This window comes from Brachionichthys hirsutus, unplaced genomic scaffold (genome assembly GCF_040956055.1).
Source record: "Brachionichthys hirsutus isolate HB-005 unplaced genomic scaffold, CSIRO-AGI_Bhir_v1 contig_988, whole genome shotgun sequence".
Classification (NCBI taxonomy): Eukaryota; Metazoa; Chordata; class Actinopteri; order Lophiiformes; family Brachionichthyidae; genus Brachionichthys; species Brachionichthys hirsutus.
This window is the reverse complement of record NW_027180532.1, coordinates 33,847-97,154: the sequence shown is the minus strand read 5'-3', so window position 1 is coordinate 97,154 and position 63,308 is coordinate 33,847. Positions and strand designations below refer to the sequence as shown.

Sequence of the window (63,308 nt, the reverse complement as noted above, 5' to 3'; positions counted from 1 at the left end):
GTCAGCAAGGATGTCTCACATTCCCATCGGGTTCTTAATGCAGCTACATTTAGTTCTGGTAATGTTAGCACGTCATGCATGTCCTTAACAATGTCACAGTGACGAGACGTTCATGTGAAGGAGCGTTGGTGTTTTTCTCAGGGAAGCAAACATGAGGATGAGGTCATTCACGTCTCAGATTCCTTCTTCTGCTGCAGTGAATCTTGCGGTGCCATGAGGCTTTGAAGGAGCGTCAGCTCTACCCAGAATGTAAAAAAAAAGAAGTCATTTTTAGACATGAGTCTATGATTTCTGCCTCTCGCATGTGAAGATTCTTAAAATAGGTCTATAACAGTACGATTCAACCATTTTTCTTTCCACATACAATGTCCTGATTAATCTGGATAATCCTTATAAATGAGTTAAAGCTGGTAAATGTTTAAGTACGTTTTTGATCAGCGCAGCCCGGATGGAGACGGCGACAGATGCATCACATCCTTACAGGCCAGATAAGTGATGCACGTGAAAACATATTGCATGTCAAATGTCAGATGCTTAGATTATGTAAACAAGAAAATAGTCAGTTCACATATGCTATATGATATTTAAGATAATAAACAGTGATTATTATTATTATTACTTGTCAGTTCATAGCGATCCAAAAGACGGCAACAATTCTGCTTCGAATCATAGGTTTACAACAAAACCTCCTCATTTTATATTCACTTCTTGTTGCATCAATTACAGTCACAACAAAAACTGAATATTATAGACACCAATGTAGAATTTATGGCCTATAAATTCTATTGGATTTAGTTTAGTCATCATTGAGTGCAGTTTTTGTATTAATAACATTAATTCTTAAATAAGGGATAGTTTTTTCTTACATCAGATATAGTATTTCGAATTATAAAAAGAACACGACTCAACAAATACCGTCCCCCTGTAGCTGCTTCTCATACAAATGTAATCTAGTCCTCAAAAATAAGAGTCTTCTCTGGCAGATATTTAACAAAAATATTCCACTCAAAGAGGAAATCCACTGTAAGACCGCTGAGGAAGATGCTAAGGCTTAAGGGTCATGAACTATGTTAAAGCGGTCGGTGGTGACAGGTGAAAGATAGAGGATGGGTAGAACAGTTGATTCTCTCCTCTGGTTGTGATTCAATCCATCTTCTGTCGGCGTCATCGAAACAGACGAAGAGGAACACATTTAACATGTGGAAACCTTCATCTTGTCAGAAGCGGCATAGGGACGAAGAGTCTGAACAGAAGCTGCTGGTTTGCAGATGGCTCTGGGAGGCAAAGAGGGCACTGACCTTTGACCCTAGCAGGATGCCTTTTCTAGTAGGGGAGTTCCTGCTGCTTTGACAACAAAAAAGAAATGACCTTCATGAGGGGAAATGGACATATGTCTTTTAAATCCCTCCCAAAAATCAGAGAACACCTCAAACGCCAGGAGGACAGCATTGATTTTCTCTGAACAGATTTGCATCGTGTGCCAGACGTGAAGATTTGAAGGCAGATCTCTGCTGACAAATACATTTCCCAGAAAAAGTCACGTAGGCAGTGTGTCCCTGTAATCTACAGACAAAATATAGAAGGCCAGGGCTGGGATTTAGAAGATAATCTCATAATCTCCACCTGCAATTTTGAAATCCACTTACCGGTAGTTCTTCTTGGTAATAAAACGTTGAGTTGCAGATTAATAAAAATTGTTTTAAACATCTGCTGCTCTCTGTTTGATCCGTGTGAAGTACAGAAAGTATAAAGAGCTGTTTTATCATTGATTGTCTTGGTCACTTGAGACGGTGGTGCATTCGCTGCTGGATCCGGCACTACGTTCGTTCCCTTTGCATTTTGTTTTTCAAGCAGCTGCTGCGCAGAAAAGGGAAATGACAATTTGAAGTAATCAATTCGCCTAACAAACTCCGCACAGACAGGATCCAAACCTTCTTGCTGTGAGGCGATAGCGCTAACCACTACACCAGTTGATTAACAGTGAATCCAGGTATTCACAGACTTCCACACTTCCAGCAGTATTCTGGTAATCTCTTTGTCAGGTTTAGGAGGAGCCGAAGCTGCACGATTTCCTCCTTGTGAGAGGCACCACTTCGCATGCACTCGGGCAAAGTGCTGCGGCTCTGTCCCAAAATGATCACTGTCCACGAATGACAGCAGAAAGTGTGACCACGTGTTAAATCACTTCACCTTTTCAAACGAAACATCACAACCTTACGTGTGTGTGCGTGGTTTGTGTTTCTCTAAAGATGCTTGTTTTGCTTGTTTTGCTTGTAGAATTGAAGTGTGTCAGTTTTGGCAGGTTATCTTGGAGTAGCTTCTCCTCCTCTGGTACATTTAACTTGAGTGTTAAAGCTTGAATTAAACATTGTGCCATCAGAACTCCGAGGGGGGGGGGTACCGCTATCTGCAGAAGAAAATCAGCTCAGTTTTTTCTCCACAAGAGACTCCAAAATGAGCCTCAGGACATACTGGTTATAAATGGCATTTATAACCAGTATGTCCTGAGGCTGGTGTGAAACGGTTGACTTCATGGGCAGTCTCAGCACTTTCATGCCACACAGTAACTCCTGGCACACTTTCTTTCTGTCTTTGTTCTTGCACGGAGCGTGACAGAGTCTTCTTGGGTGGAGGAGTCGCTGGTGGTCCCGACAGTCCTGCAGCCTTTCCTGATGGGTCCTAATAATAGTTAATGATCCCCGAGAGGCTGGAGAAACGAGCAGCGACACAGCATCCCAAAGCATGTTAGCCGGCTACATGTTAGCGGCAGGAACTGGCATACATTTGTTTTATGTAATCATTTGCAAAAATCAAATCTCGACAGCTGGAATTTGTTTTATGCATGTGTGACTGTGTGCAGAGCAGATAAGCAAGCGTGCTGAGCGAGTCCTTGCATCCAGAGGGCTGTGGCGGAAGTCTGTTGGCTCGTACAGGAAGCACGTAAACTGAGCTTGAATGTAAACAGGATGTGTGAGTGATGGATTTCAACGTTTGCTGCCGTTGAGCAGAAACACTTCAGAGTTCCTCGATCTCTCAGCATGTGGTTGAGTTTGCAGTAAATAGTTCAGCTGGTCTGATGCAGGGGGGGGGGGGGGGGGGGGGTTCTGAGTTTGATTTATGGGTGAAATGACCCTTTAATCAGGGAACTGGTCTATGCTGCACTTCTTTCTCACTTTTTGGAATTGTATTTGAATTTTCTCTCATTTTTGGAACCACGGATTACATTTTTAAAAGCAGAACTTTTGCTTAGAATGGGGAACATTCTCCCACAATGACGTGCACACGGCACACACACACGAATGCTTCTGTTGATACTGCTCTCTTTCTGGGAGATGAGCACCACAATAAATGTATGCTACAGCTCATTGTATCATAAAGTGACACACAGACTTGTCCACACTTTTATAAAATAAACAATGGAAGCAAGGAGCCAACATGTTCACTCTGATCACAAAATCTATGTGGCCTTTTGCATTTCATTCAGTGCTGTGAACAACAAGGTATTGAGAACACTGTGCTTAAGGGGAAGATACTTGCAGTGCGATCCTCTCAGTGGTGGTCCAGGTCGGGGGTTGCGACCCCTCTACTGCAGCAGAGACATGTGCTGCCACATTTTTCTCATCTCACTGCATCTGTTGCAGATATTTTATCCTTTCATTGATGCAACTGGCTGATTTTACGACTGAAGGTTTTCACTCCTACTCACCTCAGCGATGATGTTGTATGATAATTAAAAAACCTTTTTGATGTAGCAGGATGAACAACATTGAAATAAACATTTTCAGCTGTTAAATTTTAAACAAATCCAGACAAATCTAAATGATTAGCCAGCTTCCAACTACGGTGTGAGGAAGCTCAGTGTTGTGATAAATTCAGGAGCCAATTGAATTTGGTTTCAATGAGCGTGAATAAAAGAGCAGAAGTCTGAATTGAAGCTGGGTTTTTTTTTTTTTTTTACTTTCAGGCATTGAAAGTGCAGCTTCATGAGGTTTCAGTGGATCAGCAACAGAAAACATGGAGGCTCTTGATAACAGCGGCGTTCATCCTGTTTACTGTTAGACGCACGCGTTGTATTTGTACACACGTCTTCATCCCTTGACATTCATTATGTTAATGCATTTCTAGGTTTGCACTGCCGAGACATTAACTGAACCGTCGCGTCTGACATTCTCTTAAGCCTACAGGCAGGCACCTGCCATTCATCCATGCTCACAAACTCTGTGAGGAGTGACTGTCTCTTTACCCTCAGACAGAGTTCACAGGTCAGATCGTACGTCTTTTTCACTTGTCTATCTCTGGTGTCGCATTTCCCTGAAACAGATAGAGCTCACACAAAAGATGGACTTTCTGGACACTTCTCCGCCACAGCTGCAGAGGTTCAGAAGTACGTGGTCCTCCTAGTGTAACAACACACTGGCACCAAAGGGAAAATGTACGATTCTGGAGAACGTTGGGCCCTCTGTAATCCCGATGCGTCGGCGTAACAGCTGCTCCTGAAATGCACCAATACCTGCTCAGGTGTTTTAAACTATCGAGATGTTTTTTTTCCCAGACAATAACGTCCTGTCAGTTTTCGTTTTGCAATCAAAATCTAAATCAACAATAAATAACTGATGAGTATGTAAACATAGGTCCAAGAGAGTCGGAATCATGGCAGCTCTTCCGCACATGACCTGTTTATGGAAGCAGCAAACATCAAACAATATCCGAGCAGGAATTTTCCCCATGTCTGTCTCTGACACAGAGCAGGATGTGTGTATGTGCCTGCATGTCATTACACTCTTGGCTCCTAAAGATAAGGTTCAGTCGCACTGTGTGCAGGCCGCAGCTGCAACTCTTCCAGGAGACTTCGGGCCAAGGCTTCCTCGGCAGCAGCAGGGCAGACGTCGCCTGGCGAAGAGAGCCAGACAGCATTCTGCTGCTGCATTGTCGTCGTCCATCAGACACTGTACACCTCCTTAATCATCTAGACTACAAGATGCTTCTGTAGTTCTGAAGGGAAAGGAAAGGCCGACCTCACTTAATTATACAGATTTTATTTATTTTTTTATGAGGAAGGGTGACACTTTGTAGTGTTGTTCCTCTATGCTTATTAATGTCCAACCCTGTCTCACTTCTGTCGTAGGGGGGGGCTTCAAAAAAACTAAAACATCTAGATCCACAACTCCCTCACCCTTGAATCAGGGGAAATACACTCCATGTGGAGTTTTACTATGTTGCATCAGCTCGGGGAGTAGGCGGGGTAAATGTTTTTAATATCCAGGGAGGACTCTGTGGAGCTGTGTGAGCCAGGGGCAGCTCTTCAGCCACAGCTCCAGCTTTACGAGCCCAGAGACACAGTTTCTCTGGAACATGTGGTTTTGATCTGCTCACGTGAAAGACCGGGGGCCAGTTAAAGCACCAGTACACAACGATCACTCACTACGCTGCAGCAACGAGAACCACATGCCAGATCAAACCCAAGTGCCCTGATAGCGGTGCCTGCTTTGATTCAACTCCCGTGGGAACCTAGTTCCCAAACATACAAACAATGGCTCTGTATTCCTTTTTTATTTTTTTATTTTAAAGCAGACGATGGACACCCCTAACTTGCTGTATTGTGGTCTGTTATATTGCCTGTTCAATTGTTGGGGTGCAAACTGATTTTCTGATTTCAGTCATAATTTGAGGACGGACATCATCACGCCTCTGATCAGGTTGCTGATGAAAGATGCCTGTATTTGTCTGTAGGAGTATTTTCATAAGACACACTGAAATCTGACCGGCATTCTGCTCCTCACACAACAACAAATAGGCCGTCCGGTTCCCAACCCAAGTCCCAAACACTGCCACCCTCTCACTAAAAGTACATTTGGCCCATTTGCCTCTGTCTGGGCTGTGGCGTCATTCGTAAGAGCAGCTCATCCGTGTCTCTGCACTGCTTGCTGACAGTCGTGTGCATCTGCCAACCATTATCAGATTGCTTTAATGCCACGTTCTGTCGTTTTAACTTTTATCCACTTCTCAACAGCTGGCTAATCCCCTACAGTCATCCTGTCCACCCAGAGGACACCCCGGCTGAGGTCACTGATATACGTCCTCTGTTGTGAGGCAGAAAGGGACAGAGCTGCAGGTCGTAACCCTGAACTGGTGGCAGTGTGGGAAGACTGGTGATGTCTAGGTATGCATGTGTCGTTATCATCTCTTACTGGGCGTCTCTCTCGCTCGCTCTCATGCTGTTGTCATTGCATTCCGGCTCTCATCCTGGCAGCCAATCACTGCTCAGTTCAACACACATTCACTTCTAAAGAGCAGGCGACTCCCCAGAATACTTTCACTCTGTTCACGTCTGCGAGGGGAGACTGTAGTGAGGACAGGACATGAAACCACCTCGCAGCCTGTCTGCATTGTGCAGGCAGGATGTTTGATTAGGATAGAATTATAATTAATGCTACTTTCATAATGTATTTACTGATATTACTTTCATTCGACTATAGTACACCAAGTTTTATCTACTGTTTAGAGTAGTCCGCTGCTGATTGCACTGCTTCCTGCATTGCTTTCTCCAAACTGCGGCCTCTGATTGGTGGACAGACTCAGCCTTGACCCAATGCACAGCATGATTAGAAGTGAATCATTAACAATCGTGATAAAAGAAAATGCTTTCAACATAGAAAAAACAATCAACGATCATGGAGGACATTCTGCATTGACCTGGCTTGACACTTTTCACTACAGCAGGTCAGTCAAAGTAAATACATGAACTTTTGCATTGTCACACGTGATTCCACACTGTTATTTCTGCATATTATCCCAAACACCAAGAATGCCCGTCATCGTTCTTTCCCAGATTAAGCTGATATTGTCTTCGGAGCCCCCTCCAATGGGAGTTAGCTGCAGGAAGCGAGACAAAAGCAACAGGCCTGTGATGCCTGCCCAGGACGCCACTGGGAGAATCCGAGCATGGAAACTATCCCTGCTCCAGAGGCTGATGTGTCCTGACAGTGTTGTGGTGGATTTGCTCTGCCGTAAAAGGTACATAGGAAATATGGTGAGGTTCACATGGGGAGCTTTTTCCATCCACGGCTTGGCCTCAGTGGGTCCATCGTTTCTGTTTTTGTGTGAGTAAGGCAACATTTGCGCACTTCAGCTGCAGAAATCTTTTCTCTCAGCTCTCACAACACTGTGTCCGATCGTTTCGTGAGTTTTCTTTAAGTAGTGGAAAATAACGGAATATATTTTATTTGTGTACTGAAGATAAGCTTTGAGTTGTCTGTGCTTTACCTGAGTATTTCTTTTAAAGTTAACATTTACTTTGCTATGTGTGTTTTTATAGTTTAATTACACATTTCCAGTTTTAAAATTTACATTCAAAGCACAGCACAAATTAATAGAATACAGCCCCCTTTTTAAAGATTATTCACAGGTTCTGGAGAATATTCTGGTTGGCATTGGGCGAGACAGAGTTCACCCTGGATAAGTCGCCAGGTCTGACACATCGACAGAAAAATGACATTTGACTGTTTTGACACAGCTACGGTCAATTTTGAGTCACCAACTCCCAAAAATTGCATACCTTTGGACACACACACACACACACACACACACAGGAAGAACATGCAAACGCCACTCAGAAAGGCTCCAAGTCTGGATTTGAGCCGACTTCTTGCTGTGAGGCCAGTGCTAGAAATTTAAATGGGGTTCACAACTTATTGTGACCCCGCCCAACAAAGCATCAGGATGCAGAAAAGCTTACAATGAGGGAGCTAATACTTGCTAATTACCATTAAACAGATATCACCTCAGGCTGATGGGACGCTAGTCGTGGTGCTGGACAGTGACGACACAAACGGATCAACAAAATTATTAATCATCATCCTGAGGGGGATATGAATATTGAATTACTATTAAATCTAACCATTGTTAGACATATCAATCCACAAAGATCAACTTGGTGTGAGATGATAAACCATCAGATCAGTGGGATTCATAATCTGAACGAGAAAATAATTTGACTGGCATCACCATGGTTCAAAAACAGCATCCGGTTATGACAAGACAAATGAATGCAGCTGAACTTTATTTTTCTTTAGCTCATTTATGTCTTCATGTCATCTTGTGAACATAAACATACGGCTCAGCCAATCATTATTAGGAACAGAGCCGGTTTTACACATCTTGTGGGGCGGCGCTGTTGATCTGTTCAAAGTTGAAGCCTTTTGTGGCTCCAGAATGAGCTGCATGAAATCTGACAGATTACCTCATGTCATGTCAGTTTACTGAAACGCGTCTGAGAAGAGTCTGGAGAAAGGATTTGACACACTTCTAGACTTCTGCAGGCAGCGCCTCATCTCTGGTCAAATAATGGATGTGGCCTGAGGCTACATTAGCCACAACAAGCGCAACACAGCTACTGAATTGTCAAAGGTTGAGATGCATTGTGGGTAATGTTGGTGCCACACTGTGGTAATAAAACAGAATGGAGCATTGATAGTGATTCTTCAATCAATCCGAAACTGTATTCACAGGAAGCCATTTTTGCACATATTTAGCTATTTTACTTTGGTAATACTTCAAGTGTGATTTTTTTAATGCAGCAATTTTCCTTGCGGGTCGATTTGTATTTCCCAGAGTACTTCCTCCAGCAGGGCCGCCCTGCCCCCCAGAATGTTGTAATTAACTTCCTCAGATTCTGTGGTCTTTTGGATGAAGCCTTCAAGCAGCCCTCGTGGAATCTGCCACGCTACAGTTGGACACATGCTTTCTCGGGGCTCGTGAGCCGAGGCAGGCCGCGTGGGAAACGCTGGCACGCCACACCCACTTGTTGGCCTCCCCGAACCCTCAGTATGCTGATTCCTCGGTGCTACCTTGGGCTCACAGGGAGGAGGAACATATGTAGGGGGAACTTCTCGGTCAGCAAAAATAAAACGATGACACATTTTGTGTAGGAGTCGTCTATTTTCATTCATTTATTCACACCCAACACTGATTAGATACTTCATAGATAACAGCATCATTATTGACTTTTACATGAAGATGAATTCATGGTCTTTGCTTGCTTGTAAATGAGCCGTGTCAAGCACTGCATGTCAAAAGCCATTTGATTCCCACTCGAAACTCTTCTTAACAGGAAGTCGAGATGAAAACAAACACATGCAACAGGAAAATGATGTTTAACAGCTGTTCTGTCAAGGACACAAATGCTATTCTTATCTATGTGTCTTTAAACGCTCTGTGTTTAAAGACACATATTTCTGTCCCGAGTCACCTGCACCACGTGAGGATCTCCTGAAAGCAACAGCACACGCCCTTTGAGGATAAAGGTCACTGACAGTGCGTAAAACGCTCTGTAGTTCTCCTCACTCACATTTTGTGCGTTTCAAAAGAATTCTTCTCACTCAGCGAAGATCAGTTCATGATTAACAGCAGAGAGTCAGTAAACCTTCTGTAACTTCTAGGATTAAATGAGTAGTAATAAAATGTCACACGGACACAAGGGTTCAATTTCATCCACAAAGTTAAGCCCAAATAAATAAATACCACACATTAAAGAGGCACTTGTGATTTATTATTACATTTCCATATCGATGGAAGATTTTCAACCCAGACGTTAAAAAGAATCCCGTTATCCTGTTTCCTAGTCTATTTTATTTAAATATTCACCAGGTTCAATCTCATTGAACTTGATTCATGCCTGCTATTTCAGGACTGTGGTACCATTAAAGTGTTTTCTCAGCGTAAATAAGCACGGACCACGATGCCACACCAGATAATAAACTACACAGCTTTCAACATCATACAAAATAACAAAGAATGAACATCACTCTACCATTCCACAGACTTAATTCACAAAGGAATGTTATATTATCTCCATATTTAAAACTTGCAGGACAACAGAATATTCTGTACTTTGTTTTATACTTCCTGTATACTTTCCGCACCTCCTCCTCCAAATTCCTCTCCTCCCTTAATCGTGAATGACTTTCTCCTGAAACCGTTTTAAATTATATAAAATATATATTTGCAGTAGCATTGCGTGCGATAAAAATAGGCCAAATAAAATGTATTCTCTGGATACATGCCCTAAATAGACTTGTTTTTCCTCAGCGTGCAGTGAATTAACTGCTTTCAGTACAATGACAGCAGTCCTGAGATCACAGCAACTGTATATCATTTAGCAGTGACGCTCAGATGGGGGGGCTAATAAATCTGAGCTGAAAGCCTCCTTTAGAAAACGGGCCATCAATTAAATTTGCAAGAGATCCAATAAGTCACCCCTCCTCGCCATCTGGGGTCCAAACAGCTCTTTATGAAACCGAAGCACGTTTTAAACAGCGGAATAATCTCTTCGTCTCTAATTTTGCATGGAAAATACATTATTTTCAGTTCATAAAATCGGAACATCCTCCAAGCAAGATAAAGTGCTCTTAATGAACAATCACTTCAACATTGAAAAACATTCCTTTATAAAAAGGGAATCGCAACTCACATCCACTCGTCCATCCATCCACGTTCATTGTCAGACATTGCCTGTCTTTCCAAAAATCCACGCTGATCTCTGAATGAACATTTGCTTACAGATCAATAAGTTCAATCTGTAGCGATCCAGTATCCGTAGAGATCCAGTATCTGTCCACGTGTAGATCCCTTTGGTCTCCTGTGAAAATGGGATCAGATTTCTGACCAGACAGATTGCAAACAGGAGTCACCAGAATTCAGACACTGGACTGCTACCAAATCACGGAGTTTAATTTCCCCCCTGCATTTTGCTTAATTGTGATGTCAAGCCAACTGTCTCTTCCAAAAACGCCACAAATTATTGTTTCCGTTGTGCCAAGAACATTTTCCTTTCATTTCTATTTGCCTAAACATTTGCATGTTTATTCCCTATCGGTCGATTATTCTTCCACGTGTCCGTTTTTAATTTAAAAACAGAAGACTCAAACGGCATTATGAAGCGACCAAAAGCTATTCTTTTGCAGGTCTGCTCCATTCATTGTGAGAACATCAACATTATCCAGGTGTCTCCTTGTTTTGTGTTGTTTTATTTTTTTTAAATGAACTTATTTATGGCCTTGCGTCCATTTCACCTATTTACTTTTTAAAGAGCCTTAATCTTGTCCGGAACATTTCCATGACAGGAGCAGTTGAACTCTTTTCTTCTCCTCTAAGGCGTGTTCCAGATGCCCTCTTTTCTTCTATTGGCCGCTCATATTCAAATCACAGCAGCTGTGAAGTGCTTCGGTGAAGACGAAGGAGTGAGCAGACAAAGGGGGGGCAGTTTTTAAAGTAATGTGGGTGTGCACTTTGTGTTTGTAATCTGGCACACGTTTATAACAGAGAAACCCAAAGTTTTTCAGTCTTTGATGAGTGGGGTGGGGGGGGGGGGCTCGAAGCCTTTCAGGCCTTTTACTCTGAGTGTGAAAGTACAGGCAGAGTAGGCGGGGTGGCATGCGGCTGGAGCAGACAGCAGGTTGCCTGCCCACAGGCAGCGATGCTGCAGCGGGGGCCGTCGTAGGGGAGGACACATGTCAGTCCGAGGCTGTCGTTACTTTCTTTGTTACTCTCCTCCTCTGCCTGTGTTTGTACACAGCATGCTGCCACATATGCTGACCCTAGTTTACAGCGCTGGCCGCACAGATACCGGGCTTCAGCAAGCCTCGGCTACCTGATGCAATTGTTTCTGATTATGTTTTGCTCATTTTTACCTTCATTCCAACGTGTCCAGAAGGGAATGATGAAAAACATGGAAAGAAAAGTTCATGATTTTCATCGACCTCTAGTGCACAAGCAGTCATCTGTTAGAAAAACCCAGGCTCAGGAATAAATCGTCCTTCTCTATGAGTTCTTTTGAGATAATTCAGTTCCAATTCAGGGACATCGATGTGTGTCAGTAATATTTTATACAACAACATAAAGAAATATCTTTCTTATGCTTTTATTAACAGTAAGCTCATATCAAAGTTGTTGGTTGGATCCATTATCAGTGTCTTATAAATACTTCTGTGGATGAATCCAAGCAAAATCCCTGCAGAGAGGTTCCAAAACAATTTTGTTATAATAATGCATGTTTGTTTTTGGGTGAGAGGTTTTGGGATCTCAGCTAGGTCTAAGGCTTTTAGTCATGGCGTGTACGTCCTGCTGGACAGAAAGCTTTAATTTTTGAATACAGTTGTTGTATCTCAGAGTCGGTCGGAATAAAACTCCACACGCTCCATATTATATTTTCAGGGTTCCCAATTATGGATAATTAAATAGCAGGATTGGTAACAAACAGTGCTCTGGCACTGAGCTGCAAATTCCACTGAGGGACGTACAAGTGTCCCTTTATAGTACGCCGTCTTTTCAGAGGCCACTTTTTTTTGTTATTACTCAGGGATATGTGTTTTTCTGTGCTCTCATGCTGACTGACTCGCTCCCCAGAGATGCAAGGCAGCCCCAGAGGGTGAGAAGATGGGACTCGTGGTATGCTGCCACTGCACACGCTTGTCACCGTGGATCGTCCTCACAGAGACGGCGCAGGGTAAAACGAGGGGAGGAGAGAACTCAAAGGGAACCCAATGCGCAGTTGGGTTTACAACCGGGCACGTATATTATAACCAATAATTTGTGGGCATGAAATCTACTAACATTTAAATGCGAGAGAGATAAATGTCATACTTTTTACCTTTGCTCCTAGATTTATGGGCTTTGATTTACCATCACAGCTGGGCCAGCACTCGTCGTGTGAGCATCAAGTGATTCCAGTAATCTGCACTGAATCAAAAAGTCATCTTTTCACCCAAAACAAAAAGAACATACTTCTTCTGGTGGTTCCCAGGAATGCAGTTTCAGGTTTTTCTTTCCATTTAAATGTTATAATTCTTCCATTTGAATCAAGGTTCTGATCTATTTGTTTTTCCAGGTCCCCAAACAGGCGGCCATTAACAGTGGTCTGCACAGGAGTTGTGTTTGACTTGAAATTGAATGGGCTGTTTTTATGCCATTTTCAGGAAAAGCAGTGCTATTGGAAGAGATTATGCAGTGTGGAAGATTTTACTGAGGGGGAAAGAAATAACATGGGGGTTCATCAGCTGTGACAGACTGACCTAAACAAGGCAAAGGTGGGGATGGAGGTTCAGAGAAAGACAAAGGCAGTCTTGGATTCATTCTTTGTTGCCTTAGCAGAAACGGTGTGAGATCAGCACCATGTGGTCGGATGGAGAATGACCGCAGTCACTTCTTCCCTGAGGTGTTCCAGAGAGGTTCACACAGTTCATTGAAACTATTTTTTTAAAATAAATTTCTAGATTTTAGCTGTGTTCTGAATCGGACACAATAATGAGCAGAAACATTTAAACCAGGACGCAGCATGTCTTACAGTCATAGAGGACATGTCCTTGAAGGTTATGATAATAAAAATTACACAAACACAAAATATGTTGAATTATAACACTGAAAACAAACTGAAGGGAACCGTAAGGCATAAACCAGAAATAAAGACAGACTAAACTAAAATTAATTAATTTAGCCAAAAGCCCAATAAAATGTATTCCTGATTTGCCTTTGAATATCAGCTCTTGCTGCTGCTCCCAGTCTTCTGCGAGGTTGTTCCACAGATCCTAAAGATAAAAAGCTGCTTCACCGTGCGTTTGTATTCTAAATCCAGGTATGACCAAAAGGCCACCACCAGAAAACCTGGCCGCTCTAGAAGGGTTATGGGATGAAAGCAAATCTAAATGATGATTCTGAACAAATTCAAGGATCTTAAAATAGTTTCTGAAGCAGACTGGCATCCAGAATCTTTTTTATCTGCTGAATCTTTTTTGTTTTTTGCCCCAGTGCTTTTGTTTCCACCATTAGTTTCTATCTCGAACAACGTAACCGCCACAAGGGGGCAGTAGCGCACACTCAGTGTGCTAGCTGCGTACATTTACAATTTAAAAGAGGCGAAGAAGACGTAGCCCTCCACTGAGTCCATTCTGGGACTAATTCACGTTAAACATTGTCACATGGACCGTCTGGCATCTGTTGGAAGTAAGTTTGGGCAATAAATGATGCTTAACTCTCAATGTCCCGGTATCTCCCGTAGTTTTCTCATGCTAGCCGCAGTAGCGCGTCTCAAACTAGCGTTGGTTTTGTCGTGTTAGCATACACGTTAGCCGTGTTTACATCTCACTGAATGTGCCGCTGCAAGCAGCCCCTCATGCGGTCACTTTCTGATTGATGGTCGGACACAGTCTTCCGTAATAGAGCCTAACCTTGGGTTGTTTTCGTTATAAACTGTTAGCATGGCTAGCCCAAAGGCTAGCGTCGCGTGCTGTGCGGTTTGTTTACTATTTGCTGCAGCGAAAGACAAACGAGCCGGTAGATTAATGTCCGCAGTGGATAGACATTGAACACGATTTATCCGTTCCAGGCGATCCTTTCGATAAACCGCCATGCAGAGGCTGCTCGTCCCACCTCAGCGAGCCGTACATCAAATGTGCAGAATGCGGCCCCTCGCCCTTTCTGCTCTGCCTCCAGGTGAGCTCCACGTGGACCAGCACCGGCCGGTCTCTCTAAGCCTTCGTTTATCCTCAGACCGCGTTGGGATTCATTTCAACATTCCTTTCAGTGTTTCACCAGAGGATTTGAATACAAGAAGCACGAGAGTGACCACAAATATGAAATCATGGTAAGCCACGTAAAAGTGAGTCTCCAGTAGCCTCTGGAGCCGCTCGTTACCTCTCCTGTTCCTGCAGACATCGGACTTCCCTGTCCTTGAACCCGGATGGACGGCGCTGGAAGAAATGTCTCTGCTGGAGGCCGTCATGGACTGTGGTTTCGGGAACTGGTGAGAGCTTTTTCACTGTCTTCTGTCCTGTGTCTCTCTGGTTGGCTCAAAAAGGAAGGGAAATAAAAATTAAAATAAACCCTGGTGAGGCTAATACTCTGTGTATGGATAAAACCGTAACCCAAAATCAAAGCTATCGATTCTTGACTGGTAGAATTTGATTTTCAGATTTACCTGCTGTATGTCGACTCTTGAATATAACTAGAATTTGACAGTCATGCAGGGTGGGGGTCTCGATCTTACCGCCAAATGTAATCAGGATCGGATCCAGAATGAGGTCAGGAAAAAAATATTACATTTTAACATTGAAACTCAAAAATCTGTTAAATACACACAAGCTCCGATTCACTTTTACTTTTCATGGTTGGTGTATAAAGATACCAAGAACAATTTATACCCTTTTGCTGATGATCCAGATCACCATGTGGACGGTGTGAATCCAATTATGAGGGGAATGAGCTGCTTGGCGGAGGTCTGCTCGCTCTGAGTGCTTTTCTGGTTTACATGTACCGTAATGTTAAAATATTTGTCTTGTACAACAAACTTAACTTTATTTGTGTGATTCTCCAATTCCAGGCAGGATGTGGCATATCAGATGCGCACTAAAACCAAAGAGGAATGTGAGAGCCATTATATGAAGAACTTCATCAACAACCCGCTCTTCTCCTCCACCTTGCTCAGCCTGGGAAAAACAAAAGACTCTCACATTGCTGAGGGCGCTGTTCCTTTCAAACGTCGGTACCCCCTTTTTCCTGTCGTCATTGTTGTGTTTGTTATTCTGTGCTCTCATGTTTAGGATGGACAGCATTTGATATTAGGTGTTTTTTTTGGGGGGGGGGGGTGTTTCCACAGTTAAGCAGCATTCATATTAAGATCTGTGATGATTCTAGAACTGTATAGAACCAAGAAGTAAGAGTTTCATTTTACACAAAACTGAAGATGGCATTTGATCGCTCAGGAACTTGTATCGGTCTCCGTCTGTTGCAGCGTTTCACGAACGTTTCGGTCGTGTTGCTGCAGCAGTTGAGTCGACCAACGGCTGCAGGAACATGACCGAAATGAGGTACTCATTATATTTAATTATTACATTTTGCAATTCTCAAGATTGTAAGGAATTAAAAAAGAGAGTTTGAAAGTGGCAGATTTTTTTTTCTTTCATGCGCAATGCAGATGAACACCGTTGTACACTCGGTGTGAAAGTGCTGTGTGCTTTTGTAATTCCACAGCCACTGAGGACCCTCCTCGGCCCACTTTTGACTCTGTGCTGTCCCGGGATATGGCAGGATACATGCCTGCCAGAGCAGACTTCATGGAGGTCAGGGGACATTTTAGTCCTTTATTTGTGTCCACATGTAGAAAAGCACGTACATGATTCACAGTTCTGTGCTGAAGCAGTGACTCATGCTCTTTTTGTGTACTCAAAGCGAGTGACTCGTTCTGTTGTTGGGTTTTACTAAACACGCTGACCTGTTATTGATCTGCTTCACGCTAAAAATCCACTCACATTGTCCCTTTAGGAGTTTGACAACTACGCAGAATGGGATTTGAAAGACATCGACTTTGTGGATGACGACTCCGACATCCTCCGTGGTGAGACTTAATCAGCTGATAGAATGTGATGTTTGGAAGCAGCGTTTATTTGACAATAAGCTAATGGTGTCGTGTAATTTGTTCTGTTTCAGCACTCAAGCTTTCAGTTGTTGATATTTATCATTCAAGATTAAAGGAGAGACAAAGGAGGAAAAAGTAGGTCCTTCGTTTATTAGAGGTGTTTTTATCCAGTGCGATGTAATGACCATTGTCTGCCAGTAGATGGCGGTATAAGGTTCTGTGATGTCATTAAACGTCTCATTTTAAACTGCATGCTTGTAAAATTGGTGATTTCTTGATGCTAATGCATTTTCTCTTCTAAATATTAACTAATAATTGTCGGTAGCTTTTGAAACACACGGGTCCTGTAAGACTGGTATTGTTTGAAACTCACTGGCATGCTTATAATTTCATGTACTTTATGTTGGAGATGGATGAACACATTATCTTTTCTCCCAGAAGACACAAACATGTAGAATATATAAAATATGGATGTTTTGATTTGACAGATAAAATGTCTCTGGCCATACGACTCTAAAGTAAGAAGAGATTTCAAGCTGAAATTGCACCATTAGTGACTTAATGGGATATTGACATTTGAAAAGAAGATTTGATGAGAAATATTTAGCAGTGTAATAATCATCTAATCGCTTGCTCTTTTAGTCTGAGGATTTGCCTCTTTTTCTTAATGTCGTGGTGAGTTAATTAGTTTTCACGCAGCCTTCAAATAAATCCTTCCTCTGAGGTTGTTTTTCGCTGGGCCCATTTCTGATGGTGTTTTTTTCTGTTTTGTGCTACACATTCAGAATCTGTCAATTTATATTCAAGGAAATTGTGTATTTTTTTCACTCTCTGCCGTCCTGTTGGCTTTATTCTGTAAGATAATGAATTTGTATTTGTTTCCCTTCTTTCTTTTGACAGAGCTTTGTTAGTTTGCGTTCGAGATACGCTCCCCCACCGCTATTCTCTCGTATTTAGACAGTCACTGCTGTAATGCAGTTTGTCAGAGAGGCTTCCAGGGTGGCGACACAAACCCTGAACTCCAGCCCTCACAGGAAGCCAGCCTTTCACCCAATCGCACTTTAGTCTCAGATTTCAAATTCCATCCAACTGCTGCGTAGAAGAGACATGTCTGTAGCCCGGATAATTATACGTGTGACTGTCTCTCTTTCTGTTAGGGTTATCCGAGACCATGGGCTGATCAACCTGAGGAAATTCCAGAGTAAGTGCTCACATGAAAGTAACACGAGCTCTGCTGCTAATGTATCCATAGCAGCTCGGGGAGGCATTTAATGTCGGCCCGCCAGAACCCTGTGCAGCGTTTCTATGGATACACGCCAACAATGGGCTTCATAACCAGCGTTGACCTCTCTGACCTCTCGGGATAGCAGCAGCGTGGCGACTGACGGAGCTCGTGGTTACGCCCAGCGTTGGAAATATCTGCACGGCGTCGCTGCTCCTGTAATAACTAGCGTTTAGCGGTTCAGCCTCGGCCGCCGGACTTCAGGGAACTCGGTGACGTCATTCGCTGCATCTGTTGAGGCTTCGCATTCGAGCGCAGACGGAAGCTGAGCTGCTGCAATGAATGGATTTTCCTGTTTGATCCCCCCCCCCCCCCCCCCCAGCCCGTCGTCGTAGATCCGCATGTTGCACGTTCTAGTTCATTTGCTTGCCTCCAGTTCGCCCTCTTCCCTTTTCCCCTCCACTCCCTTATCGCCCCAGTCTCTCAAGACAAAATAGAACACAGTAGCTGCAGACTGGTTGTCATGGAGACTGTCAAAGATTGTGTTTCTCGTATGTGTGTGTGTGTGTGTGTGTGTGTGTCACGTGCAATAATGGAGGCAGTATTCCAGCCCTGGAGGCTCACAGTATCATGTCTGTGACTGCCGGAGGCAGGACGGCCACCTTGAAATGATTCTCGGTGGCCTTTGTTGTTGTGTTTGTGTGCAGCCATAGAGAAGTCCAGTGTTGATGTCTCCCTGGAGACGTGGACAACGTGTGTGTGTGTGTCCACTGCCTTGCTCAGAGTATGACCTCGCGTGTCGAGCCAAACTGCTAGTGAGCGCTCACTTTCAGGCGCCCGCGGTCGGAGCGGGGTGGCGGTGAACACACACACATCATTCGGTGGAAGGTGGGGGTTGAATAATTTTATCCTGACTCCAATTATTAAAGAATAAAAAATAAACAACAGGAAGATTTTAATTCAAGTTTGTGTTTAACAAGAAGGCTGCAGTTTGCACAGGAAAACATAGAAATGTGTGAATATAGGAATTTAATTTTGAACTTAACGTCACAAAAGGGTAAAAAGAGGTTTGAACCGGGGCACGACATCGAAATAAGAAATACGTCTGCAGTTCTCCTGGAACCGCTAAAGATCAAACTGTTGATGCATCTCAGGAGACGCCGTTTTCTTTCGTATCGCTCTGTATTCTATTTGGTGAGAGGCTCCGCCCACTCACGCCTCTCCTCTCTTCCTTCCAGTGCTGGAGCGATGCTACCCAAAGGAGGTGCAGGAGCTCTATGATGCCATGAGGCGATTTGCCAGAGTGATCGGACCGATTGAGCACGACAAATTCATTGAAAGCCACGCACGTTAGTGTGATAACTAAATGAATCTGAGCTGTTCACTAAGCTGCTGCTCTGTGTGGACCGACGTGTTCAGACGTGCACAGACGTGCACAGATTCACCGCTTTGTGTCTTTGCCCCAGTGGAGTTTGAGCTGAGGAGGGAGATCCGCCGGCTGCAGGAATACAGAGGAGCAGGGATCACGTCTTTCTGCAGTGAGTCTAGTCTGACCTTTCCACCGTTGCAGAACATGACTGACTGTTCATCACATTTCTTGTGGCGACACAGCAGATCAGCTTTTGGGATTATAATGCTTAGGCTAGCTTGACGCATCGCTCACAGTAGAAATGCGCACTGGGTATTTTTATTCTACTGCTCCTGGAACAGTATCAGATTTAATGAATGACCCGAAGTCCACGACGTCATGAATCTGCTTGCCCTCCCCACATTCAGCGTCTTTACTCCTGACTCGGTCCACGTACCCCTTTCTGCTGATGTCCTCTTCTGTTTTTGTTCAAACGCTCTCAGGCGCCAAGGTGTACGAGCGGGCGAACCGCATGCGGGAGGACGAGAGGAGGAAGCGGACCATGCTGTGTGACGTGCTGCAGTACATCCAGGACGGCAGGGCCTGCCAGCAGTGGCTCACGAAACAAGCTGCGCTGTGAGACTTCTAACTTCCTGCTTGTTACCCAGGCCTAACGGAGGGGGCTCCCTGGAGACGCTGACCTCTTTCATCTCTCCGCACCAGGCATCCTGAGATGAATAAAGCAGGCGCTTACATATCTGTGCAATCCACTTCAACCTCTTTGCTATTTTTAGTCTCTTTATTTTTTGCTGCTGCTCGTGTTTTTTCGTCCAAGGTTGTTGTTTTTTTTCTTCTTTGAGCGGAATTCAAGTTCTTCTAATTATTCTCCCTTTAAAAAGTCTTTAATGCGGTGATTCATCTCTTTTGGATGGAAATCGCAGAGCGGAATAACGAATAAAGCTTAGTGTGTGTGTGAGTGTGTGTGTGTGTGTGTGTGTCACACGCTAGATGTGGATGCTAAGCCGTTTGTGTCTGTTTCCAGAGATGCCGGCATCACTCCAGCTGTAACGACCATCATGGTGTCGGGTAGGAGGCTTCTTTCTACCTTTCCCTCCTCTCTGTTGTGTCCGTCTGGCCCAAGGCTCGGCCACATGAATTCACACGCTCCGTAAATACTCTGTAAAGCAGGCCCGACGTGTTTATTGAACTCGCTGCTTTTCTTCCACGCTCTCATAGCCGTATTCACACGATTTATGTATTTCTTTCTGCGTCTCCTCTACGTGTGTGTCGTCGGCCTGCCGTTGCTGTTGGGCTGCACGCCGCTTGAACTGCTGTTGAATTCCTTTCCCACAGCTACAGGTAGGCGGAGCGCTCCTCCTCTCAATCTGACGGGCCTCCCGGGGACGGAGAAGCTCAACGAGCGTGAGAAAGAGGTACGGATTTCTGTGATGTCACCGACGGGTCATTCAGAAATGGGAAGCGCTTTTAAAGAAGCCGGTTGTCCGGAGTTGTGTTAAGGCCTACGACGTGTTTTCCCGTGCCTCACTGACCCCCGGTGTCGTCGCCGTGCTTGCAGCTGTGCCAGGTGGTGCGGCTGGTGCCGGGGGCCTACCTGGAATACAAGCAGGCCCTGTTGAACGAGTGCAGGCGGCAGGGAGGGCTGCGGCTCGCACAGGCCAGAGCGCTGATCAAGATCGACGTCAACAAGACGCGCAAAATCTACGACTTCCTCATCAAAGAGGGCCACATCACGAAAGCTTAGGATCGGCCGACGTGGCCGAAGGAGCTTGGATTGGAAGCCTGACTCCCTGAGCCCTTTTCTGTCGTTGCTGCTGCTTGTTATTTTGTACTCTAGACTAGATGTAAATGTGATGGATATATTTATTTATTCTGTCATTAAATGTTTCTGAAACTGTGTGCTAGATTTAACCCTATTCTAAAGACAATGTGGTTACAGGTGTCTGGTCAGCGTTTGCTGACATGACTCAGCATTTACACACACACACACACACGAGGGTTGAGGAGGGCCGCCTTGGAGTCGGTGCTGAAGAGGGAAATCTAATCTGTGGAATCTTTATTAAATTAAAGGTTAATCGTCATGACAAAATCATCTTTGTTTCAAAAATCTCACCTTTAAAAATTATGGAGAAATCACAAGTGTGGAATTCAGTGCTTTTGATACATTATTTCATGCCAGCTTTAAATCCCAACCTCACACATAATTGTTTCTCTCCACTTGGATGGTCACTGCGTCAGAGGAGGATATAATTCAGTCCCTCGCTTATCCTGAATGTGTGACAGAGATCAGGCCTTGCCTTGTCCTCAGTGTGATGAATAGAGCAGGAAGGAGCCCGGCAGCCTCGGAGCGGTAGTCTCATCAGCCTCGGGTAAAAGCCTTATTCGAGTGGATCCAGCACACAGAACGCCGGACGGGGTCTGAAAGGAGCTTCTGAAATCCAGGGATTCAAAACGACGTGAGAGTCACCTCTGTGTCTGACGACATCAGGATTTCACAGGAAATGGTTTCTTCATGTCGCACATGTGCCTCCAATCATCGTCTGCAAACTAGTCTTTGATGCTTTGGATGCAGGTGGTGTCACTCGGTGTTCTGCTGAATAAAAGTGGCGAGTTTATCCTGATTTAGAGTCACGGGACTCAGAACCAGCGCCACGCTGAATGAGAAGTCTTTTGTATCACCCACACAGTTTTTTTAAGGAGTGTCAACCTCTGCAGGATGAGTAGATCAGGTTCCTGGTGACATTACATGTTTGGTGTTGCTGCCTTCGGGGTCATCGTGAGACCACAAGGAAGAGAAAGTCCGTCTCAATCACGTTTACATTTACGGAAATCTGAACGTCAATCAATTCCACAAACAACGCGTGTGAAATCACAGTAGATTGATCACATCCAGATGTGACAGTTGTGCTGCAGAGACCCAGTTAGTGGTGAAATGGCCTCGACAGCTTTATATCTTTCTCCAAGGATGTGTGTGTGTGTGTCTTTGTGTGTCACCTTGTTTCTCTTCTGTCTTAATGGGTGTGTGAGTTAAGACAACATTAGCAGATGACAGAATGAGTCTCACAAAGGCTGGGATTCAGCTGTGCTCAGAATTCTGTGAGTGTTTCTTCAGTTTTGAATAAATGGCCAGCAGTGTCCTCAGCAGAAGGCTCACGCCATCACGCCTCCTCCTCCCGCTGCTTCCCACGAAGAGGGAAAGATAGAATCTCCGCTAAGATATGAGATCATTCTCTGCCAATTAAATCTTATTTGCACGGTTAAAACAGACGTGGCAAAAAAATGGGCTGCTGTGTTTTTGGAGACAATCCTCTTGGGAAAAATCAGTCCTGGTTTAATAGCTTCTCGTTGATTTTAACTTAATTAACTTTTAACTTAACTCAGGGAAGAGGGAAATGATGCACGTCTCTGTGTTGTTGTAACCCTGTTTGAAAGGACAATCACACACACACACACACACACACACACACACTGCTTTAGCCATTGTTGGTCTCTAGTGATTAGCACAGAGATGAACCCATCAACACAAAAGGTAACCTTGGCAACCAGGTCTGTGGCATACTGAAGGAGCGGAGGTGGAGAGGAGGGGCAGCTCTGAGCAGATGCACACACACACACACACACGCACACACACACTCGCCCTGCTGCTCGTCCTCATTTTCTCTGGGCAGGAGAGTCGTGACTAACCGTGATGCCACCCCCCCCCCCCCCCCCCCCCCCCCGCCGCCCACCCCTCATCTGTGTACTCCCTCCCATGGACCAAGCAGCAAGTCGCAGCATTCAGTTCAGCTGTTTAGCAGGTTGTGTGTCTGACGTTTACACAGCTCAGGTGTGTTTGCTGTCCTGATCAGAGCGACGGGGCGCTCCATGCTGCTGAGTCCATGCCTCCTTCCAGCCATCACTGGCGTGATGCTGACACCTGTGGGCATCAGCATCCCATCCACCCCACCCCCCCTGCATCCCCATGTTCATAATACGAAGCGTCACGGTTTACTGAGCCTCTGTGGACGAGGATGAGAAAAGGGTTTTACGCTCAAATCGCCGTGGCCCCCCCTGCACAGTCAAGCCCGTCCGTTATCGTGTGTTACCGGCGTTCAGGGTAATCAATGTCACCGGCCGCTCCTCCAGCGCCCCCAGAACGCTGCTGCAGGGGCGATGGTGCCATATTAAACAGGAGCGTCTACCCAGAATGCCTCTGACTCATCTGACATTTCAGCGTGAACCCCAGCCAGCCTCTCCAGCCTGCAGCCCCCCCCACCCCTCCCTGTCTCAATCCATCTGTCTCTGACTTTGCACTGTTCTAATTCAAGGTTGCACCCTATGAAGCATCTATCAGCTCATTCTGACTTCTCACACTTTACATTCACACACATCTCGGTCTCTTGAAACATTCACTATAGGGGACACTCAGTCAGGATGACCCCCCCCCCCCCATCTCACCACCGTACTGAAAAACAATACGAATGCCTCCATTGTTCCCTCATGGTGCAGAATCAGTCCCCTCTGCAGCAGAATTTATGAGCCTGTTTCTGCTGCTGTTTGTTTCTCGTTGATTGGAATGTAATTAGGAGTGACTCATAGCAGGGGCCACGGGCTTATGGGTAGTGTAGTATCTCCCCCAGGAGCCCCCGAATTAGGATTGACCTATAGGAAGGCATGTCTAATAATGATTTTGTACGCGGATGTATTCAGTAAGGGCAGCAGCAGCGGAGTTAGGTCCGCATTGATGGTCAAACCGCCGCTCCTCTCAGCGAGGACATCAAGCTGCTTCCTGCAGGGCAAATAACAGATCTAAAAAAACAGACGCTATATTAGTTTTCCATAAATCTCTGTAGCCCATATCAGGGAAGCATTTAAATGAGGCTGAATGTGCCCATTCGTGTGTGTGTGTGTGTGTGCAGGTGTGTGTGCACTTGTGTACTCAAAATTAGATTTCAAATCAGGAGCTCGCTGAAATGGAAGCACATTGTCCAAACCAACTCCGATTCACTTTTACTTTTCATGGTTGGTGTATAAAGATACCAAGAACAACTTAGAACCTTTTGATGATGATCCAGATCACCGTGTGGACGGTGTGAATCCAATTATGAGTGGAATGAGCTGCTTGGTGGAGGTCTGCGCTCTCTGAGTGCTTATTATTTGTATACCAGGTGCATGGATGATGAGGCGGTGCTGCAGGTTGTACACAGACGTCTGTATTTGCCCATTTTGTTAACATGCCTGATTGGTTATTGATATTGGGCAATCATCATGGTTTTGGTATTATTTTCAAAAATAATCGTGTTTCTCAGGGGTCAGAAATTCCCAAATTGGGATGCCCAAATAAATATTATTTGTGCCAGCAAAGAAACATTCTTCAGCTTCGTTTCAGAATTGATTTGCTCCAGCCGTCAGAGAAGGAATTAAAAAGGATTCTAAAACAAGAAGAGATAAAAATAAAATCAGTGAATACCAAGCGAAGCTTCAGACTCGTCGTGTTGCGCTTGCAAAATATGAACTTGCGTCCTCCAATAGAAAAGCCTGGCCTCTCCTGCGTCACGGCGCTCCTCCCGCCTCCCCCCACCCCGAGCGGCACCGATCTCTCCTGATACGCGCTCCTCCTGGCGGATGCTCCCGGTGACTGTCCCGTGATGTCCCGCTGAGCTCCGGTTCGGCTCTCGGCGTCCCTCTGACCGTCTGTGTGGAGCCAGAGCGCCGTGAAATCCTCCGTCTCCCACCGGTGAGTTGAGTTTCTTCATGTGATGGACGCAGCTGATCCTGATAATATCAATTGAAGCAAAGCGCCGCTGTATTTAAACATGCATATTATGGGCTGTTCGGTTTTATTCTGATCAGCTTGGTGCTGTAAGGCGGGCGGAAATGATCGCACTTTTATTATCCAATAAAAGACTCAGCGCGCACTGTGACGAGCATCGGGCTCTTCCCTCCGGACACCTGAACTTCACGCACGCAGCCACATCTCCCTGTCACGCGCACGAGGACGAGTGCGCGGCGCGTACGCAGAAATCAGTCCCCATCCAAGGCGCGGTCATAAATGATGAAAGTTTACAGTTCCAAACAGTGGAGACTGCGTTTTGTTGTTGTTGTTTGCTTTCCAAAACAATCAAACTTAAATATTTAAATTAATTTTTTAGATTTTTCATTTAGCGCAAATTAATGCTTTGTCATCCCGTGATTCATCTCAGTCCACAGTAAATCTTAAATCTTAAAAATCGTAAATATTTATTATTTTTCATTATGCATGCAAATACACGCAGTACAAACACACAACGGAATCAAATGTACCCCCCCGTGTACATATACCATAGTAAATAATGGGTATAATTGTTGAATAAGGTAACGGTTGTCAGTAGTTAATGAAAAGGTGTCCATTAGACTTTGTCAGGTTTAAGAGATTCTTATTTTCCTTCACGTTTTGCTTAAACAAGGCCCTCGTGTAACTTTGCAGATGAATCTTCAAATGCAGCCTATAATCATTCAGCTCTATTTCACATTCGCTACTTGCAGCTGCAATGCGGTTAATGAATCCGTCTCGTGATACTTTTTGACTCTCGATGTTTAAAGTAGAGCCACTTCATTTATCTGCTGTCCTGAAATCCAAATCCAAATCCCTGCAGCAACAGGTTTCTGTGTGCACGTCTGGACGAACGGAAACAGGAATGATTCGTATGGTTAGAATCAGGACGTGAAACTCGCCATCAGGCGGTTCATGCAGGAGGCGAGCCATTGTGGACTGAGGGAGCGGCGCCCGTGTTGCTGCTGTAACTGAAGCTGATCAGAGATCAGTTTCCCTCCCTCCAGGAATCTGATGTTTACCAAGTCCAAATGCCAGTTCAGATTCTGATGCTGGTGAGGTGTTGTGAGGGGGAGGCTTGCTTGTCAGGTGTCGCCGCTCCAGGTTTCCTGCGGGTCACGTTCCCGATTTGTGTGAGCAGAGGTGGAATTGGACCCCCCCTGAGGAATCTCCCTGCTGAGAAATGTGCATAAGGAGATTTGTGAGGCGGGGCCACCTGTTGACATGATTAAGAGCAGAAGAGGAAGTAGACAGCAGGTTGGTCTGATGTGCCTCAGGAAGGGTGAGGATGAGGAGTGATTGAGTCAACAGGCGCCCCCCCCCCCCCCCCCCCCACTGGCCTTTCTCAGCGTCGAGATTTTTATTCTAACATTACATTTGATTGACAGCAGACTCCAGTGTCCCTGTTGTCACACATTTACAGTACATTTCTACGTGGTGGGAGCCTCTGCAGCCTCACTCCTGCCCTGCCCTGCCCTGCCCTAAATAACCACGTGGATGGAGCAAATCTCAGAAAAGCCTGGCGCTGCGGTGCATCAGCACTTTGCAGAGGGCAAGGGATTATTTGGTGCTTTTATCTTCCTCATCTCTCCATCTATGTGGCTGCTTCCGTCTCTGCTATGCACTGAGACAGATCTTATTTTCAGTTTCAGCGAGACGCCACAGTCGTTCGTTGTAGACGTCCACCAAATATCATCCCAGAGTTAGTTTTTTTCCTCAAGTAATTCAGACAAGTCTGTTGTTTCTCCCACTGGCTGTAAAAACAACCAAGCTGGGGGGGGGGGGTATTTAAACATAGAACATAATGATCAATCAAGGAAGCAGAGAATTTCTGTTCTTACTGGATACTTTCGTTTTTAATTTTAGCCATAAATTTGGCAATGAGACAATTATAACTGAGGGTTCCACCTGTTTGTTGGCCGACGGTGGCGTAATGATTAGTGCTGTGGCTTCACAGCAAGAAGGTTCCGGGTTCTAATCCTATCTGTGCAGAGTTTGTGCGTTCTTCCCGTGTCTGCGTGGGTTCTCTCCGGGTTCTCCGGTTTGCTCCACCTCCAAAAACATGCAACTTAGGTCAATTGGCTGCCCCAAATGTCCGTAGTGTGTGCGTGTGCGTGTGCGTGTGCGCGGCCCCTCGATGCCCTGGCGATGCATTCGGGGTGTGCCCCGCCTTTCGCCCACAGCTAGCTGGGATAGACTGCAGAGAACTCGTGACCAGAAAAGCGGCTGTAAATGAGAAAATGGATTTCAAGCTGTGGCTGTCAACCATTTGTCTTCCTAAAAAGTATAGAGCAACTTCTGCTTTTGACCATTTGATTCAGTAAATAGTTTTTTTTTTTTTATCTTGGTATGACATCACGAAGCTTTGAATATCTGGAACGATGCCTGATATTCAGTAGCAGATTTTTCTTTTTCTGGTTCCTGTCATGTGAAATGAAACGCACCCTCCTGTTTGCCCAGAGGACAGGAACCAGTTTGTGGTTGGTTCACGACGCCCCCCGTGGACAGGAACCAGTTTGTGGCTGGTTCACGAAGCCCCCCGCGGACAGGAACCAGTTTGTGGTTGGTTCACGACGCCCCCCGCGGACAGGAACCAGTTTGTGGTTGGTTCACGACGCCCCCCGCGGACAGGAACCAGTTTGTGGTTGGTTCACGACGCCCCCCGCGGACAGGAACCAGTTTGTGGTTGGTTCACGACAGTTTCATTGTGTTGTCAGTTGTGTCGACGTGTTTTACGCTTTGCCTTCACAATTACGTTTTTGATGACGATGTGAATAAGAGCCTGTCTGCTCTCGGTCTGGGTCGTTGGCAGCAGGTAGCATTTTATTCCTGCAGGTTGAAAGCAGCCATGAAATGACCTGGCAGACAAGCTGGTGCACACGGTGTGGAGGAAGCTGAGGGCTCTCTGCTGTTCACACAGTCGATTTCCATCACAAGAAACGCAGGCAGAAATGTCACATGGCAGCGCTATTAGCTTTTATCTCTCCATGTTTGTGTTTGCAGCTCATAAACCGAATATCATTTTGGACAGTCTTTTTTTTTTTTTAAAAAAGAAAGTGTCATAGTTTGAGCACATATGATGTGATATAGAACATGATTACTGTATTTTCCATCCTGCTGTTTGGTGCAATCCAGATCGACATTAACAGCTGAGAGATGTAATCTGTGCATGAGGGGCCATGGATGGAGGAACGTGAGATGAGGTGAGGGGATGTCTCCAGGGTGTCCAGTTCAACCCGCATGCAGAGAAGCACACCGTCCAGAGAGACGGGCCTGAGAGAGGTGGCACTTCTTATATCCGTAGATATACCCCGAGACACACTGTGATGTGCATGTGAAGAGACGGATCAGTGGCAGAGCCCCGTGGAATTCGTCTGCTGCTGATCTTTCAATGGTTCGACTGTCTGGTGTTTTTAAAAATGTAAGACTCAGATTTACGATTTTTCTTTTTTGTCTGAGAGAAAAGTCATCCACAAAAGGACCGGAGTAGTCGTGGAGGAAAAATGTTTCCTTTAAATCCTAGGTGAAATCTTTCTGTGTGTTCCAGGGCCTGATTGGCTGGGCCTGATTGGCTGGGCACTGATTGGCTGGGCCTGTTGCGCTACGATGAGCGCCTGAAGATTTAGCTCCTTTTCAGCGAACGCCCCACCTCGTCTCTCCATGGGTTCCCGCAGCCAAGGCTTCTTCCACCACCACCATCGCAGCTCGATGGTTCCTACCGCAGTGCCGAGGCTGCTGCCTGACAACGGCAGCTTGCTGGGGGGCATCGCTCAAATAACTCCCAACCTCTTCCTCAGCAGGGGCAACGTGGCGTCCAACCGCAGCTTGCTGTTGTCCAAAGGCATCACCTGTGTGGTCAATGCCACCATCGAGCTGCCCAACTTCAACTGGCCACACATGGAGTACGTGAAGGTCCCTCTGGCGGACATGCCCCACTCCCCTATCTCCTTGTACTTCGACAGCGTGGCCGATAAGATCCACAGCGTGGGACGGAAGCGAGGGGCGGTGCTGGTGCACTGCGCGGCGGGCGTGAGCCGCTCTGCTTCTCTTTGTCTGGCGTACCTCATGAAGTATCACCGTGTGCCTCTGGCTGAGGCTCATGCCTGGGTTAAGGCCCGCCGGCCCGTCATCAGGCCCAACGGCGGCTTCTGGCGCCAGCTCATCGAGTACGAGAGGAAGCTGTTTGGTAGGAATTCAGTCAAGATGGTGCAGACGCCTTACGGGGTCATACCTGATGTTTACGAGAGGGACCGCCGGAGCCTGGCTCCTTACTGGGGCCTTTGAGAGAGGCCGCGCCATCCGTCCACAGCGAGGGAGGAAAGATGAGCCCCCTTGGCCTCCTGGACTGCAGGTTCAGGACCGGTGAAGTGAGACCTGCGTGAGTGTACATCCGTGTGAAGTTTATTCAACGTATACTTGGACCGAGGGAGTCAAACCAATCGCTGGTTATCGGTGGCGCTGCTTTTCGTCCAACCAATTTCCTCCGTTTAATCGTGAAGCAGGAACATTGCAACTCAAAGAACTCGCAGGAGCGCTCAAAGAGTGATTTGGACTACAGCGATGTCAGATTCCAAAACGAGATGGAGCTTCCAGAGTGCGGAATGGGTGCCATCTATCTCCTGGTATCCTGCTCCAGGGGAGGACCGGAGCCGGGGGGGGGGCGAACTATGATTCTGCCGTTCAGACACCGATGTGAGCGTGGCGTGGCGTGGCGTGGTGTGGTGTGGCGTGGCGTGGCGTGGCGTGGCGTGGTGTGGCGTGGTGTGGTGTGGCGTGGCGTGGCGTGGCGTGGTGTGGCGTGGCGTGGCGTGGCGTGGCGTGGCGTGGCGTGGCGTGGCGTGGCGTGGCGTGGCGTGGCGTGGCGTGGCGTGATGTGGTAGTATTGTGCCTGTTTTACAGTAGTCCTTTGTGTGAAGGGCAGCAGCATGCTCTCAGTTTATGGTAGCATTTAAGATAAGTGTACAGTATATAAAAACATATATATCAATAAAATATTTTATTGAGTGTGCAAAAATATTGATGACAGTTTAACTTAAAATTTAATGATGTTAGTTTGTCATTTTGTTTAAGGGGGAAAATCTAGATGTAAGCTAAAAGTCAAGGTTTAGGGAACGTTCCGGTGCAGCGCAGGGTCGACTGCTCCCTCCCGTGACCACACTATGTTATCGTAGTGCTTTTGGATGCTGTATTAAAAATGTCTGCCACCTTATGGGAACTGGGAACTCTGTCATTGATACTTGAGAGAATATTTTCCATCCTTTCTTATTTGCTTTGTCTTCATATTTGACTGAAACCGTCAAAAGTACAAGCGCAGACGTTTCCGTTTGTGAATCAGGCCACTTTGCTGCATATTCTGTCCACTGAATATCGCAATAAACGCTATCAAGAAAACGTAACGCAGCAAACGATGCAGAGAATATTTGGTTTTTTTTTTGGTGTGTCTTTGACAGGCGCTCAGTGGAGTTTTCTTAAATAAAAAGATATTTGCATTGCATGTTATCCCCATAAATTAATTAATTTCATTCATATAAAATACACACACATTAATTCAGGATTCTGAATCCTGTGTTGTTTAGATCCATGTTTACATGCAGTCAGGCTTTTTTTGCTTTCTTGCTGTTATTTTGGCCGACAGGTTGGCAAACAAGTGTGAAAGCTTTGGTTGATGTATCATGTTGATTGTGTGCAAAATGTCCAAACTTTAATCAATTTTTTGAAAACTGTAGAAAAGGCACACAAATAGAAGCCGGCAAATTCTGACTCAATGGAACCTGCTGCTGTTCTGCACCTCCTTCTCGGGTGGTGCATTTCAGCGCATGTGGACATTAATCAGAACGTGCAATCAGCATGCTAAATTTGTCACTTCTTGGCTGCCATACAACAACAACAACAATGATTTTTCTGTTTACAGAGCTCTGTTTGTAGAACAGGAGCCAGATGATGCAATACTATGTGAAGTGGTCTCAGTGCCGGTAGCATTCAAATTGATGTCTTATATACATATTAAGATATTTATAATACATTTTATTAGCAAATATTATCATTGATAATCACAACGGCTATATCAGGTCTTATAGAGCCGCCCATCCTGTGATGCAGTGCTGCTGAATTTGGTCATTTAGAGTTGGCGTTTTAAAACTCCCGGAAGTTAGAATGAATTAAAGCTCAAGAGTGAATAATGATCAGCAATACAAAGATGCATACTCTGTACTGCCCCAAGAAAGTCACATTAAAATAATGAAATTCATGCTTGTGTGTATATTTAAAGATTAATTCAGTGCTGACTCAACCATGCCGTGAGTTTATAGGAATGGGAATGCTTTTCCTGTTCTTTGCTGCCATACATGGCTGAGATGATTTTACATGAATGGGATGCAGGACAGCCTCCTCCCAAATTCTGCTTCTGCGCAACCGTTTTCCTCAAGACTAGTCTTCAGATGGCAAAGAAACGTTTGTCGTTGATTTTTTTGTCGTCGGGGCTGCAGAGCAGCAGGCAGATATCGACGAGTACGATCCGTCTGGTGGCCTCACTGCTCCTCCACGATTGTCCAGAGAGAAAAGGCCGTCTGATGACAGGCTGGCATCGGCGGAAATGCAAGTGCTTCAAGCAAATGCATCCTTCACCAGAAATACACCGTCATCATCATCATCCGTCTTTAAGGCAGGCGGGGAAAAGCAATTTTCATCACGCTTGGTGTCGGAGGAAGGTCGGCAGTGCAGGAGACACAACACGAGCAACAATATTCAGCAGCAAAATAACTTTATGTTTTACTCAATTTTAATTTCTCTTCTTGTTTTTGCTCAAATCAGTTGTTTACTTTGAAGAACTCATAGACCAGTCAATGCTGAATCAGCGTGTCGTGTGACTCATCGTGCAAAGACTGTAAGCCATGCAGCGCTATGTCAAATGTCATTTTGACATTGGAGTGAAGCTACTCATCATGAACAGAGGGATGCAAATACGTTTCTGATCTTCCACCCTGCTTATTGAGAACGCAGAAGCTTTTTTGAATCTCTTTTTAAAAATGGAAAAGCATTTTCTCACTTGGATAAAGGTGCCAGTGAAGCGAAACACTGTTTTTAATCAATAATGTGTTGACTATGGGCGTAATTTACTCTAGAGCAGCAGCCAATACAGCACAGCATCAGGTCACACTGTGAAAATGGTCATTTCAGAAATATAGACATGAAGATGACAGGCACGGGAAAGACGTTGCGTTTCAAAGTTAGTTATATTCGGTAACTGAATTCAGTGCATGCAATTTTCTGTAATTTCTGTCCACCGTTCGAGGAGAGGAATTAATTTTCTGATGGAAACAGTAGTGTGAGAAATAAAATGGATGTTGGAGAACACATCTGAGAACGACAATCAGATCGGGTTCACAGAGCCATCAGACATCTTATTTGACTGGTTGACTCGTTGGAAGAGAATTCATTCCATTATGTCACAGAGTGATGGAGATGAGGCTTATCTGGCCGGAGAGGAAGCACATTATTGAGTGAACTGACAGAGGGGGAAATGTGCAGCAACAGTCACGCATCTGGAGGAAGAGGGCAGAAATAAACGTGAATTAAATATGTTTCATTTCAGATTTGTAATGTTCCCAATTTGAAATATAAATTCATAACCCAAACTAGAAAATCACTGTGAGAGCGCAGACCTCCGCCAAGCAGCTCATTCCCCTCGTAATTGGATCCGCATGGTGACCTGGATCATCACCAAAAGGCTCTAAATACACACCAACCATGAAAAGATGAAATTCGGTTTGTGAGATAGAAGATTTCACCCTACATGTCTGTCAAATTGAGGAACAAAGTTGACACATTAAATAAACTGAATTCATATTTATTCACATCACGTTCAAGTTAATCGCAGTTCTAGTTCTACTGCAGGACACTGCGATGTACAAAAAGTGCTGCAGCAGTAAGTTCAGTATTAACTTCTCCCACTTTCAGCTCCATGTAACACCAACACATAAAAACAAAACCGTTAATTAGGCTCGACGCAAGACCCAATGTTAAACTCCACCGCCGTTTAAAATACACAATTTAAATACCCGCAACACGAGACACGTAGAAAGATCACCAACAGTGCAGAAAACATTCAAAGCAGTTCATTAAACACATTCAAGAAGCAGCTTTAGTCTAGATGGCTTGAATATTCTATTAAATATTTCACAAAGATATTAAAACAACAGCCACAGAATTTCATCAAAAAGACCCGACCAAGAAGAAGCTTATGATTCCACAGTTGTGGTTCGGTGGGAGCAATGGGAGCAATGGGAGCAATGGGGAAGACATGAATACAAAGCCTCTCAAGCAGAAACAAAGCAACAAGTGACATTAAAAGATAAAATGCTTACAGATGACTCCAGCCAGTGTTTTTCATTCTATTGCACGCCTAATAATTTAAATATAATATAGAGATAATCAGTAGAAGTGATCTTAAACTCAGACTAATGATAAATATGACCCAAGGATTAATGTGCAAGTCAAATGGGGTAACGCTAACACTGTTAGGTGCTAAGTATTTAGAGAAAAGCTTAGAAGACATTTACAGATATAAAATTTGCAGACTTTCAGATCTCAAATCAAAGTGGTGAAGAAAATAACAAACAGGAAGGGATCCAGTGACTCTAAACCGTCCCCCGGTCAGTCCACGCAGTGAGAGGCCTGCCGTTGCTCCGCCTGCCGGGTGTTTGCTTTGGTCAGTGCACCGCTGCCACGGCGGCCACAACCGAAGCTCAGAGCAGGTCAGGCAGGATGAGGCCCGGGGGTTTGGGCTCCACGCAGTTGATCCAGAAATTGGCACAGCTGGCGTGGTACTGGTGGCCCCCGTACAGCAGCTTGAAGTTGTCCGTCTCCGAATTGAACGCCTGGCAGAGTGAAAGGGTTAAATATTAGACCCCAGCGTGAGACCAAGGCCCATCTGAACAGGAGAGGTATGGATGACAGTCGGTCTTTCTCTCTGCTGATGAAGGCTGGATCACTAAATACTAAAGATTCTAAAGTTTCACAGCACAATTCAGAACTCTTAACACAAACTTCCAACACATCTGAGGAAAGACTCAGACTTTCTATCCATCTTTCATAACGCCGCTCTGCATGTTTCATTCTCACCGCTTTGACTTTGTCAATCGAGGCAGACAAACTCATCCAAGCACTGCGTTGAGGGCGTCTATTTAATTGGAGCTACAGTTTTTATGGCAACTGGGAAAAGGGGAAAAAATAAATCAGAATAATTTTCTGGGAAAATTATGTCATCACATAATAAACATAATAATGGTGCAAATTGTGGACATAAAATAAACCTAAAACGATGGATGCTAATTTATTATTTCTGTTTCATATTTTACCGTTTTGATATTTATTGCGCTACTCTGTCCTGTTAGTTTAGCAGCTTCTGTTTAATAGGGTCAGTCAGCAATGCACGTCTGACACAAATTTCACTCAAAAAATGTATCTTAACTCCTTTAGAGAATGCTTTATTTATACAAAAACGAGTCTTTCATCCTGTGTCTTAAAACTGGCTGTGAAGTTCGGCTCAGAATTTATGGGGAACATGTGACGTGTATGCAAATAAACAATATTCTACTTCTCTCTGATCTCCCTGCTGATTTACAAATGAGAGCAGATGTTTGAACAACAGATTAAATTTGTACAGCTGGATCAATAGAAGGGCGATTATAATGGGAGTAATGCTGGAAGCAGTCTGGATGAAGACGCTGGCAGAACCAAGAATCGAGCACAGCGAACCGATGAGCATGACGACACTCGAATGGTAAAAGCTCTGTGGTCAATGAGCACCAACGAACTGGAGTCAGTGCTCCAGTCAGTTTCACTGGATCCAGTTTAACATGGATGAAAAAAAAGGAAGAAAATGTCAGCCAGGTGCCGGCCAAAGGTACTCCCCTAATGATGGAGTAAGTTTCATTTATAACACAAACAAAATAGCATACAAAAGTTTGAGAAAAAAAAAGGTAAATACGGGGCTGGTACCGAAGGTTTTTTGCCTCCGTTTTAGAAGGTGATGTAAAACCGCTGCAGGATCATGAGACGTGCGTTTTACTGCATTGAACAATCAGCCGCTTAAGCTGCTTGTTTTATGTAGAATGTTCTAATCATTCTTTAAAGGCTGTTTTATATTCAGAAGATTTGCTCGGTTTGATTTGTTCATAAACTGTATCTCAGTATCACATCATTCATTGTAAAATACTTTAGGGTTTATCTAATGCGATTTAGGAACTTGTGATTTGGACATCAATGTAAATGTCCACCCTATTACCTAATCCACTTCAACGTCATTCTCCAACCTGTTGTATTTCAATTCAGTTGAACTGTGGCAATATTGCCCCCCCCCCCCCTCCACCCCACCCTACTGGAGAGCTGTGACGCAGGTTTGTGTTTTGGGTGGGCTCAGCTGCACCATCAGGAGAGGCTAACGTGTGCACGTGTGTGATTAAGAGTTCGTATCCCTGGTGAAGAACTGGAAGCTGAAGCAGGAGGCGTGAGTCATGTGCTGTGACTCATTGCCTCCCACGCAGGAAGAGAGGGGAGACGCAGCATGCAGAAAGCAACAACGTGCAGCACAGCAACACGCCATTAAGCCCGACACATCTCCACCTGCCCGCAGTCTGCAGCACGACCCGAATGACGCATTTCTATCGGCTGCCTTCTCTCGCATACCCTGAAAAAGAGCCCTTTCCTGTCGGGGCTCTTTTGTGCCGTGGCCCACTTGTTTTCACAAACCTGCACTTACTACTGCCAAAGTCAGACACTTTAGAGAGGATGGAAAGCAAGCGGAGTGGTACACGCTAAAAAACGCCTCCTCCCTTCACCCCAGAGCCCCTCCCTCTGAAAAGCTTTCCCATTCTACACTCCACAGACTCCACTTACACAGCAGTGAACGCTGGACACTTGCATCTCTTTAAACACATCTCATGCTGTTTGTGATTGAGGCCATCATGCTGCCACTTCTTACTCGTACTTTCAAGCTGGAGCTGACATAAAACCGTGACCGTTACTGCTGCATGTTAAAAGTCGTTACTGTTATCGGTGTGCCGTAAACATCTACCCTGAATTTACCGCCTTTCTAGAACTTTCAAACAAATAAATGAGGCATAATTACCCTTAACGTGGTGTCATTGTCTTTAGTCAGTGCCTGCAAGCAAAGAGGAGTTGGCATGTTGAGGCAAAGTCATGCACTGCCCGAAGCAAAGTGTACACAAAATGAGCAGCAAGCAAACATTCAGCCAGACAGTTTTCCCATTCCCAGTTCACATCAGAGAGGAAGCGTGAAGGAAACCCAGAGAAGCTGCTGCTGCTTCCTGATAAACTAGATGAGATAAAGCGACTGAAGATCATCCCCGTCTCTTGACCGGAAGACAAGGACGACATGACGCAACTGTGGCAGCTCCTAATGAATTGATTCATTATTGTGAGAAAGATTATTTTTGGCCATACTTGTGTCAACGAATGAGATGTTTAAAGTAAGGCATAATTACGCAGGAGCGATTACGCTCAGGTACCGTCAGGAAATGTTTCACCTTCCTTTGAAGCCACATCTTCCCCTCATCGGTCGGAAAACAACCCAGAATCTCTTCATGAGAGGACAATGCAACAATCAGCACCATCTGCTGTGGCCAAAGACAATCCTTCACTTCATTCTCCTCGGAGGGGATGCTATGCTCCACTTGGCTTTTATGCAATCTTAACAGCGTGACTCTGCCAAAAAACTAATTAAAAGACGGCTTATTAATCTCATGCCAGTGGCACAGAAAATAAATAAAAGCGCATTCTTTTCTGTCTGCCTGTCTGTTTGCACACAAGCAAACGTGAAAAGCAATCAGGGAAACCACCCTGCCCTCTAAACCACAGGGTCCAAACGCCTTTAATGGCCCACATTGTCGAAAATCACAACACAGTGCCCCCCATCAAAGTTAATAATTGAGCAGTTATCAGGAATGCCAATGTTTGTTAGATGAAGGTGGATGAGGTGAGCAGTTAACCCCCGACAACGGTGACAGAATAGAAATTGAACCCCTTCCAAGACAAAGTGCGACATTTGTGACCTTGAAGAACCAATCAGAGAGTGCACACTGGGGCGCCAAAGTGACAGCTCTCCTCTGCACAATATTATCTTAAGATGTTGTTTTTCTGCTGCCTGAGAGGTTTGTGGAGCTCTGGATTTGCTAACGCGAGGTGTCCGGGGCTCTGGGAAGATCGACACCCAGCAGGGTGCATTTTTATCCAGCTCTTCCAAATCTAAAGAGTACAAAGTTTAAGAACTTTCTTCTGCTTTGAAAAATGTTGCTGTTAGCACATTAGGCTAACTGCCTTCCAAAACAACAAGATCCTGTTTTACACATTCCAAAATGTTGTCTGGGAATTAATGAATTTACCAGCTTTATCACGTAGACAGAGAAAGAAAGAAAAAAATCAGTTACCCTTTCAATTAACTCTCAGATAGCCTTAGTTAGGCGAGCTAGCTGCAGCTGCTAAAATTGGCTAATTACTATTTCAACTAATCAATGGTCACCAGCATGAAATAAGAAGCCTGCTTTTTTTTTCTTTTAAATCAACTACGATGTTCGGTTGGAATGAAAGACAAAACAGCTGAACATGATGGTATTGGTTGGGTCTAGGGTGAAAATCTGTAAGAAAAAACCAGTGGAGAGAAGAGAATCCAGTCACTTTGGCCCCCAGTTGGGATTGTAAGAAGATAATAGCCCCCCACAGCCCCATTTTCAAGAGTGGAATGAGATTTGTTAGACAGTTGACTCATACTCGTTTAAAGAGACGTCCAATAGCGCTTTCTTCTTTGTTCTGCAAAACGTTTCAAAGTCAAAGAAATGTAAATTATCCACTGTGAAGGAGCACAACAACATGCATCTGAAAATGTGCCCACCAATAGTTATTGGTTGTGTGTGTGTGTGTGTGTGTGTGTGTGTGTGTGTACCAACCTTGCTCCGAGCATCAACGTTGAGCAAACACACCCCACAAGCCAACTCCTTCGCATTCTTGATGCCGTGCCTCAGAATGCATGAGGAGAAATCCAGGGAGCTCTCATCGGGCTGCAGAGACAAACGCACACAAACACATTTAACTTCCTGCTGCAGGGCAAAAATGCAGTCACTTCTATTCTTATAACAGCACTGGCAATACGTTTGCTTTATCCTAAGCATCATCAACATTTTATAAAGAGCCAGCCTGACATAAACCACGTGCAGGCGGAAAAAAAAACCAAATATAAAAGAACGAACAATGCATCTATATGCATGCTTCAATTAAACATTTGTTTCACAGAGTTTTTTTCTCTCCGTAAGGCTAATGTGTCAATTCTGTGCAGCATGAAAAACAGCATCCCCTGCTTTGCTGACAAAAGCAGACAGCTTGGGAAATAAATCTCTCCAGTCTGAACACCAGCTTACCAAAAGGCTCCGGCAACCTAATCAATGAATCATTGATTCTAACCTAATGGATTCACTGCTATTTCAGTTCCTTCATTGCCGAATGAAGCCCAGCGCTCTGTTGTTATGTGTCTTTGTTCCGTCTGCCACTGAAAGGACACAGAAATCTATTCCTTTACTGGATAACTGTGTGCGGCTAGAAAATAGTGTTTTAATGATCCTACAGTGAGCTTGGCCAGCGACATGAAGCCCATGAGGTTGTTCCACACATGAGTGATGTCCTTCAGCAACCGCTGCAGCTTCTCAGAGCACACGGCTGTCGCCTTGATGGCGAGCTCCACGCGCCTGGTGATGCGATACACTTCCACAACACCTGACAGACCAGAGGAGGCAGACATAAGACACGGGGAGCATGTTTTCGGCTTGTCCTTCACAGGGTTTAAGGCTGCACGCGGGCTTGTTGGTCTGGCTTCCTCACCCAGCAGGTACTCCATGCCCTGAGCAGACTGGATGACCTCGGTGCAGACAGAGGAGCTGCTGATGCCGTTCAGGATGTTGTTAGCTTTGGTGATGACCTTAATGTGGGAAGACAGAAGCCTGCTGTGAATTATATAATATATATCTGTGCTCATGATAACCTCATTTTTGTCACAAGCCAAGGATTTTATGCTTTAGCAGACAACTGCACACTTTATCTGGGTTTAACATCACTTGAAGTTATTTTTTTAGGGTGGCGTAGTGGGTAGTGCTGTTGCCTCACAGCAAGAATGCTCTGGGTTCGTTTCCTTTTTGTGCAGAGTTTGCATGTTCTTCCCGTGTCTGCATGGGTTTTCTTCAGCTTCCTCCCACCTCCAAAAACATGCAATTTACATGAATCATTCACACCAAGTGTGAGCTGGCGCCTTGTCCAGGGTGTAACCTGCCTTTCGCCCATAGTCAGGTGAGATAGGCTCCAGCAACACCCATGACCCACAAGGCAGATAAGCAACTGTAGACGAGACGATTGCGATCTGTGGATGGATGACTAACATCGAGAATATGACGATGTTTTATGTTTCAGTCTCTCGCTATGTAGAACAGACTGAAACATAAGTGTGCAAGGGTTCTCATTGTGAATCAAGTTGTGCTTCCCTCTGCCGCTAAAGGTGAGCAAAGAATTGTAGCATTCTTATCGGGAAACAACTTAAATATTTAAGACATGCTGGCAGAGGTAAAGAAAATGATTAGTTCCAAAAGTTACATCATAAACAAAATGTCAGTAGGCTGAAAAACATTTCAGGCTAGCAAGTCGATCAATCAATCAAGCAAGCCAAGGTCACAAACAGGAAACAAATACAAACCTCAAGGGCATTTTCCAGACATCTTTGCCACTCGTATGCATAGCGCTCACTCTCCTGCAACAACAACAGCAACAAACAAAGTTCTATCAAGCAAACACAACAGCAAAACAGAAGTAGAGGCAAATATCTGTATCCTGTGGCTTTTCACGGTTCTGAGTATTTCGCTGGAATCAGGTGTTTATGAACAGAATTAGGGACCGCCTCACCTCCACCTCCCCCGTCAGGTCCTTGTACTTGTCCCTGATGACAGGCAGGGTGGGCTTCTCATTCAGAGTGTTAGAGCGGTCTCTGAAGGGCTGCTCTGGAGCCGGCGATGGCGGGGAACGGCCAATTTCCTTGTCGCCCAAACTGTGACTGCGTTTGTGGGAGCCTGGGGCAAAGAGGCGAATGATGTGAGGAAGAACGACAAAACATTTTTACATTTGACTCTATAAATTCAGCAATACAAGGCGTTAACCCTTGTTGGTACGAAACTGTCTGTTGGCAACCTTTTTTCTTCAATCAGTTGGAGCAAATTTCATCCAGACATGGTAAGCTTGAGAAAATACTTGATTTTTGACAAAAAGAAAATGTTTTTATAAAAAAGGAGACACAAATATGCAGCTATGAATTATTTATAAGGACTCAATGGATGGACAAATCCTGGCAGGGGTCCATAACAAACGCATGCTAAACCTAGACTAGGCCACGGGGATGGAATGTGTGTGTGTGTTGTCCAGAGTCTAGACACAAGTAATCCCCCCCCCCCCCCCCCCCCCTCACTCTTTCACCACCCACAGAGACATGCGTCATCCTCCCCACATCCCAGAAGCTCTATCGTGATTAGATTAGGTTTCCACTCAGCACTAAGGAGTAAAGGTAAGCCTCCTCTTCACACAAAATAATTAAAGGCAGCAAAAGCAGATAAATCAATATGGCGAACGGGCTTTTATCACAGTTCAGCAAATTCTAACAAACTATTTGTGACACATGACACTGACAAACAGCAGTTAGAAAACCGACACCCTTAATTCAGTTAATTTCAGCTTCTTGATTTGCTGGCCTCTGCTAATCCATCTCATCAGTCATTAGAGCAGGATGTCGTCTCAACGCTGCCATCTAATGTCTGACAGCTTCATTACAGACCAGGAGGGAGTACTAAATGGGGGGTTGGGTGGGAGAAGATGCCGCTTTGTTGGTTAAAGGACAAACTTAAAGTTACCCTGTAGAGTCTTATTTTAAAATATCTAATATGTGGTAGTCATTTATGCATTAACATTACAATGAGGAACAAAAACTAATTTTAATCAAGCGATTCGTTAAACAAAATAATGTTTCAATGAATCATTTTTAAAGTAACAATCATTCACATTTACTTTTTTCAGCTTCTCAAATGTTTTTTTAAAAGCTTTTTGATAACTGGAGCTGGAAATTGAATAACAATTTGAAAAAGAAGAATTACAGTATTTTTGATCGAATGATTCTTGATTCATTAAATGTTACAAAATCACACCAACAAATGTTCCCAGAATCGAATGAATGCCAGATTAATGAATGACGATAAAAAAAAAAAAAAACTCAAGTTGTATTTCTATCACAGCCCGATGATTGTGACTCACCTTGAACAGACAAGTCGAAAGTTGCCAATTCATTCTTGATCATCTCTTCACTGGACTTGACGTTGGCCTGAGTGCTAGCTTTGAGGAAGTCAGACTTGCCAAACTTCGGCTTGTCCCCCTGGAAGGATCCGAACTCATCAGGGGCTTCACTCTGGTTTCCATCTAGGTCCACTGCAGCGGTGACCGTGGGCGAGTCTGACCTTTCAGAAACAGTACTTGCAAAGTCACCAAAATTGTCCTCAGCTTCAACACAGTCCTGGTCACTGCAGCCAAAATCAGCAAAGGCTTCAAACTTGTCATCTGCCAATGAGCTGTCGTCAGTAGGGAAGGCGGTGGTGACCTTTATGGAGCTGGTTGCGATGTTTTCTGCACTGCCAAAGCTCCGCTCCTCGCTCTGTGCCGTTGGAAAGGAAGCGGCCTCCAAGCCCCGCGGCTTTCTGACCTCACCTGGCAGACATTCGTCCCGGTCTGACCAGTCATAGCTGGTCAGGGTGCTGAGGTCCGACGTCCCAAAGGGGTCAAATTTAATGTCGTCTCCTTCTGTAATGACAGCACAGACATACCAGTGGTTCCTAGGAATAGCACAAATGCTCTCATGGTATGTGGTAGATTAATAAATCTGGATGAGATTTCAGTCGAATTATTATGAAGTCACTTATCTTTAGTTGAAACAAGTAACATTTTCCTCGTGGGGCTTAGGCTTTGATATGAAGTTAACACTTTTGAGCAGGTTTCGTTATAGTTTACAGACAGCTGGACTCTCACCCAATTCTGTGTAACACAATTCCAGAGGGTCAGAAGTTTAAAGGCAATGAGCTGTAGCTGCCTTCGGGTCATGGCTTTGGAAGCGTTTAATCTGAGGTGTAACTAACGGATGCACTTTAAGCCCTACTTTCCAAACCACTTCCTTTTTGCTCGACATCATGGAAAATTGAAAACCGCCATGACCTTCATCTTTAGGAGAAATTTCTAAACACCTAAAACGCACGCCATTCATCTGTGCAAAAATAGTAAGCGAGTATAATCGCCAAAAAGACCATGCAATCATGATGCCATTAAGGAGGGAGACACAATTGGTCTCAGAAAAGGACCCAGTGCAAATCAATCCCAGAAGAACAGTAAAGGATGGAGGAAGCATCTTTTTCTACATTTAAACCAGTCCAATTATAGTTAGAACCCTGAAGGGTCCTGAACTTCACAAAGAAGCTCCTGCTTCAAAACCTTCGCTCAAAGGCCATTTGAAACCGCACATTGTGACAAATATCTGCTTTTAGAAAAATGTGCTCTGGTGTGATGACACAAAGAGGAAACTGTTCGGTCAAAAAGACTATCATTATGCTCTGAGAAAAGGGAGGCTTTTAAGAGCCTGGCGTACAGAGGTGGCTGCATCAAAATTATGGAAATATATTGAAGAAAATCTCAACACATTAGCAAGGAACTTCAAGTCAGACCTTTTAGATTTGTATGTTCTAGTGATTTTTGTTTGTCTTGCATGAAGCAGTAAATTAAAATCAAATCATTTTCAATTTTGGTTTTTGCATTTTGAAATGAAAACTCAAACAACCGCCAATATTTCTTTTCTGAGGTCCATGTCTGAAATGAAAATCTAATTAGTAAAAAGATATATGGAACATCTAACAACCTGATTCAGCTAATCCATTTCTGTCAAGAAAAATGGTCAAAATGTCTGAAACATAAAAAGCTTGTGGAAGACCATTTGATCAAAAATGAAAACATTACATATATGCTTTATGTTATATACACCGGTAGCTAAATGTTTGACCGAGTGGGAAATAAGGAAAGAAAGTAGGAATAATCATTCTGTGTCCGATGAGTCTGACCTTTCCTAACTAGCCTAAGATGAGGAGTGTTATTTAATGATTAATGTCAGGAAGTAAGTAGTGCATTGGCCAAAGGCTTATGCAAATGTCAGTTCTACCTCTGGTGGTATTTAGTCATGAGGTTGGTTTTACTTTTATTTCTCCAGTTTTTCATATATCTGATATTTCTGCCTCCGATCCTTTACAATGGAGGTGAATGCATTTAAAATTGTGGCATTTACAGGATTGATACAGGAAAGATGACGATGATGATGATGATTCCTCACCTTATTCGTGTCACTCCATGTAATATAGATAACAGAGGGCCATTTCTTTGAAAGTTTATGGAATGAAAACGCGACATAAAAATGAGTAAATTATCCAGAATACCACATTGTCATTAGAATGACAATGTATTTCAAGATATGATAAAAATCTAGCCTATGAGCGTTTCACACTACCAGAGACGCGTGACAATAATTTGACATTTTCTATTGCGTATTACCTTTTAAATACCACCTATGCTGCATAAACTCTACTAAAATAATGAAATCACGTGCACGGTAAAATTACCCCTCATCATAATCTGCACTATAAAAACGTAAAAAATAAATAAATTCCCATGCAATTATGTGTACCGGTAGGTTAATTCATAAATGTATGATGCCGACTACATCATGATGCACTGGACAAATTATTACTGCAGTAATACTACTCTGCAATAATAATGCATCCTCTCATGTACAGTATATTTGATAATTATTTTACATTACCGTGCAAAGAGTACGGTAAACCATTTATTTTCTATAATGGTCAATTATTTCATTTGTCGTTGTTGGCGACAAACACCAATGGTGTTGTGCTCACAGCGCACGCTTTATGACCAGCTTCCTTACGACATAAACCGCTTGTACCGGTACAGATTTTCCGTATTAAGTACCGTATTCAAGTCTGCTTCTCACACACACTCACAAGCACACAGCTCAAATTTCTCAAACCCTTCCTACTTTGCAAGATGGCACAATGAGAAGAAAAAAAAAGCAATTTGTGAAATTGACAAGGAGCTAAAGGTTTGAGCCTCGTGTCATTTGACCACTTTTCCTACTCACGAAAGGAAAAGGAGAAAATAAAACGGTACGCGTTTCAGCAATACCAACAGTAATATTTATTACGACAACATGAGAGAAGAGAAAGGTCACAAAGTACTGTGAAAGAAGTCTATCATTACAAGATGTTTGTCAAAACTAACAGCAAAATTAGATTTCAGTCATTTAGAATACAAGGGCATGCAGAGTTAGGAGTAAAGGTAGAAAACACTGAGGGTAAAACAAAGATAGCCCGAGGATATAGAAGCAGAAACCAGAATGAGAAGGCGCAGACTAAAACCAGCACGACTGGGGAGATTCAGCGGTGTTTTCCTCTCAGGATGAAAAGCAACAAGTGGCTTTGGACAGGATTTGAATACAGAGCTTTCAAAAAGCCAGGTTAAAAAGGTAATTGGAAAAACAAACTGGAGGCAAGAAGCATTAACCCTTTGAGAACTTGAGGGGTGATATGCTTATCGGGAAATACTGTGCACAAACTGCACTGAAGGAGCAGTGAGGAGTTAAAAGCCCCTTTGAAGCGGCCCTCATCTCTATACTCTTACAGTTCCGACACTAAATTGTTGCAACTGGCGCTGATACGATCACATCTGCATCTAACTGACTGTTAAAACATGGTGTGATCTTCATTCAAGAACTCAAAGGGTTACAGAAACAACGAGGGCCATCCTTACAGCAGACATCCCAGAGAGGGCTGCAATTTACATCCAATCAAAGCTGCAGAAACAGATTTAAAGAGACAGTATCCTTTTTCTCTTGCAACAGTGATTGTTTGGCGAAAGCAGGCTAATCTTCACAAGCTCTTTGATCCCCAAATAAAACCACACCATTATTAATCAAGACAGGAATGTTTAGTTTAGAATGTAAGCCTAAAATATTTATATTAACATTTTAATATTACTTAGTACCGTTAGCTACATTTGAATGATAGTTGTTAAATCATAAGATCAAGAAGTTGTCTAAAGAACAAATATTCCAGTAGTAAAAATACACTATTAACTATTTATTTATACATTCTTTTCTTTGATAAAAACAACTTGCAATACTGCTATGCATAAAAAGATATGTTGTTTTATTTTCTTGTCAATTTCACAAATTGAGAAAGCAGGCACACTGCAGCAAAAAGCAAGGCAGAAAGGGCAATACTAACTTCGTTATGTTCTCAGAGAGCCAGACATGGTAATTCATGCTGAAATATCGTAGATAACAGCGACACATAAGAAAAGTCAGATTCTTTATGTGTTCCAGATTCAAAAGGAACCTTGTAAAAGAAATACTGTCTCTTTAAGATTCCATACATGTCTAGAAACACAGTGGAAAGCATGGTGAGGTTCTCAAACCGATTGGCCTGCTACACTTTTCTTGAACAACAATTGTGTGTCTCCAAGAACAAGAATACTGGATGAATGAATGATGGATCATGAGGTGCAGCTGTTACAGTTGTGTAAATGCTTCTAAGGACTGTATCGATGCTGCCCATTCTCTGTCTGACAAGTACCGGTTACTGTTACTGTTCATCTAGCTCTGAGGGGCCCGTTTCAGGTCAAACCAAAGCTTGACTACTGCACTGAAACTGAAATAAGGCAAAGGGGAATTGTGCATCCCTTGGAGAAAATGATACGGTCGGTTTGTTGCACAACTGAATAATTGCTGACAATGCAAAAAAAAAAAAAGTGAATGCGAGTGAAAATGGTTCATTGTTGAGGTGAAAATTATTTCAAAATTCTCAAATTGTCTAAGCCTTCAATTAAAAAATAATAATAATTACAAAATCATGTTTGTGTTGCTTTCACCTCACAACGATTAAACACCATCCCGGCTTGCATTTCCTGTGAAACATGAGTCAAGACATGAAAGGTGAGATGTTGAATGAATAAATGGTGAGCATTGGGGAGGAGGAGGAAATGAAGCGCTGCCAAGTCATATGCCAGAATATACCTAGAAGATTTGATAAAAGGATATACCGGTAGGTAAACTTTAACTCCATGTTCATGGATGTGAGGTAGGGGGGAACTCTATTATGGAAACATCTCATGATCGCCAAATAATACTGCATGCAAAGTCTTAAAATGCTGCAAGGTAATATAATACCCAGACATAAAAAATAAAATAACTGAACACACACTAATAATCAACAATCTGGCCTGGAAACGGTATTTTTAGCACATGAATGATGTGCCAGAAATCACAGCTGCTCTTGTGAAACGATTCAGTGCTGCTCCATTTCAGAATAGCCTGTTGTAGTTGTGTGCAGCTAGTCAAAACGTTATTATAGGGTATTTATTCAGTACAGACCAAATGGCAGCAGTTAAAAAGGTGAATGATGGCTTTTATGTTTGTGGAAAATTGCTGCCCGTAATAAAATAAATGAGTATAAACGAAAGGATCATAACAACCATAACAACCTCCTGCACTAAATCTGCAATCAAGTCAACACGTCAACAACACACACGCGCACTCACACACAGCGACACACCGTTTGGCCTGAGGACACAAAGGGTACCCTGCACCGCTGCAGCGTGGACGCAACAAACAGGGACAATATCTGAGTCATGCAGACCGCAGCCTGAGACATCATTGATGAATGACTGTCAACAAGCACTCATCGCCATTCTTGTAACTAATAAATAGAGATAGAGACGTGGGCCAGGACCTTTCTGTCATTACAATAATGCATGAAGGGAGCAAGGGAGTGGAATTAAGAGAGGATGGAATGCTGCAATAACTCAAAATAAATAAACATAAATACGATGAAAGCTGAAATGTAGAATGAAAGATGTTACTTTAGTCGTGTCATCAGTATTTGAGCATATTCAATTCACTTAGGGCCTCATTGTCCTGCCCTTTGACCCCTTGATTTGCGGTCACAAGGTCATAGCTGGCCTTGGGACTAATAGCGCGTGTGACTTGATGGAGCCTCACCACAGCAATCGCACCAGTTCCTCACCTGTAGCAGGAGGCTGATGGGCCGAGAGGCCAGGCAAATCCAGAGAGCTGTCAGACATCACATGTTTCAGGTCTCCGCCCATGTCCGACAGCTTCATGTCTAGCTGTACTGAAAGTGCGTCCTCGGAGTCATCCTTTCCCATGCTGCTGCCCCCAATGGATGGAAGATCAAGGGACTTGACAGAGGCGGAGTCCTCTTTGGCCTGTTTGAAAGCGGCCACCTTGTCCACTAGAGTCTTTTCCGAGGCCCCTAGTGCTGTGCAGAACTTGGAGGACTGAAAGTCAGCAAAGTCGTCTGTATCGCTTTTAAGAGACGAAAAGGAGCCACCGCCACTCTCTTTAGTGTCATCATAGGCCAGGCCTCCCTCCAGAGACAGCTGCTTGAAGACGTCATACTTGTCTGAGCTCTGTTGAGTCGGCTGCTGAGAGGAAGACTCCCCTTTAACCCTCACGCTGCTCTCACCTTTAAGCTCCCCACCAGAACTACCAAATGCCATGAAGTCTGCAAAGTCATCCTGAGGCGCTGCCATGGATCCTCCTGCTGCTGCTGCTGATTGAGCAGCATCAGAGGAGGAGCCAAAGAGGGCAAAGTCACCAAAATCATCTGCACCTCCCCCTGGAGGTTTGGCTCCACGTGGCAGAAGAACTAGAGAGGGTGGCACAGGCACCGAGGGGAATGTACTGGCTTTTGTCTCCGGGGGGACAGGGACAGAGGGCGCTATAGAAGAGAAAAGGTCCAGGTCAGCCATGTTGAGAGGATTTCTGGGCTGAGGAAGAGACACTGCTGGCTGTTGCTGTTGCTGCGGAAGATGTTGTAGAGACTGAGAGCTTGGGAAAGCAGAAGGAAAGGCGGGTTGAAGGATCTTGGTCTGTTCTGAGGGGTCTAGGGGAGAGACGCTGTCTGCCGTTTTAAAGTCTGTGAAGCCATCATCAGCACTGACAGACTTGAAATCTGCAAATCCCTCTCCTGCAAACACAAAAGAACAATTTGCAATCATTACAAAAATATTGATGATGAAGTATGGACTGCAGTGTCCAAAGAACAGCACGCATCACTGCACAAAGAAGCTCTGTCACCTAAAGACACATTACCATGCAGTGAGGAAATGATAGAACAGTCCTCAAAACTGAACTAACAAATAAGTTTGTCCCTAACACTAAAAATCCCTGACATTTACTAGTAACAGTTCGCCCAGGGATGCAACTGAAGCCAACTTGCTGACCAAGCTATTAAAGCTTTCAAGATATCGTCAGCCATAACTATCAGGAACAAGTGCAAATGAAATGATCAAAAGTCACATCAGATACAACCAAATGCATGTTTGAATAAATAATCCAGAAACGGCACATGCATTATAAACGTTTAATACTGTAGAGTTAAATTTATCTACTTTGCAGTAAATATTAGACTTCAACAGAAGTCAGTGGACTTGGGCAGATATGTAATATAATGATCTTTTTTTAAGCGAGCCATTTCAAAAAATCTATAGAAACGACAAATCTTCAATCGGTATTTTTGCAATTAATAATCTCTTACATCGTCAAATTAACACATTTTTTTTAAACATGTCATTATCATAAACCACACAGAAAAATCGTCAGGATGAATTCTTGCATTTCAGCGGTTGTTAATCCACTGTGGTATTTTATATGCATAGAGCGAAAGGAGAATCTCCTCTTACTGCTTGTATGGTGAAGAAGAGATAACTAATGGGCTCATTAAGGAGATGGAGTCTGACAATGCCAAGGAAAGGTCACTGCAAAGCATGACTTACTGGAGTTGTAAGAGTCGTACCCATCGGAAACTGTTCTAATGAAACAGGGATGGAGACACACTAGCATCAACGCTACAGGCTCGCAAAGCCGGGCACAGTGCAAACACGGAACAAAAGTGACATGATACTGTAATGACCTAACACGTTTACAAAGAGGAGAAAAAAAAAGGTAATTAGAATGAATGTATCGCTAAAACCTCCTTTTGTTTTTGAGGGTTCTCCTGTTCCTCAGTCATGTTCTTGCAGGGAACATCTCAGGCCAAGGGAATCTGACCAGGGAACCGCTAATATGAATATGTGGCTCTCTTATAGACAAAGTAAGACTTGGAAAGTGTAATAAATGGCGACTGAATTTCTTACCAACTAGCTTTTTGTCAGCCGGTTGCTCCAGCTGTCTGAACACGCTATATTTGTCTCCAGTATCTGGATTGGAAAAAGTAGAGAATGAACTGCATGAACAGCAAATACAAGACACTTAGCCAAGTCTTAATGGCGTAACATTCTCCACAAATACACCCGTTTGTTCTTCTGTTAACCTGAAGATAGCTACTAAGAGAATACATTCTGTTGTTGTTTGGGAAGCACAAATATTTTGCCTTTGTGTCATAACTTAAGCCTGAAAATGAGCCTTGTGTCAAACATGCTGTGGTATGTTGACCGAAAAGGAAGCTATGCAACTCCTCCTCTCAATCCTGGTGAAATATGTGAAAAGGCAAATTAGAATTCTGAGCAGATAGCACCAGAGAGGAGGGGGAGTTGTGTCGTGAACCGTGTGGCTTTAAACATCTTAGCATTGTTTATATTTCCTTCCCGATTGTTCAGCCTGGGTGAAGCATTTCATGTGCAGCACACCATACTTCTGACACACCATGACTCTGTGTGAAGGACAGAAAGCTACCTGAGCCTGGCTTTGAGGGCTCCGCAGGCTGATCCACCGACAGCTGCTTGAACACAGCATACTTATCAGAGGACGAGACAGAACCGGTGACTGGGGTCAGGATGGTAGGCGCGCTGCAGGGACACAATAGCTATAGTCAGAAATCAGGAAGCTTGAAGTGTATTTGGAAAGCTTAATCCCCATAAGATACCCGAGCTGAACTGCGCAGGGCTCAAAGAGTCTGGAGACCAACTGAGGCCTTTTCTTAAAAGCCTTTTCGTTTCACAAAGTTCAGAACAGGTAATGGCTATAAGCTGATGCAAGTTGAAGGTAGCTTGTTAAATATATCTGAGTTGTTCATGTTATGGCTAAGAAAGACAATTTCATACATATTCTGTGGACATCTGTTAGATCTCATTGATTTCTTGTGGAACCGTCACAACAGGCTGCCAAATCTGGTCATTCTGATTTCAAGAACAATCTCCTTCACATTTCAAACATCCGTTTGTCTGAAGTGAAGACAAGGGTCAGCTAAAAAAGCTCGGCACAATTATACCGGTAATGAGAATTGTATCAATATTTTCATATACGTCTCAAACAGAAAGCACAAAAGCACTTACAGTGCATCAGTACTAATAAAATTACACGAAAACCCTCCATTCTTTGTTCTGATTTGCCTATAAAAGGATCAAAAAACAAAGCTGTACTTGGAGAAAAAAAAAACGACTTCATTCTCTGATATCAAGCTGGAATCGAGCGCAAAAGGAAATCACTAAACTCACTTTCCAGCAAATATTAAGTTTCCTCAAAGCCTTTCTCTGCATGCCAGTTCAAGCTGGCAAACCAATATATGCTTTTCAGCCTCTCATTTAATCAGACAGCGCCCTCAGACTGCGGGGAATTCTTTTGAGATTGCTGAAACGGAACAGAATGGTATATTTTTAGGGGAGAAACCGGAGGGAATTACAAAACGCCTATGGAGCGATAGATACGCAATACTTCAGTTCTCCTTTCTCTATCAATAGATAATTGGCCTTCAGCTTTCTCTCCATGACAGACAAAGCAAGCATTCTGATTATTATCGATATATGCTGCTGGTCGAACTGTGGCAGACTTCCAACCAAAACAACTCTGTTATACTATTATACATACAGAGAGTCTTATATGGCATTAATAGGGTTAATCAGCGTTGTGTGAGCGTTTCATCTATACAATTCCACACTGTAGGTTTAAAACTGCATTTTGAAATGTACAATTGAACAATCTATTTCAGAATGACCCAGTGTTGATGCGTGGTTGTACCTGTTTTGGTGCTGAGGCGTAAGGTTTGAGGAGAAACTTCCACCCAACTCTCCCTGGAACTCAGTGAAGGCCTTGTCTGATGCTCCAGCCTTGGGAGCCTCCTGGAAGTCCTGGAAGTCATCATCATCCACTTTGGTGGCCTGAGTCAATAGGTTAGGGATTAACAAGTGAATTATGGTGGATCTGAGATTATGACAGAAGGAAAACACAGAACTAAAGGCACCTTTACCTGTGCTGGAGGGAAACTGGCAACGAAGCTAGGGGTTGTGTGTGCATGAGGGGGTGCAGCAGGCGTCATGGCAATGACTGGTGGTGCAGGTGTAGGCATAGACATTGAAACCTGGGGCTTGGTCATCATAGGCTGCTGGTGCTGGGGCATGGCAGGAGCAATAGCCATAGCTAGGGCCGGTATGCTGGGCATAAGTGGAGAGGGGAACTGACTGAGGATTTCCACATTCATTGCTGGGAAGCCATTCTGGGAAAAAATGGAAACAGTTTTTAAATAAACAACTGTGAATGTAGTTTTACTGTACAAATACTTTCAAATTTCTGCTGTTCAACCAATCCAATGAAAAGACAAACATCAAATGCCACTTGTTGTGCCCAGTTTTAAGGCTCCTGAAGGTTTACGTCACCAAAGGTGCCTTATTATTCCTCACATGGAAGCAGTGGCACGCCGTGATTCGGGAGCTGCCTGCACCTTTTCATCATCCCAGAGGTGGTAGCTTGTAAGCTTGGCTGACGGGGACCCAGACATATATTCATCGTACAATGCTTCACACGCCCTGGGCTAATTCACAATGCTGCCTCCTGCTCCCCATCTCTAGCTGCATTTAATTTGAGGGTAGCGCTTATGAAGAGACTCCGTGGAAGTTACAGGGACTAGAAGTGAATTTGTCCCAAGGCTATAATTTGTGTTTACCTGTGCCACACCAATTAGTGCAAGTACAGTATAGAGCTCCTCCTTGGTCAGCATTCCAGGCGTTGTGCGGTTGGCTGAAGCCCAGATTTGCCCGAGCGCTTCCCTGGGAAGACCTGATGACATGAGTATTGGGTAGAGCTTGGCTGTGTCTATTCCTGCAGGAGTCATCGTGAATTCAAGTACTTTCTTGAACATTTCTAAAAGGAGAAAAACAAAGCGTTTATTTGTTTTAATGAATCACAATGCATAATATAGCATTTAAAAATCTGAAATATCATACTGCAAATGTTTACCTGGGACGAGGCTGTCGTCGTAAACCCAGGCTGGCAGCATGGGTTGGATGTGCTCTTGCTGTGGGAACACGCCAACACCTGATGTCACAAGTGCGCGCGCGCACACACACACACACACACAAATAGTTAAAGTCTTGTCCTGGCATATGATTTGCTAAGCCTGCTGAGCCCTGCTTGCATCAAACTCAGTAGAATAGGCCTGATGTCTGGAAGGCATGGTGCTGTTACGATGATCTATAAATCAGTCTCTGAAGCATTTCCAGCTTCAAGGAGAGGAGAGATAAGAAGACAAGGCTGTAACAGCTGATACTGACATAAATAAGCATTTATTTTAGACTAACAAACATTATTTAAAAAAAAGAAAAAAGTGATGGCTCATTTTTTCCTCTATTAATTCAGACAGCCACTTTGAAAATAATACTCCCATCAGTCTAGGGAAGATAAATGAATCTTATCTCTTCGGCCTCCATGAAGAGCCTCTAGATTTCCCTCAAGGAAACGCACGCGGACAAACAAATTACAGCGCCAAGGAGAAGCCGAATGGCATGCACAATCAGCCTTGCATTATGCTCGGACCCCCAGCGGCACCTGCCTCCCTGGGAAACCAAAGCAGTCAGCATGCACCAGAGGTCATTCTCTGAGAGGGTGTTACACGGACAGCAGCTTATTGAGTCAGCAGGTATTACCCAATGGACCGCAACAGATGCAGCCCATTTCCACAGTGTGAGCAGAGAACGCCAACATGAGAAGGCTCATCTAATGAGATTTCACCTCAAGGCAGAGGTTTAAAGCGGTCAGAAATAAGAGAGCAGAGTTACGAAGGCACATCCCTAAAATGAAATCTGACCTCAGGTAAGGGGAGGGATAAAGCAGGCAGAAATAAGAGCGGAGACATATGACAATATGCAACGACACCGGGGAAAGCAAGTGAAAGACGGAACCACAGATTTAGTGATGGAAAAAGACAGGACATTTTCCTTTCATGGTATATAGTCTTCAACAGTGTGAATCTCAGTAAAATATATGTCATAAATCATGATGAAGCAAAGCGATAGATTCGATCAAGCTTTATAATAGATTAGTTGTAAAAAATAAAAAATAAACTCTCCCCAGGACAGACAGAAAATGGCTGCATTTTTTTCTGTTTTACTATTACAGCAAAGCAGGGAAGAGAAGAAGCTAAAGAGGCTAAAAACAGGCACTTCTCTCACCACTGCTTCTACTGGTTTGAGGTGGTCGGTCAGCAGCTGAAGGGGTGACACGGGTGGCCTTAGGTAGCGTTTCTGTGACGAAGATAGAACTCAAGTCCTCCGAGGCTACAGCCCAGTTCCTGGATTTAGTGCTGGATTGAAACTGGTTTGTGGCTTTAACTCTAGGACCCATGGTAGCCAAACATGGCCTGGACTTAAAGCTAACCTGGGCCGTCTTATCAGCTGTAAGATCGCATGAGGAGAATAGCTTCTCTTCCAGGGATGGGCCTAGGTGGATGAGGAAAAGGTTTCTTGATAACACATTTTCAGTACACAACAGTTTAAGTTTGCAATTTTGAGGCTAAATTGACAATTAAACTTTGCTTTAATTACACATTGCTACAATTTAAGAGTATTTGCAGAATATCTGTGAGACACTTAACATTAATTTAGTTAAGAACCCCACTGAGATAAAATATCGGAGGCGAGATGCACAAATACATTTGTGTTCTTGTTTCTTTTTTTATATATATATATAAAATGGAATTGCTTTTTAAATTAAAAGCGTATGAAAAGAAGACTGTGTTCAGGTTAAACTGAGGAGTGAGAGACAATAGAACAACAAGATTCTTTAGTGGGAGCTCTGAAAATGTTTCTGTGTTTACAGGCAGGTAAAAAATATATTTAGAAGATTAAAAAGAACTAGCGCATTAGCTTAAAAGCATCCTGGCATGAGATCTTATTGCATGATGGAAACCAGATTAACTGCAACGGTCTCATTTGCATCTGTAGTCTGTATCTTTAGTAAGTAAACTAGATGGAGAAACTGTTGTGAGGAAAAATCGTGGGCTCCTGATGGAATCTGTGACAGGCTTAGGGAAAATCACCATTCATATATTTTCTGCACTGTTCTTTAAATTCCTTGCTGCACATATTGAATCATATTCTATTAATTAAACACGCCCGATGCCATAAGGAACAACTTGAATTCTACATTATCTAAACAAGAGAACTTTCTTTCCCAGATTAAGATATAAAGTATATTCTGATTTCCCCGAGAATTAAGCATTGTTGCCATTTAATCTTCTTATTATACTGTACATACTAAACAACTAGGTCAGAAATATCTGAGAGTTAGCGGCCTAGCTGTTGCATTTTACTGGACAGAAGGCGATCTTTGTCCCATCATTCTAGACTCTAGAGGCTGAGGGCTGTCATGCAGCAACTGCACACTGAGATTAGACTGCAGATTACAAATTATAGTCAGTCATCAATCAGTACACCAAACATTAAAAGCTCCAGTATCAAACACTAAATGGTTACAAAAATCTTTTTTTTTAAAATCAGCAAGCTGAAATTATGATTTTAACTATTTCAGAGTCCTTATTTCTGTAGTTTGGGATATTGTGTATCTCAAAAGGTTTAGGCTAACAAAGCTAGGCTAACAAAGCTAGGCCATCTGCTGTGCTGCCTGCATGCTTTCACTACAACACAAGCCAAAACCAGCAGAAAACTCAAAACACGCCAAAAATCTCAAGATTCATTCCCAGTGAAAATGATGAATTACTGTATAACCGATGAGGATTGGACGGGAGGCGCTAAAGCAAAAAAAAAAAAGAGTTACCTTGAAATGTAGATTGGGAGCTGGTGTTGACAGCAGAGTGATGGGTGACAGTGGGGATGGACACAGAGGCTGAGAGGGACTGAGGGAGGGAGGAGGAAGAAGAAGAGGGGTCGAGTGAAGGTTGGACTTGGGCCTGTGCAGACAGGTGGAGGCTGGAGGTGGTGAAAGTATTAACAGGACCCTGAACAAAGTCACTAAACTCATCATCGTCCTCAGAGAAACCTGTTTTGGGGGCCGCGTACAAAGGCTGGGCGTGGGCCTGAGAGGAGAGACCGGAGGTGGAGGACAGAGGGAAGGAGGCAGGGGTGTCTAAAGGCCCCTGAAAGTCACTAAATTCATCACTGTCCTCCAACAAAGCAGAAGGGGGGGAGTGAGTGGAGACAGAAGGGTGTGAAGGCGATGAGTCTGCAAAAGTGGAGAAATAATGATGATGGCACAACACATAAAACACTACAATGGAGAATGAACCAAGGGCTGCACTGCAAAAGAAGCTAGAAAGAGTAGAGACGTAAAATGTGCCCAAATGTCAACAATAAATAGTCCTCTAAATCTGCAAGATTCACATAATAGGTCCTCGGATAAAAAGGTTAGTCACATTAATTTGTCTTTTTTTTCTGACTTTTCTCTCATGTTTGCCTTTTTCCTCGAGGAACTATTGGAATTATTCATCATTAAATAATTCAAGTGCAACAATTTGACAGGTTTAAATGTTAAAATCAATCTTTAGTGACACTGCTCACAACACGGACTTTATTAACGCTTGAAAAGGTTCATTTTGACCTTCGGATCTGTAATTACACTTCAAGCCAGGCCTATTTTCTAAAATAGGAAGGAAACGGTACAATGAGTGAAATCTCTTGGTACAAAGTGCTAACGAGTGCCATGTTAAACACCATCCTACAAATACAGAGTGATATCCACCTGAGACCCGGCCCGTTAGCATGTCCTCTGTAATGGACAACTGTCCACTACAGAGGACATGCTAACGGGCCGGGTCTCAGGAGGATAATACTGTCAAGAGGCAGATGTGAAAATAATGGGATGAAAGAGATGCGATCAGGAACATGTGTTGCTCTTTGCTGCATGTCTGATACTCAGACAGCAAAGCCCCAGTCGTCACGCTAACCTGCATCTGAACCAGCCATTATTCCCGGATGGAAGCATTTCAACGGAGCTACAGAGAAAAGGTGGCGACACCACAGAATGACCCAGTGATGACATCTAAAGTGATGATGTGCAGGTACCTGGCTTCTTAGTCTGCGATGATGGTGTGGGGTGCATCTTTGCATCTCTGCTGAAGCCATCCAGGTTACCTTTGATTGCCTCCAAGGCATCATCGCGGCTCTTTTCCCCTGTCTGAAGGCAGATAAATATTAGAAATAGATCACTTTCTGCCGAGATTGGCAGCAGTTTTGAAAAACAGTAAACAGATTGTGACGAATCTCACCTTCGGCTTGACACTGCTGAGCAGCCTCAGCTTCTGTTTTTGTTCTTCAAACTGTCTTCTTTTCCGGTCCTCCTCCAGCATCTTCTGCTGGTGCTCAAGACGTTTCCTAAAAGAAGTGAGCAAACATTATATGAAATGCCAAATGAATTGAAATCTCAAACAACTAAAGAGCAAAGCAAGACAATGGCATACATTATGATCTCTATCATAAAAGCTCAGTTGATTATTACTTATTAAATATAAATAAATACAAGCGCTGAGCAAAAGCGTTTCAGAGGCTGACAGTAAAATACAGAACAATCAAGTGTAAGAATTTCATCATTACACAAAAGGCAAAATATTTTACATTATAATATAGAATTTTCATATTTATTTTCGTGTATTTGTCACACTTAATATCAAAATTGCATTACAGTTCTTTTCTGTTTTGGAAGAGGTGTTTTTTGTTTCATAAGAATAATAATAATTATTATTCATAAGCATAAATGGCATCATTTCAGTTAAGCGGCTGCAACCTCTAAGGACATTACTTTGGCTATTACACAAGGTTAAGGAATCTAAATTGTTCTCATAGAACAGCATCAAGTATACTCGGACCATTTTAGTCTGTTTGATAAAGTTTTATAAAGAACTTTATCAATTATTTATGTGTGAAAGCACCGGCATGCTTCGTGCACGCCCAGTGCACCGGTGATGCATCACGGTGACAGGCAGGCAACACTCAGATGTGTCACGACTCACTATTGACATTTTCGTCGTCCAGACTTCGCTGTGGTTACTCATTCGTTCAATTACACAAGTACAGACATGAACCATCGTGCTTTTACAGGCTCGACACAAACGAACGTAAAACAGAACCGTGTTAGTCTTACTGGTGCTCTTCAGCCATTTGTTTCTTCATGTCAGCGGTGTACTGGGGTCCAGCAGGTCTCATGCTCATAAACTGTGGCTGACCCAGGAACTGCATCCCAGGGGTCTGCATCCCAATCGTCATCCCACCCTGTCGGACACATGAGGAAAACATGTGTGACTAGACTGATTAGGAAGCGTAGAGTGTGGACCCGCGGCTACCGTACAAAAGGAGTCATTATTATGCATGCATAAATCAGAGCCTACGGAAGGAATATTGCAAAAAACAAAATAATAAAACTGAAAGCAGCAGCCTCCATTAGAGAAGCACTAGATGTGCAACTTTGTTTAAAAAAAATAGTAATAATAAAATAAAAAGGATGTTGTGTGTCGGACAACGTCATACTCCAAAGATTCTCAAGCTTACCTGCATAGGAAGTGTTCCTGGGGGCATTTGCCCACCGAAGTTCATTCCCATCATTCCTTGTATGCCAGGCTGCATAACAGGAACCATAGGGAAGACCTGCTGCTGCTGCTGCTGCTGCTGCTGCTGCATCTGCATCGGCACCATGCCTGCAGACACAAACATAACCAGTTGCAATGTACCGCAGGAACGACAAAGAACAGTTCACTTCATTTGTCTTTGAAACATGAAAGAAACCCCATTTTAAAGTTTGTTTTTAAAGCCTCAAGAGTCTGGACATGATTCACTATTGCAAATCATTTTCCATGACTACTTGAAAAAGGCAGGCTAAGCAACAATAAATCTGTTTTTCTGGTGATTACTGTGACAGCTTGGAAAAGTGCGTTTGTTTTCACACATACTGTATGAGCTGTGCTGAGAGTGAGCTCTGAAAACATCAGTCAGTAAAAAGCAATCTCACTGCTCAGGGTAACAAGCAAGATACGACATGACAGGTAAAATAACTCCTTCCATCGAGAAGAGCAGGATCCCCAGAGTGTCTGGCCTTCTGAAACACACTTCAGTGATCGGACAAGTCCTCTGGGAGGTGCAAGAAGGCAGGAACGACTTTACGTAGTTGCAGCTGAACTTTATAAATGTTTAAAGAACGAGTTGAGCGTCTTAATTTCAGGTTAAAAGTCTCTGCTGCCCTGGAATCCTATGACTGGCAGCATCTCAGTCATCCTTCATGGTCTTGCCACGAACAAGTCTGTGAGGTCGGAGGCAGCCCACAGAGCTTTCACGGATGGCCCGTCTGTGAGCTACATCTGGATAACTCTCCATACGACACCAAATGAAGAGGGATTCTGAAGGTCAAAGACCCCAAAAACACTAAGATATATGAATATCTATAATAGCAATGAGCCCCATCACATCTATTGAACGTACCAATGATATTCAAGTTCTCTTTGTCGTCGTTATCTTGATGGATTTTTGATTGTTGACATTATTGCATTGGAAGTTTTTGGTGTCGTTACGTCACTGCAACAATCTGCAGCATTTTCATAAGATTGTGTCTTTAAATCGTAAAATGAAAATGCAGCAAAAAGAATTATAAATCAGTTTAGGAATCCAAACAAATCAGATAAGCTATTAGAAACAAACACTTGGGAAGAGGAGATGGTGATGTTCACTTCAGACAGACTGACCTTGAGGAGGACCCAAAGCCCCTCCGACAGGATACATGAAGCTGAGGGGAGAAAAAGAAACAATACAGGTTATAACATCAAAAGGTTGAGTAAAGAAACACACAATAGTACTTCACAGCATGTTTGAGGAACTCTTTCCATGAGAAACAGAAATTTCCTCATGCGCACTGTAGAGTTGAACAGTTCAAATCTATGTATACATCAAGATACACATGAATATTCCCATGGAAACTACAGTAATTAGTAGTAGGAAATTCAAAATGTCAAAAGGCACAACTACATGTCATGTGTGAGTAAAGGTTGAAAAAACTGTTGGCTATATTCCCAGATCACGTTTATGTTAGAGGAATAAACATAAAATCCCTAAATCTGCCCAAACAAATGTCAAATATTTGTGTTAGAAGACACAGTTGCCCTCACTTTATTTGAATAATAATAATAATAATAATAATAAGCTTTATTTATATAGCACTTTTTTTAGAAATAAAATTCCCAAAGTGCTTTAACAGATAATAACAAATCAATATGAATCATATAAACAAAAAATACATATTAAACAAACATTAATCAATGTAAAATGGGTGTATAAAAGCAACAGTGGCGTCAGGGCACAAGCGATGAGACTAGGTACCCAGCAAATGAGACAATTAGACCAACTAATGGTGAACAAACTGACATGACAATCATATAATCTGCTAATATCATTGTATATCCACTATGCAATGACAATAAAGGCTTTCTATTGTATTTCCATATAAACTGAAATACACATAAAAAATATGGGATGCACAGCTCTAGGGCCTCTACACAGTACATGTGAATATTTATTCTGTCCAGTGGTTTTGAGTAGACGGACCATATGCCCTTTTCTGCAGCCAGACGAGAGTAACGCTATATGCCCACTGCTAAGCTAACGCTATGGGAACAGTACAAGCCTAGAAATAAGCCTTTGTCATGCAAAGAAAAACAGTTTCAGCCTTTTCACCAAACCAGATTCAACACCAGTTCCCTGACAACTAATCCCAAAAATAACAAACTTTGTAGTGTTTCATTTCCACACGCAAACTTGGACTGACTGTAACAGGCTCTGTGCTGAGAAGCAGGCCTTTAAGAATCAGAAGGAACCTCCTGACAAGTCAGTCCAGCTTTACACCAAAGCACTAAGCAAAGAGTATCAAGGTCAGCTATTGGGGGACCAAGTTATTTCTATTCAGGCCCAAATGTAACTAAAGTCTCTGATGACCTCTAATGATCGAAACCATCCAGACAGGCCACAAACATTTCTGGATGCCGTTCTGTAGACCAATGCTGTTTCCAATCCTGACAGGTTTAATTGTATTCAAGCTTTATTATCATATCATTATATCTGCAACAGGCTAAAACTCTTAAGTCTTGATGAAGTGAAAACAAGCATTGGCAGATTCCTGTTTCCAACTCTACTATGACTATTTGCTGACATCAAGTGGACAACACCAAAATAAAACTAAACCGGCATCAGTCTCAGCACACTGGAGCCCATCCAATGACCGCCGATGGATCACCACCAGGTCTTTACTTCTTTTTTTTCTCTAATGTCACCTCATTGGCTTCGGTTTCACCCATCAGATCATTATCTCCAGGATAGTTGAGACCATATTCATTATTCAAGCTGATGGAGTTCCGTTTATGAATGAATCATGAGTCTGGCTGCTTCATCCTTTTGACAACCCCTCTTGAATACTCATGGCGCCTGTATGTGACACTATTTACTCAAGACAGATGGATTCTGCACGTGTGACAAGGTTGAATTACTAACAAATACTTTGTAATTAAAGATAATGCAGGGCATGCTAACTGCTGAAGATAAGTGGGATTATGAGGCTGAAATCTTTACTTCTTCCCATCTGTCGCCCTTTCTTATATACTCAGTGGTAAAACCAACAAGCTACCAGACACCGCCGTGTCAGAAAATGTATTAGTCAAAAAGCAAAACCAGATATAAACACATCAGGCGTCCAAAAAGGCCCGTAAAAGGCACAGCTATTAGCTGCCCAGTAGCAATGCTACAGCAGCGATGAGCGTTCATTCATTTGCACACGTATATTGTACTATATTTATAACAATGGATTCCACGAGCTTCAGGCATTATTACGAATAAAAATGTAATTGAAAAAAAATCAGTAGTTGGTGTATATAAATGTTTTATAAATGTTTGTCTCCACCCAGCGCACTGACAGACAGCAGAGACAGCTAGCTTGTATTAGCTTCCCACTAACATAGCGCTAGCTGTGACACCTGACAACCAGCCATCTCATTCCAGCCGCCTTCCTCGACAGCTCAGCCCGCCGCTGCTGCTGGTCCTGCGGTTCGTCTGTGTGATTAGCGTGCCGCTACCCGGCTACAGAGGCGGGCGTTTCACAAAGTCTTCAACGACAAGCTGGGCTTTAAAGGGGTAAAATACCTGCTGCCTCCCCCAGATCCAGGACGCAGCGCCATCTTGAAACAAGCAGTCAATAATAAGCGGGTGACGTCAGCACAGGGAAAACTCTAGTTTGTAGCCCTAAGCATTGTCTTTCAGGCACAAGTCAGCTTTCGGGCTTGTCCGCCCAAAAAACCTGACAATGAAAGAAATTTATCATCTCAAATTTATAATCTCACTCACTTGCTTGAATAATCAATTTCCGTTAAATCCATTTTTCTACTTCTGTCATGCTATATTTTAAAAACAATGTTACTTTGAAAAAAAACATTCAAACACTGATTTACGTGGAAAATGCAGTCACTACACTGAAAATCAAAAAAGGACCAACAAATGTTTCCCACTAAGGCAACACTTCGAGCAGATATATTTTACAACACACGGTAAATAAATAATTATTATTAGCGCCAATTTAAACTTCTGCAGCAATAATAATAAAAAAAGTAGCATTGGCCTACATATTAAATGCAAAATACATTGTATTTTAATTGGAATACAGAACTTTGCAAAAGACAATTTTAACAAACATTTTCAGCTAAATTAATAATATATTGACTCTTATAACACTCAAACAACAAAGTATATATGGTATAACAAAGTTTAGCTTTGGTACATTACAAATATACAAACATTGACCAATGTTTACCAACAGATGTCAGTGTTGAGCTTGTTTACAGTTTGGTTTCATTTGCATCGTGACAGAGTTCACAGCACCGTGACCGTACATTAAAAAAAATCATCACAAAATAAAATAAAAAAAGACCTAAAAGTCATTTGAGTGAACGTACATCAGTTGTTACATGAAAGATACCCACACGAATAGTCCTTGTCTTAATGGTATATTTTACATATCAAAAGTAATACTATGCCGAAATGTATGTACCTGTATATATTATAAATAAAATAATTGAGCCTGCTTTCACAGAACATGACCTCGCACATTTTGTAGAGAGGTTGTCCTGAATGAGGATGAATGGGTGTAGATTGTGAGGTGGAATAAAATTAGAGTGCAGATAAAGGTCTTCTATCTCATTAAAAGGTGATACGTTCTGTATTGATGCCACCTGTATCTCCCTATTGATGTCTTGTAAACTACTTTTTACAGGCTGTTTAAAGTGATGAGGCTTTTATGCGTTACTGACAGGGATTCAGTTGGCCAATGCTTTGTTTCACCACTGACAAAGTGGAGCGGCAAGGAAAGTCTCTCTGGCATTGTCTTAGAGAGTGTTGTGAAAGATTTACAGCTTAATGAGTGTAGTGTAAGGCAGTGGATGACAAACCCTGCTCTGATCCATCACCTGCTCTGACCTCAACCTTTTCTATGGTCAGCTCTATTCAGCAGCAAAGATACATGACAGAGGGGCGACACAGCAACTTAGGATTCAGACTGACCAGAGCAACTATAGGGGGAAAACTGCTGTTTAAATTTTTATAATAATAAGACAATTTACATTATTCATTCCCTCCATACTTGGTGGTGGTGAAGCTACTACTGTTGTAACCACAGCTGCCCTGGGGCAGACTGACAGAAGCAAGGCAGGCCTCCTGACATTCACTCGCTCACCACATTCACACAGCCAATGTGGGTGAAGTGTCTTGCCCAAGGACACAACACCAGCGGACACCGGTGCCGGAGCCTGGAATCAAACTGCCAACCTCTCTATTATATCCGCTCAACCACCTGCGCCACCGTCACACAATCATTATTGTAACAAATAATTAAGATCTTAAAGAGTAAACCATTGTTTGTACAGATTCTATGAAGGTGGGGGAAATGTTTTTTATTTGGATTATTACCTCTGCCGAGGAGGTTATGTTTTTGCCGTCATTTATCAGTCTGTCTGTCTGTCTGACAAGATAACTCAAATTGTTACAGACTGATCTTGATGACATTTTCAGGAAATCTTGGGAATGTTACCAGAAAAATATTATTACATTTTTGAAGAGATCCTGGATTCTG

The 63,308-nt window shown here is 43.5% G+C and overlaps 3 protein-coding genes across 3 annotated transcripts; 2 read left to right on the top strand and 1 right to left on the bottom strand.

The window, feature by feature from the left end:
• Positions 1-13,970: 13,970 nt before the first annotated feature.
• Positions 13,971-20,826, top strand: LOC137915852 (transcriptional adapter 2-alpha-like). Its single transcript, XM_068758972.1, has 16 exons — positions 13,971-13,995; positions 14,378-14,484; positions 14,576-14,635; positions 14,703-14,794; positions 15,371-15,528; positions 16,021-16,109; positions 16,219-16,221; positions 16,312-16,384; positions 16,477-16,540; positions 17,563-17,606; positions 18,866-18,976; positions 19,094-19,165; positions 19,479-19,611; positions 20,018-20,061; positions 20,329-20,408; positions 20,552-20,826. The coding sequence occupies exons 1-16, from the start codon at positions 13,971-13,973 to the stop codon at positions 20,735-20,737; spliced, it is 1,341 nt and encodes a 446-aa protein (XP_068615073.1). The 3' UTR covers positions 20,738-20,826.
• A 7,618-nt stretch (positions 20,827-28,444) lies between these two features.
• LOC137915853 (dual specificity protein phosphatase 14-like) lies at positions 28,445-29,068 on the top strand. Its single transcript, XM_068758973.1, has one exon. It carries the CDS (start codon positions 28,445-28,447, stop codon positions 29,066-29,068), a length of 624 nt encoding a protein of 207 aa, XP_068615074.1.
• A 3,568-nt stretch (positions 29,069-32,636) lies between these two features.
• On the bottom strand, positions 32,637-61,365 carry LOC137915850 (synergin gamma-like). The gene is made up of 24 exons (XM_068758969.1): positions 61,331-61,365; positions 58,891-58,931; positions 57,707-57,852; positions 57,303-57,430; positions 56,431-56,536; positions 56,228-56,339; positions 54,984-55,388; positions 53,381-53,647; positions 52,170-52,247; positions 51,877-52,073; positions 51,184-51,429; positions 50,955-51,094; positions 49,674-49,786; positions 49,136-49,198; positions 47,002-47,967; positions 41,132-41,671; positions 39,740-39,903; positions 39,534-39,587; positions 38,672-38,768; positions 38,418-38,566; positions 37,747-37,857; positions 37,571-37,609; positions 35,913-35,945; positions 32,637-33,660 (listed from the first exon to the last, which is right to left on the bottom strand). Exons 1-24 carry the CDS (start codon positions 61,363-61,365, stop codon positions 33,529-33,531), a joined length of 4,362 nt encoding a protein of 1,453 aa, XP_068615070.1. The 3' UTR covers positions 32,637-33,528.
• Between the last annotated feature and the right edge of the window lie 1,943 nt (positions 61,366-63,308).

Excerpts from the sequence above, each read along its gene's own strand:
- LOC137915852 (XM_068758972.1), top strand. The coding sequence starts at position 13,971 with ATGGACCGTCTGGCATCTGTTGGAA. Across the intron at positions 14,485-14,575 it reads CCTTTCTGCTCTGCCTCCAG|TGTTTCACCAGAGGATTTGA; the intron begins GTGAGCTCCACG and ends CATTCCTTTCAG. Across the intron at positions 20,062-20,328 it reads AACGACCATCATGGTGTCGG|CTACAGGTAGGCGGAGCGCT; the intron begins GTAGGAGGCTTC and ends CCTTTCCCACAG.
- LOC137915853 (XM_068758973.1), top strand. The coding sequence starts at position 28,445 with ATGGGTTCCCGCAGCCAAGGCTTCTTCCACCACCACCATCGCAGCTCG.
- LOC137915850 (XM_068758969.1), bottom strand. The coding sequence starts at position 61,365 with ATGGCGCTGCGTCCTGGATCTGGGGGAGGCAGCAG. Across the intron at positions 56,340-56,430 it reads TCAGCAGTGTCAAGCCGAAG|ACAGGGGAAAAGAGCCGCGA; the intron begins GTGAGATTCGTC and ends ATCTGCCTTCAG. Across the intron at positions 38,567-38,671 it reads GGGCATGGAGTACCTGCTGG|GTGTTGTGGAAGTGTATCGC; the intron begins GTGAGGAAGCCA and ends CTGGTCTGTCAG.